General features: G+C 50.9%; 4 non-coding genes and 1 pseudogene across 4 annotated transcripts; all 5 read right to left on the reverse strand.

The window, feature by feature from the left end:
* Positions 1-35,845: 35,845 nt before the first annotated feature.
* LOC142925978 (5S ribosomal RNA) lies at positions 35,846-35,964 on the reverse strand. Its single transcript, XR_012942902.1, has one exon. It is a non-coding gene; the product is annotated as a 5S ribosomal RNA (ribosomal RNA).
* A 252-nt stretch (positions 35,965-36,216) lies between these two features.
* Positions 36,217-36,335, reverse strand: LOC142928436 (5S ribosomal RNA; annotated as a pseudogene).
* A 186-nt stretch (positions 36,336-36,521) lies between these two features.
* LOC142927130 (5S ribosomal RNA) lies at positions 36,522-36,640 on the reverse strand. Its single transcript, XR_012944055.1, has one exon. It is a non-coding gene; the product is annotated as a 5S ribosomal RNA (ribosomal RNA).
* A 253-nt stretch (positions 36,641-36,893) lies between these two features.
* On the reverse strand, positions 36,894-37,012 carry LOC142926259 (5S ribosomal RNA). Its single transcript, XR_012943184.1, has one exon. It is a non-coding gene; the product is annotated as a 5S ribosomal RNA (ribosomal RNA).
* Positions 37,013-37,444: 432 nt separating this feature from the next.
* Positions 37,445-37,563, reverse strand: LOC142926415 (5S ribosomal RNA). Its single transcript, XR_012943340.1, has one exon. It is a non-coding gene; the product is annotated as a 5S ribosomal RNA (ribosomal RNA).
* Positions 37,564-70,850: the final 33,287 nt, after the last annotated feature.

Below are 70,850 nucleotides of genomic sequence, written 5' to 3' on the forward strand. Positions count from 1 at the left end.
CCTCATCGAGTGGAATCCAAAGATATGAGTGGTTAAGCTATGCGATATGAAATGGACGAGCGACCAATAAAACAACATGTATTATGGGGTTGAATGTGTTTTGCTATTCACAAAATAAAACAAAAGCAGTCATGCAAATATCTGCTTTAACACAGCACAGCAAAATCAGTTGCACCATTCAATCCCGCTCGTCCAGACGGGGAGAATTCAATCACATTTATTCGATGCGACGTTTCTTATGGGATTTAATGAGCGACAACATTTTGACCCCAAACCGAGAGGATTCTGGGATGTTTGTGGTTTTTTTGTAATAACTCTGGAAGGAAACGTCGCAGACCCATCAAGGTGGTACTCGTACTGCTCGCCTCATCGAGAGGAATCCAAAGATATGAGTGCTTAAGCTATGGGATATGAAATGGACGAGCGACCAATAAAACAACTTTTATTATGGGGTTGAATGCTTTTTGCTATTCACAAAATAAAACAAATGCAGTCATGCAAATATCTGTTTTAACACAGCACAGCAAAAATCAGTTACATCATTCAATTCCGCTCGTCCAGACGGGGAGAATTCAATCACATTTATTCGATGCGACGTTTCTTATGGGATTGAATGAGCGACAACATTTTGACCCCAAACCGAGAGGATTCTGGGATGTTTGTGGTGTTTTTGTAATAACTCTGGAAGGAAACGTCGCAGACCCATCAAGGTGGTACTCGTACTGCTCGCCTCATCGAGCGAAATCCAAAGATATGAGTGCATAAGCTATGGGATATGAAATGGACGAGCGACCAATAAAACAACATGTTTTATGGGGTTGAATGCTTTTTGCTATTCACAAAATAAAACCAAAGCAGTAATGCAAATATCTGATTTAACACAGCACAGCAAAATCAGTTGCACCATTCAATTCTGCTCGTCCAGACGGGGAGAATTCAATCACATTTTTTCGATGCGACGTTTCTTATGGGATTGAATGAGCGACAACATTTTGACCCCAAACCGAGAGGATTCTGGGATGTTTGTGGTTTTTTGGTAACAACTCTGGAAGGAAACGTCGCAGACCCATCAAGGTGGTACTCGTACTGCTCGCCTCATCGAGTGGAATCCAAAGATATGAGTGGTTAAGCTATGCGATATGAAATGGACGAGCGACCAATAAAACAACATGTATTATGGGGTTGAATGCGTTTTGCTATTCACAAAATAAAACAAAAGCAGTCATGCAAATATCTGTTTTAACACAGCACAGCAAAATCAGTTGCACCATTCAATCCCGCTCGTCCAGACGGGGAGAATTCAATCACATTTATTCGATGCGACGTTTCTTATGGGATTTAATGAGCGACAACATTTTGACCCCAAACCGGGAGGATTCTGGGATGTTTGTGGTTTTTTTGTAATAACTCTGGAAGGAAACGTCGCAGACCCATCAAGGTGGTACTCGTACTGCTCGCCTCATCGAGTGGAATCCAAAGATATGAGTGCTTAAGCTATGGGATATGAAATGGACGAGCGACCAATAAAACAACATGTATTATGGGGTTGAATGCTTTTTGCTATTCACAAAATAAAACCAAAGCAGTAATGCAAATATCTGATTTAACACAGCACAGCAAAATCAGTTGCACCATTCAATTCTGCTCGTCCAGACGGGGAGAATTCAATCACATTTTTTCGATGCGACGTTTCTTATGGGATTGAATGAGCGACAACATTTTGACCCCAAACCGAGAGGATTCTGGGATGTTTGTGGTGTTTTTGTAATAACTCTGGAAGGAAACGTCGCAGACCCATCAAGGTGGTACTCGTACTGCTCGCCTCATCGAGAGGAATCCAAAGATATGAGTGCTTAAGCTATGGGATATGAAATGGACGAGCGACCAATAAAACAACTTTTATTATGGGGTTGAATGCTTTTTGCTATTCACAAAATAAAACAAATGCAGTCATGCAAATATCTGTTTTAACACAGCACAGCAAAAATCAGTTACACCATTCAATTCCGCTCGTCCAGACGGGGAGAATTCAATCACATTTATTCGATGCGACGTTTCTTATGGGATTGAATGAGCGACAACATTTTGACCCCAAACCGAGAGGATTCTGGGATGTTTGTGGTGTTTTTGTAATAACTCTGGAAGGAAACGTCGCAGACCCATCAAGGTGGTACTCGTACTGCTCGCCTCATCGAGCGGAATCCAAAGATATGAGTGCATAAGCTATGGGATATGAAATGGACGAGCGACCAATAAAACAACATGTTTTATGGGGTTGAATGCTTTTTGCTATTCACAAAATAAAACCAAAGCAGTAATGCAAATATCTGATTTAACACAGCACAGCAAAATCAGTTGCACCATTCAATTCTGCTCGTCCAGACGGGGAGAATTCAATCACATTTTTTCGATGCGACGTTTCTTATGGGATTGAATGAGCGACAACATTTTGACCCCAAACCGAGAGGATTCTGGGATGTTTGTGGTGTTTTTGGTAACAACTCTGGAAGGAAACGTCGCAGACCCATCAAGGTGGTACTCGTACTGCTCGCCTCATCGAGCGGAATCCAAAGATATGAGTGCATAAGCTATGGGATATGAAATGGACGAGCGACCAATAAAACAACATGTTTTATGGGGTTGAATGCTTTTTGCTATTCACAAAATAAAACCAAAGCAGTAATGCAAATATCTGATTTAACACAGCACAGCAAAATCAGTTGCACCATTCAATTCTGCTCGTCCAGACGGGGAGAATTCAATCACATTTTTTCGATGCGACGTTTCTTATGGGATTGAATGAGCGACAACATTTTGACCCCAAACCGAGAGGATTCTGGGATGTTTGTGGTTTTTTGGTAACAACTCTGGAAGGAAACGTCGCAGACCCATCAAGGTGGTACTCGTACTGCTCGCCTCATCGAGTGGAATCCAAATATATGAGTGGTTAAGCTATGCGATATGAAATGGACGAGCGACCAATAAAACAACATGTATTATGGGGTTGAATGCGTTTTGCTATTCACAAAATAAAACAAAAGCAGTCATGCAAATATCTGTTTTAACACAGCACAGCAAAATCAGTTGCACCATTCAATCCCGCTCGTCCAGACGGGGAGAATTCAATCACATTTATTCGATGCGACGTTTCTTATGGGATTTAATGAGCGACAACATTTTGACCCCAAACCGGGAGGATTCTGGGATGTTTGTGGTTTTTTTGTAATAACTCTGGAAGGAAACGTCGCAGACCCATCAAGGTGGTACTCGTACTGCTCGCCTCATCGAGTGGAATCCAAAGATATGAGTGCTTAAGCTATGGGGTATGAAATGGACGAGCGACCAATAAAACAACATGTATTATGGGGTTGAATGCTTTTTGCTATTCACAAAATAAAACCAAAGCAGTAATGCAAATATCTGATTTAACACAGCACAGCAAAATCAGTTGCACCATTCAATTCTGCTCGTCCAGACGGGGAGAATTCAATCACATTTTTTCGATGCGACGTTTCTTATGGGATTTAATGAGCGACAACATTTTGACCCCAAACCGAGAGGATTCTGGGATGTTTGTGGTTTTTTTGTAATAACTCTGGAAGGAAACGTCGCAGACCCATCAAGGTGGTACTCGTACTGCTCGCCTCATCGAGAGGAATCCAAAGATATGAGTGCTTAAGCTATGGGATATGAAATGGACGAGCGACCAATAAAACAACTTTTATTATGGGGTTGAATGCTTTTTGCTATTCACAAAATAAAACAAATGCAGTCATGCAAATATCTGTTTTAACACAGCACAGCAAAAATCAGTTACACCATTCAATTCCGCTCGTCCAGACGGGGAGAATTCAATCACATTTATTCGATGCGACGTTTCTTATGGGATTGAATGAGCGACAACATTTTGACCCCAAACCGAGAGGATTCTGGGATGTTTGTGGTGTTTTTGTAATAACTCTGGAAGGAAACGTCGCAGACCCATCAAGGTGGTACTCGTACTGCTCGCCTCATCGAGAGGAATCCAAAGATATGAGTGCTTAAGCTATGGGATATGAAATGGACGAGCGACCAATAAAACAACTTTTATTATGGGGTTGAATGCTTTTTGCTATTCACAAAATAAAACAAATGCAGTCATGCAAATATCTGTTTTAACACAGCACAGCAAAAATCAGTTACACCATTCAATTCCGCTCGTCCAGACGGGGAGAATTCAATCACATTTATTCGATGCGACGTTTCTTATGGGATTGAATGAGCGACAACATTTTGACCCCAAACCGAGAGGATTCTGGGATGTTTGTGGTGTTTTTGTAATAACTCTGGAAGGAAACGTCGCAGACCCATCAAGGTGGTACTCGTACTGCTCGCCTCATCGAGCGGAATCCAAAGATATGAGTGCATAAGCTATGGGATATGAAATGGACGAGCGACCAATAAAACAACATGTTTTATGGGGTTGAATGCTTTTTGCTATTCACAAAATAAAACCAAAGCAGTAATGCAAATATCTGATTTAACACAGCACAGCAAAATCAGTTGCACCATTCAATTCTGCTCGTCCAGACGGGGAGAATTCAATCACATTTTTTCGATGCGACGTTTCTTATGGGATTGAATGAGCGACAACATTTTGACCCCAAACCGAGAGGATTCTGGGATGTTTGTGGTGTTTTTGGTAACAACTCTGGAAGGAAACGTCGCAGACCCATCAAGGTGGTACTCGTACTGCTCGCCTCATCGAGCGGAATCCAAAGATATGAGTGCATAAGCTATGGGATATGAAATGGACGAGCGACCAATAAAACAACATGTTTTATGGGGTTGAATGCTTTTTGCTATTCACAAAATAAAACCAAAGCAGTAATGCAAATATCTGATTTAACACAGCACAGCAAAATCAGTTGCACCATTCAATTCTGCTCGTCCAGACGGGGAGAATTCAATCACATTTTTTCGATGCGACGTTTCTTATGGGATTGAATGAGCGACAACATTTTGACCCCAAACCGAGAGGATTCTGGGATGTTTGTGGTTTTTTGGTAACAACTCTGGAAGGAAACGTCGCAGACCCATCAAGGTGGTACTCGTACTGCTCGCCTCATCGAGTGGAATCCAAAGATATGAGTGGTTAAGCTATGCGATATGAAATGGACGAGCGACCAATAAAACAACATGTATTATGGGGTTGAATGCGTTTTGCTATTCACAAAATAAAACAAAAGCAGTCATGCAAATATCTGTTTTAACACAGCACAGCAAAATCAGTTGCACCATTCAATCCCGCTCGTCCAGACGGGGAGAATTCAATCACATTTATTCGATGCGACGTTTCTTATGGGATTTAATGAGCGACAACATTTTGACCCCAAACCGGGAGGATTCTGGGATGTTTGTGGTTTTTTTGTAATAACTCTGGAAGGAAACGTCGCAGACCCATCAAGGTGGTACTCGTACTGCTCGCCTCATCGAGTGGAATCCAAAGATATGAGTGCTTAAGCTATGGGATATGAAATGGACGAGCGACCAATAAAACAACATGTATTATGGGGTTGAATGCTTTTTGCTATTCACAAAATAAAACCAAAGCAGTAATGCAAATATCTGATTTAACACAGCACAGCAAAATCAGTTGCACCATTCAATTCTGCTCGTCCAGACGGGGAGAATTCAATCACATTTTTTCGATGCGACGTTTCTTATGGGATTGAATGAGCGACAACATTTTGACCCCAAACCGAGAGGATTCTGGGATGTTTGTGGTGTTTTTGTAATAACTCTGGAAGGAAACGTCGCAGACCCATCAAGGTGGTACTCGTACTGCTCGCCTCATCGAGAGGAATCCAAAGATATGAGTGCTTAAGCTATGGGATATGAAATGGACGAGCGACCAATAAAACAACTTTTATTATGGGGTTGAATGCTTTTTGCTATTCACAAAATAAAACAAATGCAGTCATGCAAATATCTGTTTTAACACAGCACAGCAAAAATCAGTTACACCATTCAATTCCGCTCGTCCAGACGGGGAGAATTCAATCACATTTATTCGATGCGACGTTTCTTATGGGATTGAATGAGCGACAACATTTTGACCCCAAACCGAGAGGATTCTGGGATGTTTGTGGTGTTTTTGTAATAACTCTGGAAGGAAACGTCGCAGACCCATCAAGGTGGTACTCGTACTGCTCGCCTCATCGAGCGGAATCCAAAGATATGAGTGCATAAGCTATGGGATATGAAATGGACGAGCGACCAATAAAACAACATGTTTTATGGGGTTGAATGCTTTTTGCTATTCACAAAATAAAACCAAAGCAGTAATGCAAATATCTGATTTAACACAGCACAGCAAAATCAGTTGCACCATTCAATTCTGCTCGTCCAGACGGGGAGAATTCAATCACATTTTTTCGATGCGACGTTTCTTATGGGATTGAATGAGCGACAACATTTTGACCCCAAACCGAGAGGATTCTGGGATGTTTGTGGTGTTTTTGGTAACAACTCTGGAAGGAAACGTCGCAGACCCATCAAGGTGGTACTCGTACTGCTCGCCTCATCGAGCGGAATCCAAAGATATGAGTGCATAAGCTATGGGATATGAAATGGACGAGCGACCAATAAAACAACATGTTTTATGGGGTTGAATGCTTTTTGCTATTCACAAAATAAAACCAAAGCAGTAATGCAAATATCTGATTTAACACAGCACAGCAAAATCAGTTGCACCATTCAATTCTGCTCGTCCAGACGGGGAGAATTCAATCACATTTTTTCGATGCGACGTTTCTTATGGGATTGAATGAGCGACAACATTTTGACCCCAAACCGAGAGGATTCTGGGATGTTTGTGGTTTTTTGGTAACAACTCTGGAAGGAAACGTCGCAGACCCATCAAGGTGGTACTCGTACTGCTCGCCTCATCGAGTGGAATCCAAAGATATGAGTGGTTAAGCTATGCGATATGAAATGGACGAGCGACCAATAAAACAACATGTATTATGGGGTTGAATGCGTTTTGCTATTCACAAAATAAAACAAAAGCAGTCATGCAAATATCTGTTTTAACACAGCACAGCAAAATCAGTTGCACCATTCAATCCCGCTCGTCCAGACGGGGAGAATTCAATCACATTTATTCGATGCGACGTTTCTTATGGGATTTAATGAGCGACAACATTTTGACCCCAAACCGGGAGGATTCTGGGATGTTTGTGGTTTTTTTGTAATAACTCTGGAAGGAAACGTCGCAGACCCATCAAGGTGGTACTCGTACTGCTCGCCTCATCGAGTGGAATCCAAAGATATCAGTGCTTAAGCTATGGGATATGAAATGGACGAGCGACCAATAAAACAACATGTATTATGGGGTTGAATGCTTTTTGCTATTCACAAAATAAAACCAAAGCAGTAATGCAAATATCTGATTTAACACAGCACAGCAAAATCAGTTGCACCATTCAATTCTGCTCGTCCAGACGGGGAGAATTCAATCACATTTTTTCGATGCGACGTTTCTTATGGGATTTAATGAGCGACAACATTTTGACCCCAAACCGAGAGGATTCTGGGATGTTTGTGGTTTTTTTGTAATAACTCTGGAAGGAAACGTCGCAGACCCATCAAGGTGGTACTCGTACTGCTCGCCTCATCGAGAGGAATCCAAAGATATGAGTGCTTAAGCTATGGGATATGAAATGGACGAGCGACCAATAAAACAACTTTTATTATGGGGTTGAATGCTTTTTGCTATTCACAAAATAAAACAAATGCAGTCATGCAAATATCTGTTTTAACACAGCACAGCAAAAATCAGTTACACCATTCAATTCCGCTCGTCCAGACGGGGAGAATTCAATCACATTTATTCGATGCGACGTTTCTTATGGGATTGAATGAGCGACAACATTTTGACCCCAAACCGAGAGGATTCTGGGATGTTTGTGGTGTTTTTGTAATAACTCTGGAAGGAAACGTCGCAGACCCATCAAGGTGGTACTCGTACTGCTCGCCTCATCGAGAGGAATCCAAAGATATGAGTGCTTAAGCTATGGGATATGAAATGGACGAGCGACCAATAAAACAACTTTTATTATGGGGTTGAATGCTTTTTGCTATTCACAAAATAAAACAAATGCAGTCATGCAAATATCTGTTTTAACACAGCACAGCAAAAATCAGTTACACCATTCAATTCCGCTCGTCCAGACGGGGAGAATTCAATCACATTTATTCGATGCGACGTTTCTTATGGGATTGAATGAGCGACAACATTTTGACCCCAAACCGAGAGGATTCTGGGATGTTTGTGGTGTTTTTGTAATAACTCTGGAAGGAAACGTCGCAGACCCATCAAGGTGGTACTCGTACTGCTCGCCTCATCGAGCGGAATCCAAAGATATGAGTGCATAAGCTATGGGATATGAAATGGACGAGCGACCAATAAAACAACATGTTTTATGGGGTTGAATGCTTTTTGCTATTCACAAAATAAAACCAAAGCAGTAATGCAAATATCTGATTTAACACAGCACAGCAAAATCAGTTGCACCATTCAATTCTGCTCGTCCAGACGGGGAGAATTCAATCACATTTTTTCGATGCGACGTTTCTTATGGGATTGAATGAGCGACAACATTTTGACCCCAAACCGAGAGGATTCTGGGATGTTTGTGGTGTTTTTGGTAACAACTCTGGAAGGAAACGTCGCAGACCCATCAAGGTGGTACTCGTACTGCTCGCCTCATCGAGCGGAATCCAAAGATATGAGTGCATAAGCTATGGGATATGAAATGGACGAGCGACCAATAAAACAACATGTTTTATGGGGTTGAATGCTTTTTGCTATTCACAAAATAAAACCAAAGCAGTAATGCAAATATCTGATTTAACACAGCACAGCAAAATCAGTTGCACCATTCAATTCTGCTCGTCCAGACGGGGAGAATTCAATCACATTTTTTCGATGCGACGTTTCTTATGGGATTGAATGAGCGACAACATTTTGACCCCAAACCGAGAGGATTCTGGGATGTTTGTGGTTTTTTGGTAACAACTCTGGAAGGAAACGTCGCAGACCCATCAAGGTGGTACTCGTACTGCTCGCCTCATCGAGTGGAATCCAAAGATATGAGTGGTTAAGCTATGCGATATGAAATGGACGAGCGACCAATAAAACAACATGTATTATGGGGTTGAATGCGTTTTGCTATTCACAAAATAAAACAAAAGCAGTCATGCAAATATCTGTTTTAACACAGCACAGCAAAATCAGTTGCACCATTCAATCCCGCTCGTCCAGACGGGGAGAATTCAATCACATTTATTCGATGCGACGTTTCTTATGGGATTTAATGAGCGACAACATTTTGACCCCAAACCGGGAGGATTCTGGGATGTTTGTGGTTTTTTTGTAATAACTCTGGAAGGAAACGTCGCAGACCCATCAAGGTGGTACTCGTACTGCTCGCCTCATCGAGTGGAATCCAAAGATATGAGTGCTTAAGCTATGGGATATGAAATGGACGAGCGACCAATAAAACAACATGTATTATGGGGTTGAATGCTTTTTGCTATTCACAAAATAAAACCAAAGCAGTAATGCAAATATCTGATTTAACACAGCACAGCAAAATCAGTTGCACCATTCAATTCTGCTCGTCCAGACGGGGAGAATTCAATCACATTTTTTCGATGCGACGTTTCTTATGGGATTTAATGAGCGACAACATTTTGACCCCAAACCGAGAGGATTCTGGGATGTTTGTGGTTTTTTTGTAATAACTCTGGAAGGAAACGTCGCAGACCCATCAAGGTGGTACTCGTACTGCTCGCCTCATCGAGAGGAATCCAAAGATATGAGTGCTTAAGCTATGGGATATGAAATGGACGAGCGACCAATAAAACAACTTTTATTATGGGGTTGAATGCTTTTTGCTATTCACAAAATAAAACAAATGCAGTCATGCAAATATCTGTTTTAACACAGCACAGCAAAAATCAGTTACACCATTCAATTCCGCTCGTCCAGACGGGGAGAATTCAATCACATTTATTCGATGCGACGTTTCTTATGGGATTGAATGAGCGACAACATTTTGACCCCAAACCGAGAGGATTCTGGGATGTTTGTGGTGTTTTTGTAATAACTCTGGAAGGAAACGTCGCAGACCCATCAAGGTGGTACTCGTACTGCTCGCCTCATCGAGCGGAATCCAAAGATATGAGTGCATAAGCTATGGGATATGAAATGGACGAGCGACCAATAAAACAACATGTTTTATGGGGTTGAATGCTTTTTGCTATTCACAAAATAAAACCAAAGCAGTAATGCAAATATCTGATTTAACACAGCACAGCAAAATCAGTTGCACCATTCAATTCTGCTCGTCCAGACGGGGAGAATTCAATCACATTTTTTCGATGCGACGTTTCTTATGGGATTGAATGAGCGACAACATTTTGACCCCAAACCGAGAGGATTCTGGGATGTTTGTGGTTTTTTGGTAACAACTCTGGAAGGAAACGTCGCAGACCCATCAAGGTGGTACTCGTACTGCTCGCCTCATCGAGTGGAATCCAAAGATATGAGTGGTTAAGCTATGCGATATGAAATGGACGAGCGACCAATAAAACAACATGTATTATGGGGTTGAATGCGTTTTGCTATTCACAAAATAAAACAAAAGCAGTCATGCAAATATCTGTTTTAACACAGCACAGCAAAATCAGTTGCACCATTCAATCCCGCTCGTCCAGACGGGGAGAATTCAATCACATTTATTCGATGCGACGTTTCTTATGGGATTTAATGAGCGACAACATTTTGACCCCAAACCGGGAGGATTCTGGGATGTTTGTGGTTTTTTTGTAATAACTCTGGAAGGAAACGTCGCAGACCCATCAAGGTGGTACTCGTACTGCTCGCCTCATCGAGTGGAATCCAAAGATATGAGTGCTTAAGCTATGGGATATGAAATGGACGAGCGACCAATAAAACAACATGTATTATGGGGTTGAATGCTTTTTGCTATTCACAAAATAAAACCAAAGCAGTAATGCAAATATCTGATTTAACACAGCACAGCAAAATCAGTTGCACCATTCAATTCTGCTCGTCCAGACGGGGAGAATTCAATCACATTTTTTCGATGCGACGTTTCTTATGGGATTGAATGAGCGACAACATTTTGACCCCAAACCGAGAGGATTCTGGGATGTTTGTGGTTTTTGGTAACAACTCTGGAAGGAAACGTCGCAGACCCATCAAGGTGGTACTCGTACTGCTCGCCTCATCGAGTGGAATCCAAAGATATGAGTGGTTAAGCTATGCGATATGAAATGGACGAGCGACCAATAAAACAACATGTATTATGGGGTTGAATGCGTTTTGCTATTCACAAAATAAAACAAAAGCAGTCATGCAAATATCTGTTTTAACACAGCACAGCAAAATCAGTTGCACCATTCAATCCCGCTCGTCCAGACGGGGAGAATTCAATCACATTTATTCGATGCGACGTTTCTTATGGGATTTAATGAGCGACAACATTTTGACCCCAAACCGGGAGGATTCTGGGGTGTTTGTGTTTTTTTTTGTAATAACTCTGGAAGGAAACGTCGCAGACCCATCAAGGTGGTACTCGTACTGCTCGCCTCATCGAGTGGAATCCAAAGATATGAGTGCTTAAGCTATGGGATATGAAATGGACGAGCGACCAATAAAACAACATGTATTATGGGGTTGAATGCTTTTTGCTATTCACAAAATAAAACCAAAGCAGTAATGCAAATATCTGATTTAACACAGCACAGCAAAATCAGTTGCACCATTCAATTTTGCTCGTCCAGACGGGGAGAATTCAATCACATTTTTTCGATGCGACGTTTCTTATGGGATTGAATGAGCGACAACATTTTGACCCCAAACCGAGAGGATTCTGGGATGTTTGTGGTTTTTTGGTAACAACTCTGGAAGGAAACGTCGCAGACCCATCAAGGTGGTACTCGTACTGCTCGCCTCATCGAGTGGAATCCAAAGATATGAGTGGTTAAGCTATGCGATATGAAATGGACGAGCGACCAATAAAACAACATGTATTATGGGGTTGAATGCGTTTTGCTATTCACAAAATAAAACAAAAGCAGTCATGCAAATATCTGTTTTAACACAGCACAGCAAAATCAGTTGCACCATTCAATCCCGCTCGTCCAGACGGGGAGAATTCAATCACATTTATTCGATGCGACGTTTCTTATGGGATTAAATGAGCGACAACATTTTGACCCCAAACCGGGAGGATTCTGGGATGTTTGTGGTTTTTTTGTAATAACTCTGGAAGGAAACGTCGCAGACCCATCAAGGTGGTACTCGTACTGCTCGCCTCATCGAGTGGAATCCAAACATATGAGTGCTTAAGCTATGGGTTATGAAATGGACGAGCGACCAATAAAACAACATGTATTATGGGGTTGAATGCTTTTTGCTATTCACAAAATAAAACCAAAGCAGTAATGCAAATATCTGATTTAACACAGCACAGCAAAATCAGTTGCACCATTCAATTTTGCTCGTCCAGACGGGGAGAATTCAATCACATTTTTTCGATGCGACGTTTCTTATGGGATTGAATGAGCGACAACATTTTGACCCCAAACCGAGAGGATTCTGGGATGTTTGTGGTTTTTTGGTAACAACTCTGGAAGGAAACGTCGCAGACCCATCAAGGTGGTACTCGTACTGCTCGCCTCATCGAGTGGAATCCAAAGATATGAGTGGTTAAGCTATGCGATATGAAATGGACGAGCGACCAATAAAACAACATGTATTATGGGGTTGAATGCGTTTTGCTATTCACAAAATAAAACAAAAGCAGTCATGCAAATATCTGTTTTAACACAGCACAGCAAAATCAGTTGCACCATTCAATCCCGCTCGTCCAGACGGGGAGAATTCAATCACATTTATTCGATGCGACGTTTCTTATGGGATTAAATGAGCGACAACATTTTGACCCCAAACCGGGAGGATTCTGGGATGTTTGTGGTTTTTTTGTAATAACTCTGGAAGGAAACGTCGCAGACCCATCAAGGTGGTACTCGTACTGCTCGCCTCATCGAGTGGAATCCAAACATATGAGTGCTTAAGCTATGGGTTATGAAATGGACGAGCGACCAATAAAACAACATGTATTATGGGGTTGAATGCTTTTTGCTATTCACAAAATAAAACCAAAGCAGTAATGCAAATATCTGATTTAACACAGCACAGCAAAATCAGTTGCACCATTCAATTTTGCTCGTCCAGACGGGGAGAATTCAATCACATTTTTTCGATGCGACGTTTCTTATGGGATTGAATGAGCGACAACATTTTGACCCCAAACCGAGAGGATTCTGGGATGTTTGTGGTTTTTTGGTAACAACTCTGGAAGGAAACGTCGCAGACCCATCAAGGTGGTACTCGTACTGCTCGCCTCATCGAGTGGAATCCAAAGATATGAGTGGTTAAGCTATGCGATATGAAATGGACGAGCGACCAATAAAACAACATGTATTATGGGGTTGAATGCGTTTTGCTATTCACAAAATAAAACAAAAGCAGTCATGCAAATATCTGTTTTAACACAGCACAGCAAAATCAGTTGCACCATTCAATCCCGCTCGTCCAGACGGGGAGAATTCAATCACATTTATTCGATGCGACGTTTCTTATGGGATTAAATGAGCGACAACATTTTGACCCCAAACCGGGAGGATTCTGGGATGTTTGTGGTTTTTTTGTAATAACTCTGGAAGGAAACGTCGCAGACCCATCAAGGTGGTACTCGTACTGCTCGCCTCATCGAGTGGAATCCAAACATATGAGTGCTTAAGCTATGGGTTATGAAATGGACGAGCGATCAATAAAACAACATGTATTATGGGGTTGAATGCTTTTTGCTATTCACAAAATAAAACCAAAGCAGTAATGCAAATATCTGATTTAACACAGCACAGCAAAATCAGTTGCACCATTCAATTCTGCTCGTCCAGACGGGGAGAATTCAATCACATTTTTTCGATGCGACGTTTCTTATGGGATTTAATGAACGACAACATTTTGACCCCAACCGAGAGGATTCTGGGATGTTTGTGTTTTTTTTGTAATAACTCTGGAAGGAAACGTCGCAGACCCATCAAGGTGGTACTCGTACTGCTCGCCTCATCGAGTGGAATCCAAAGATATGAGTGGTTAAGCTATGCGATATGAAATGGACGAGCGACCAATAAAACAACATGTATTATGGGGTTGAATCTGTTTTGCTATTCACAAAATATAACAAAAGCAGTCATGCAAATATCTGCTTTAACACAGCACAGCAAAATCAGTTGCACCATTCAATCCCGCTCGTCCAGACGGGGAGAATTCAATCACATTTATTCGATGCGACGTTTCTTATGGGATTTAATGAGCGACAACATTTTGACCCCAAACCGAGAGGATTCTGGGATGTTTGTGGTTTTTTTGTAATAACTCTGGAAGGAAACGTCGCAGACCCATCAAGGTGGTACTCGTACTGCTCGCCTCATCGAGAGGAATCCAAAGATATGAGTGCTTAAGCTATGGGATATGAAATGGACGAGCGACCAATAAAACAACTTTTATTATGGGGTTGAATGCTTTTTGCTATTCACAAAATAAAACAAATGCAGTCATGCAAATATCTGTTTTAACACAGCACAGGAAAAATCAGTTACACCATTCAATTCCGCTCGTCCAGACGGGGAGAATTCAATCACATTTATTCGATGCGACGTTTCTTATGGGATTTAATGAGCGACAACATTTTGACCCCAAACCGAGAGGATTCTGGGATGTTTGTGGTGTTTTTGTAATAACTCTGGAAGGAAACGTCGCAGACCCATCAAGGTGGTACTCGTACTGCTCGCCTCATCGAGAGGAATCCAAAGATATGAGTGCTTAAGCTATGGGATATGAAATGGACGAGCGACCAATAAAACAACATGTATTATGGTGTTGAATGCTTTTTGCTATTCACAAAATAAAACCAAAGCAGTAATGCAAATATCTGATTTAACACAGCACAGCAAAATCAGTTGCACCATTCAATTCTGCTCGTCCAGACGGGGAGAATTCAATCACGTTTTTTCGATGCGACGTTTCTTATGGGATTGAATGAGCGACAACATTTTGACCCCAAACCGAGAGGATTTTGGGATGTTTGTGGTTTTTTGGTAACAACTCTGGAAGGAAACGTCGCAGACCCATCAAGGTGGTACTCATACTGCTCGCCTCATCAAGTGGAATCTAAAGATATGAGTGGTTAAGCTATGGGATATGAAATGGACGAGCGACCAATAAAACAACATGTATTATGGGGTTGAATGCATTTTGCTATTCACAAAATAAAACAAAAGCAGTCATGCAAATATCTGTTTTAACACAGCACAGCAAAATCAGTTGCACCATTCAATCCCGCTCGTCCAGACGGGGAGAATTCAATCATATTTATTCGATGCGACGTTTCTTATGGGATTTAATGAGCGACAACATTTTGACCCCAAACCGAGAGGATTCTGGGATGTTTGTGGTTTTTTTGTAATAACTCTGGAAGGAAACGTCGCAGACCCATCAAGGTGGTACTCGTACTGCTCGCCTCATCGAGTGGAATCCAAAGATATGAGTGCTTAAGCTATGGGATATGAAATGGACGAGCGACCAATAAAACAACATGTATTATGGGGTTGAATGCTTTTTGCTATTCAGAAAATAAAACCAAAGCAGTAATGCAAATATCTGATTTAACACAGCACAGCAAAATCAGTTGCACCATTCAATTCTGCTCGTCCAGACGGGGAGAATTCAATTACATTTTTTCGATGCGACGTTTCTTATGGGATTGAATGAGCGACAACATTTTGACCCCAAACCGAGAGGATTCTGGGATGTTTGTGGTTTTTTGGTAACAACTCTGGAAGGAAACGTCGCAGACCCATCAAGGTGGTACTCGTACTGCTCGCCTCATCGAGTGGAATCCAAAGATATGAGTGGTTAAGCTATGCGATATGAAATGGACGAGCGACCAATAAAACAACATGTATTATGGGGTTGAATGCGTTTTGCTATTCACAAAATAAAACAAAAGCAGTCATGCAAATATCTGTTTTAACACAGCACAGCAAAATCAGTTGCACCATTCAATCCCGCTCGTCCAGACGGGGAGAATTCAATCACATTTATTCGATGCGACGTTTCTTATGGGATTTAATGAGCGACAACATTTTGACCCCAAACCGGGAGGATTCTGGGGTGTTTGTGTTTTTTTTGTAATAACTCTGGAAGGAAACGTCGCAGACCCATCAAGGTGGTACTCGTACTGCTCGCCTCATCGAGTGGAATCCAAAGATATGAGTGCTTAAGCTATGGGATATGAAATGGACGAGCGACCAATAAAACAACATGTATTATGGGGTTGAACGCTTTTTGCTATTCACAAAATAAAACCAAAGCAGTAATGCAAATATCTGATTTAACACAGCACAGCAAAATCAGTTGCACCATTCAATTTTGCTCGTCCAGACGGGGAGAATTCAATCACATTTTTTCGATGCGACGTTTCTTATGGGATTGAATGAGCGACAACATTTTGACCCCAAACCGAGAGGATTCTGGGATGTTTGTGGTTTTTTGGTAACAACTCTGGAAGGAAACGTCGCAGACCCATCAAGGTGGTACTCGTACTGCTCGCCTCATCGAGTGGAATCCAAAGATATGAGTGGTTAAGCTATGCGATATGAAATGGACGAGCGACCAATAAAACAACATGTATTATGGGGTTGAATGCGTTTTGCTATTCACAAAATAAAACAAAAGCAGTCATGCAAATATCTGTTTTAACACAGCACAGCAAAATCAGTTGCACCATTCAATCCCGCTCGTCCAGACGGGGAGAATTCAATCACATTTATTCGATGCGACGTTTCTTATGGGATTAAATGAGCGACAACATTTTGACCCCAAACCGGGAGGATTCTGGGATGTTTGTGGTTTTTTTGTAATAACTCTGGAAGGAAACGTCGCAGACCCATCAAGGTGGTACTCGTACTGCTCGCCTCATCGAGTGGAATCCAAACATATGAGTGCTTAAGCTATGGGTTATGAAATGGACGAGCGACCAATAAAACAACATGTATTATGGGGTTGAATGCTTTTTGCTATTCACAAAATAAAACCAAAGCAGTAATGCAAATATCTGATTTAACACAGCACAGCAAAATCAGTTGCACCATTCAATTTTGCTCGTCCAGACGGGGAGAATTCAATCACATTTTTTCGATGCGACGTTTCTTATGGGATTGAATGAGCGACAACATTTTGACCCCAAACCGAGAGGATTCTGGGATGTTTGTGGTTTTTTGGTAACAACTCTGGAAGGAAACGTCGCAGACCCATCAAGGTGGTACTCGTACTGCTCGCCTCATCGAGTGGAATCCAAAGATATGAGTGGTTAAGCTATGCGATATGAAATGGACGAGCGACCAATAAAACAACATGTATTATGGGGTTGAATGCGTTTTGCTATTCACAAAATAAAACAAAAGCAGTCATGCAAATATCTGTTTTAACACAGCACAGCAAAATCAGTTGCACCATTCAATCCCGCTCGTCCAGACGGGGAGAATTCAATCACATTTATTCGATGCGACGTTTCTTATGGGATTAAATGAGCGACAACATTTTGACCCCAAACCGGGAGGATTCTGGGATGTTTGTGGTTTTTTTGTAATAACTCTGGAAGGAAACGTCGCAGACCCATCAAGGTGGTACTCTTACTGCTCGCCTCATCGAGTGGAATCCAAACATATGAGTGCTTAAGCTATGGGTTATGAAATGGACGAGCGACCAATAAAACAACATGTATTATGGGGTTGAATGCTTTTTGCTATTCACAAAATAAAACCAAAGCAGTAATGCAAATATCTGATTTAACACAGCACAGCAAAATCAGTTGCACCATTCAATTCTGCTCGTCCAGACGGGGAGAATTCAATCACATTTTTTCGATGCGACGTTTCTTATGGGATTTAATGAACGACAACATTTTGACCCCAACCGAGAGGATTCTGGGATGTTTGTGTTTTTTTTGTAATAACTCTGGAAGGAAACGTCGCAGACCCATCAAGGTGGTACTCGTACTGCTCGCCTCATCGAGTGGAATCCAAAGATATGAGTGGTTAAGCTATGCGATATGAAATGGACGAGCGACCAATAAAACAACATGTATTATGGGGTTGAATGTGTTTTGCTATTCACAAAATATAACAAAAGCAGTCATGCAAATATCTGCTTTAACACAGCACAGCAAAATCAGTTGCACCATTCAATCCCGCTCGTCCAGACGGGGAGAATTCAATCACATTTATTCGATGCGACGTTTCTTATGGGATTTAATGAGCGACAACATTTTGACCCCAAACCGAGAGGATTCTGGGATGTTTGTGGTTTTTTTGTAATAACTCTGGAAGGAAACGTCGCAGACCCATCAAGGTGGTACTCGTACTGCTCGCCTCATCGAGAGGAATCCAAAGATATGAGTGCTTAAGCTATGGGATATGAAATGGACGAGCGACCAATAAAACAACTTTTATTATGGGGTTGAATGCTTTTTGCTATTCACAAAATAAAACAAATGCAGTCATGCAAATATCTGTTTTAACACAGCACAGGAAAAATCAGTTACACCATTCAATTCCGCTCGTCCAGACGGGGAGAATTCAATCACATTTATTCGATGCGACGTTTCTTATGGGATTTAATGAGCGACAACATTTTGACCCCAAACCGAGAGGATTCTGGGATGTTTGTGGTGTTTTTGTAATAACTCTGGAAGGAAACGTCGCAGACCCATCAAGGTGGTACTCGTACTGCTCGCCTCATCGAGAGGAATCCAAAGATATGAGTGCTTAAGCTATGGGATATGAAATGGACGAGCGACCAATAAAACAACATGTATTATGGTGTTGAATGCTTTTTGCTATTCACAAAATAAAACCAAAGCAGTAATGCAAATATCTGATTTAACACAGCACAGCAAAATCAGTTGCACCATTCAATTCTGCTCGTCCAGACGGGGAGAATTCAATCACGTTTTTTCGATGCGACGTTTCTTATGGGATTGAATGAGCGACAACATTTTGCCCCCAAACCGAGAGGATTTTGGGATGTTTGTGGTTTTTTGGTAACAACTCTGGAAGGAAACGTCGCAGACCCATCAAGGTGGTACTCATACTGCTCGCCTCATCGAGTGGAATCTAAAGATATGAGTGGTTAAGCTATGGGATATGAAATGGACGAGCGACCAATAAAACAACATGTATTATGGGGTTGAATGCATTTTGCTATTCACAAAATAAAACAAAAGCAGTCATGCAAATATCTGTTTTAACACAGCACAGCAAAATCAGTTGCACCATTCAATCCCGCTCGTCCAGACGGGGAGAATTCAATCATATTTATTCGATGCGACGTTTCTTATGGGATTTAATGAGCGACAACATTTTGACCCCAAACCGAGAGGATTCTGGGATGTTTGTGGTTTTTTTGTAATAACTCTGGAAGGAAACGTCGCAGACCCATCAAGGTGGTACTCGTACTGCTCGCCTCATCGAGAGGAATCCAAAGATATGAGTGCTTAAGCTATGGGATATGAAATGGACGAGCGACCAATAAAACAACATGTATTATGGGGTTGAATGCTTTTTGCTATTCACAAAATAAAACCAAAGCAGTAATGCAAATATCTGATTTAACACAGCACAGCAAAATCAGTTGCACCATTCAATTCTGCTCGTCCAGACGGGGAGAATTCAATCACATTTTTTCGATGCGACGTTTCTTATGGGATTGAATGAGCGACAACATTTTGACCCCAAACCGAGAGGATTCTGGGATGTTTGTGGTTTTTTGGTAACAACTCTGGAAGGAAACGTCGCAGACCCATCAAGGTGGTACTCGTACTGCTCGCCTCATCGAGTGGAATCCAAAGATATGAGTGGTTAAGCTATGCGATATGAAATGGACGAGCGACCAATAAAACAACATGTAATATGGGGTTGAATGCTTTTTGCTATTCACAAAATAAAACAAAAGCAGTCATGCAAATATCTGTTTTAACACAGCACAGCAAAATCAGTTGCACCATTCAATCCCGCTCGTCCAGACGGGGAGAATTCAATCACATTTATTCTATGCGACGTTTCTTATGGGATTTAATGAGCGACAACATTTTGACCCCAAACCGGGAGGATTCTGGGAAGTTTGTGGTTTTTTGGTAATAACTCTGGAAGGAAACGTCGCAGACCCATCAAGGTGGTACTCGTACTGCTCGCCTCATCGAGAGGAATCCAAAGATATGAGTGGTTAAGCTATGGGATATAAAATGGACGAGCAACCAATCAAACAACATGTTGTTGTATATGTGGGTGTGTGAAAATTGATGAAAAATAATTAAAATTAAATGAAATTCGAAATTTGCATTATTAATCCAAAATTATGTTAATTCGTGTAATTATGCGTATAACTATGCTAATTAGAGAGGTAATAGTATTAATTTATACGAGTGGGTGTAGTTGTGTTCATGATAGCCTTTATGATAATCAGGCCCCGCCTCGTTGACGAGGTGGGGTTATCAATCAGGATAACGCAATCAATCGTGTGCAGTTACGCTAGTGTCAATTCGGCCTCGTTGTCTAACTTCGTATTATTGATCAGCATAATACAATGATTCTCGCTTTAACACTCTCCGAGTGTTCATATTTTAGGTCCCAAGTTCATATCATTCGCTTTAAAGTTTAATGAGTGTGGATTGGTGTCTTTATAGTTTAGGTTCCCATGTTCATATCGTTCGCTTTAGTTTAATGAGTGTGTATTGGTGTGTTTATAGTTTAGGTTCCCGAGTTCCTATCTCGTCGCAGGATACAGATCTTATGCAAAAATTTCAGGAAAGAATCACACGACCACTTCTGTATTAATCAATTTATTTTCTAATTAAACCTTAACTATAATATGTATGTGAACTCTCAATCTCGGAACTTCAACACAGTATCCACACGGTATCAAGACAGTATCATCAACGACTGTACGATTTCACTTTGATAACACATGGACCCCGCATAAAGCGATTGCTGTTAGTGAGAGAGAGAGTCAGGACATACAAATACTATGCTACACAAAAGCTTATACATTATAATATGAACGATCATTATGCTTGAAATGGTCAGCACATTATCACAGGCGATTGATTAACATGCAACGGTATTCATATAAAAAGACAATCAAACAGTTATTATTTCCAAAGGCATAAATGTAACAACAGATCCACCGGACAGACTATAAGATTACCGAAATGGCTTAGTGTGAGGGTATGCGGCGGAACATGTTATCTCACGGGAGATTAATTAATTACTTAATTCGTGAATAAGATTGTATGATCAGAAAATCGGTTTAGCACGATTCCTCCCCGGGAGCGTAGCTCCGTGGCGAAGGTGCCAAGGGTTAATTAGTATTGATGGATCGGTTGGTAACTTATGCGATTAGAAGCACAGTCCAAAACAAAATATTAAAGAGGGAAATTATGAATATACTTATAAACGACGGACTGTTGTCACACGGTTGATGCTTCCACAGTCAGATGGTTCACGGACTTGAGTGTTCGCTTCTGGTTAAGGACCCGTGTAGGTTTGAGTGATATGAATTGTTTTGAATAGTCAGTGTTTGGAATTAATTATTTGTGTTGCCATACGCTGAAGTTGGCATCGCTTGTAGGAGAAGTAGCCTCGCTCCCTTTAGAGCGGTGAGGTGTGTGGGAGTGCATCATACGTATCGCCGCCCTCCTCCACGCAGCAGCCAGCCTCTGTCCACGGGGGAGAGTTGCTTGATCGCTCTCAGTTCTACTCAGTGGACACCTCTCTCCACTGCTGGATGAGCTGCGCGATCACGCTCGTGCTGGTTCGCTGACAGCAGTTTCTCTCCGCTGTTGGATGATCTGCATCGACACGCTCCCTCTCTCTCTCTGTGTGGAGAACTCGAACGTACTCGCTGCTGGTTTGCTGAAAGCAGGTTTCTCTCCGCTGCTGGATGACTCAGGTCGCACGCGCTCGTACTGGTTCTCTAACAGCAGGTTTTTCTCCACTGCTGGATGACTCCAGTCGCACGTACTCTTGCTCTGGTTTGCAGAAGCTCTTGCTTGGTGCATCGGTCGATCTGCAGCTGGACTCAATGTAAATTAAACTTTCAGCAATGCTCTGTCTTTCAGCTCTTGGAAATCGCACTAGGTGACGCCTCACTACCCTGCGAGTCTTGCCAACGTCAGTGGGTAGCGACGGGGCCACTTTGGCTTCTGCTCGCCGCCCCCTGCTCTGCAGCTCGCCGGCTGGCGACCTGTTGCTCTCGTTCCCGATTGGAACTGCTCCTGAACCGACTCGCTGGTCGAACTCCCCGCGTTCCGACCTCCTCCGAGTCGAAGTCCCCGAGTTCCGACCCCCCTGGTCGAACTCTTCCGAGTTGCTCCTCCGAGTCGAACTGTCTCCCGAGAGTCGACCCCCCGGTCGAACTCTGGTGAGCCGACCCCCCCCCCCCCCCGGTCTAACTCTGGTAAGTTGCTCCTCCGAGTTCCTCTTTTTATGCCCAAAAATCCCTTCACTCGGATCCTGCCCACAAGGCGGGGTTTCTTTCGATTTTTGCTGTGTCAGGATTTGTCCGTATGTATCTGCGTCCGTGTGTGTGTCCGTACGTGTGTCAGTGTGTGTCCTTGTGCATCACCCACGGTATATTCCGTTGTCATACTCCTACCATAAAACCCACAAGTAAAACAATCAAATGTTATCAATTGTCTTGAAGGCGCTTCTCTGTCTGGGTGCACAACCTGGAGGGAGGGCTGATATTCCCTCCGACTTTCACCGACGCACAGAGAAATGGTTAAAAAGTTTTAAGTTAACATTTCACTTCATCAGAGTTCCACAGTTATGATTCTGTATTAGTCCAAGGTCTGGGTCAGCTTCCCGTTGTGGTGTTTGACTCGTGTTTCCCCGAGCGTATACACACTCCTACCCCGCGCTGCGGGGATACAAAGACGGCCGGGATCTTCCTTTCTCTCCGACCCTGGGTTTAACATCGCCCTTTGCTTACGTTGCAGTTTTGCTGTGCGCTTGCATTTCTTTTCCTCTCTACTCTTACTTTAACCCGGCTTATTATTTGCGTATGGGTGGATTAGAGCATTCATGTTGACTTAGGAAAACCTGAGTGTTAGGCTTCGGGTCAAGTCGTATAGAAATTATTAAAATATGTATATACATTTCATATTAAATTAATAGACGGGTGATGGTTACATTGACGTAGCTTGTGGCAGGGTTCAATTGAAGTGGGTATGAAGATCAATAACTTTAGCCTACCCTGTCGCTAAATTCCGACTTTAAGTTACTTTAATAGTAATGCAGAACCAATTAGCTTTTTTGACTTAACTAGATCTAGGCTAACGCAACCTCCCAGTGACCCTGGCTTTGTGTTTACGTCAGCCCCTTGCAATCCGCTGCGCTCGGCTCTCTATCTGCTCCCTCTGACCCTGGGAGGGCTCTGAACGTCAAAATCGTGTTAGTGGGTCAAGGTAAATATGACCTCCACATGCCATGCTGAGGCCTGGTTTGGTGTTTTTATTCATTATTAAAATTAAAAGAAACAATAGAAATATGTATCTATATGTATTGAAAAATTACTTGTTAATATTAAGATGGAAAGGGGGGCATATACAACAGGTGTGGCGGGGGGTGGAGGGTGGTGTGGTGGGGTGGAGGGTGGTGAGGCGGGGTGGGGTGGAGGGTGGTGTGGCAGGGTCGGGTGGAGGGTGGTGTGGCGAAGTGGGGTGGAGGGTGGTGTGGCGGGGTGGAGGGTGGTGTGGTGGAGGGTGGTGGGGTGGAGGGTGGAGGGGTGGAGGGTGGTGGGGTGGAGGGGTGGAGGGTGGTGGGGTGGAGGGTGGTGGGGAGTGGGGCACATCGTAATGGTGTGGGGTGAGGAGGATCGTGTTGGTTGAGGATGAGGAGTATAGTGATGGTGGAGAGTTATGCGGATAGTGATGGTGTTTCAAGTTTCAAGTTTCATTTATTTAGGTATAGCCCTGTGAGCCATGCGGCTCTTAAGTCGGGTGCAACCGCAACCAACAAAATATGAATACAGAACATCCCAAAGCGACGACGCGCAACAGAAACATCCTGGAATAAACCAGGACATATTCCACACACAAAAAAACGTATTAAAACGCTGTGTGCAAAAATCACAATGTGGTGCAAGCCAACAACAACAACTATAAGACAAATTTTGATTTTGATTGTTTATATATATTTTATTATTTTGTTGTTTCCCTTCAACGTGACTTTACCGAAAGAGCTAAGAATATGAACTATAAGACAATTTAGATTAACCATGTGTTTTTAAATCACCAAAAAAAGCTATAAAAAACAATGTAACAACAGTAATCTTAGGAACTGTAATTTTAAATTTAACAATAAACGATATACATAACACTGACGACAAAAACCTGCAGCCATAACTGGCAGCACGACACTCCCAGTGTATTATGTGTGAGTGAGTCAGCAGCAGCGTGAGTGAGTGTATGATGTGCGAGTCACTGTATGATGGTTGAGTCCGTATTAGGTTGAGTGAGTGTATGATGTGTGAGTCAGCGTACGATGTGTTAGTCAGCACATGATGAGTGAGTCAGTGTATGATGTGCGAGTCAGTGTATGATGTGTGAGTGAGTCAGCAGCAGCGTGAGTGTATGATGTGTGAGTCAGCGCACAATGTGTTAGTCAGCGCATGATGAGTGAGTCAGTGTATGATGTGTGAGTGAGTCAGTGGCAGTGTGAGTGAGTGAATAATGTGCTAGTGAGCCAGCACACGATGAGTGAACCTGTGTATGATGAGTGAATGGGTCAGTGGTTGTGCGAGTGTATGATGTGTGAGTGAGTAAGCGCATGATGAGCGAGTCAGTGCATGATGTGTGAGGGAGTCAGTGTATGATGTATGAGAAAGTCAGTGTCGGCTCCCTCTGCTCGCGCGTTGCCCCCCCCCTCCGGCTCCGTCGCCCCCCTCCCCCAGCTCCATCGGCCCTCCCTTGGCTCCGTCGCCCCCCCCTGGCTCCGTCGCCCCCCCCCGGCTCCGTCGCCCCCCCCGGCTCCGTCGCCCCCCCCCCCGGCTCCTTCGCCCCCCCCCCGGCTCCGTCGCCCCCCCCCGGCTCCGTCGCCCCCCCCGGCTCCGTCGCCCCCCCCCCGGCTCCGTCGCCCCCCCCCCGGCTCCGTCGCACCCCCCCCCGGCTCCGTCGCCCCCCCCCGGCTCCGTCGCCCCCCCCCCGCCCCCGTCGCCCCCCCCCCCCCGGCCCCCTCGGCTCCATCGGATCCTTCTGTCGGCTCCCTCGGCCCCTCACAAACGGCCCCACCAGCCCCTGCTCGGAGTGCGGCCCGGGAACGCCCCGGGAGCGCACGCGCGCCTCAGGCGGCCATCTTGGATTCGTCTTCTTGGTCTTTGTCGAGGATGGGTTGGATAGTGATGGTAAGGGGTGGGGCGAAAAGCGATTGTTGTGGGTGGGGAAGATAGTGATGGTGGGGGGGATGGGCATATAGTAATATTTGGGCGTGTGGCGGATCGTGATGGTGCAGGTTCAGGTGGATAGTGATGGTGAGGGGTGGGTGGATTGTGATGGGGGAGATTGAGGAGGGTAGTGATGGTGAAGGGTGAGGCGGATAGGAATGGTAAGGGGTGGGGTTAATAGTGATTGTGGTGGGTGGGGCAGATCGTGATGGCGGTGGGATGGGCGTATAGTAATGACGGTGGGTGGGGCAGATTGTGATGTTGGGGGGTTGGGTGGATCGTGATGTTGCGGCGTTTGTTGGATAGTGATTGTGGGGTTTGGGGCGGATAGTGATGGTAGGGGGTCGGGCGGATTGTGATGGTAGTGGCTGGGTTGGATAGTGATGGTGAGGGGTGGTGAATAGTGATGTTGGGGGGGGGGGGCGGATAGTGATGGTGAGGAGTGAGGCGGATCGTGATGGGGAAGGGTGAGGCGGATTGTATTGGTAAGGGGTGGGGCTAATAGTGATTGTAGTTGGTCGGGCAGATCGTGATGGTGGGGGGATGGGTGTATAGTAATGGTGGTGGGGGGGGATAGTGGGGATGAGGCGTTCGTTGATGGTGGTGGATGGGGCAGATTGTGATGGTGGGGGATGGGTGGATAGTGATGTTGCGGGGCTGGTTGGATGGTGATTGTGGGGTTTGGGGCGGATAGTGATGGTGGAGGGCACACCGAATAGTGATGATGGGGGTTGGGGCTTACTGTGAAGGTGGGGGGTGAGTGGATGGTGATGGTGGAGGGTGGTTTGGAGAGTGATGGTGGGGGGTGAGATGGTCGGGCAGGATGGAGGGGAGGCGGGGAGAAGATTTTCAGACGAAAATCTTCTCCCCGTGGCAGCGCCTCTTCTTGCTGAGTGAAGGCCTCCCGCAAAAGTCATTATAATATGAGAGGTTGACTCTCAGGTGGCCTCCCACTTCGTAGCCCTGCTCCTCGGCCATGAAGGAGGGGCAAGTCCTCTGGGCCCGCGTCATCACCCCCACCGGAGCTCGGGGACGCTTTGTGGGACGAGCCAAGCAGCTGCTGCTGTTGGGTCCAGCTGCTTTTTTCTGCCGGCGTCGTTGAGGTGACTTCTTGGCTGCTTCCATCTCGAGCCAGATGTCCTTAACAGCCGCCGCCTCCCAGAACCCGACTGTAGGAACTGGCGCAGGGTCGACCTGAGATAACTGAGGCCCGCACAGGCCCAGGCAGCAACAGCAGCTGCACAGCTGTTCATATCCCAGCAGGGGATTCTCGGCTGTCAGGAGGCAGGCGTCGTGGAGGAGGTGGTGGTACTCTGTTGACTCCGCTCCTTCACAGGATTCTGGGGGATGAGTGAGACCTAGGGCACAGTAGGGGGATGTCATCAGCACTGGGCAGTACCTGGACCGTACCCTTAATTATCATCATGCAAGTACTCACATTCGTCATTCAGTCATCCACGTCAACATTCTATGATCATTGTACTTAAACGTCGGCTGCACCCTTAGAATTGCATGGAAAGCTTGTGGGAGGAGCACACGGACCTTGGAATATGTACGTCCCAAATACATCATTGCGAGGGTGACCTTGGCTAGGCAACGCATCTAGACGGCCATGTCATCAATGTTTTATTGTAATTATATACTAATTATATTTTATATCAAAGTAATTGTAGTGTAAATTTTGATTTAAAGCTTTCGTGACTGCAGTAATTCATATTCTTAGCACTTTCGGTAAAGTCACATTGAAGGGAACATAACACAAACGGTCGAAACGTCGTGAGAATTTTTATTGTTTTATATATATTTTATTATTTTATTGTTTCCCTTCAACGTGACTTTACCGAAAGAGCTAAGATTATAATTGTAGTGTTCTACGATGGGGGCGGAGCCTGCAGAAGACGGGGGCGGGGCCACATAGGCCGTGGCAGTGACGTCACCAGAGGGCGGGGCTCGAGGCCTGGACCGTTGGCGACAGTTGGAGCGGGGAGGCCGTTGCCATGGCTACCCGGGTTTGTTGTTGCCCACCGACATCGCTATAATAAAGACTTTACTTGTTTACTTAGCGCTCGTTTATCATTGATTTACTTATTTATCGTTACCGAGACTATCCTTATGACTTAATTACTTGTTAAATAGATAGCAACTCGTCACGTTCTTTAGAAGGAAAACCAAAGAGGCAAATTTACACATAAGTGCTTCTGGCAGATGTGGCCACAGGCCAAAGAGACACGCACATTGATGTACTCATCGTCGGTATTAAATTATTGTTTACTATCGATCAAGGACGGGCACGTCAAAGCTATTTGAGGAAAGTGAGTGGTGGTGCTGATTGGTACTTGCTATGAGCACCTGCCCCTAGTCAGAATCAGAATCTCAATCTATATTCATACTGGAGGAATACGATGAACTATACAGCTCGTTTTCAAAGATGTTCAGTACCTTGGTTCGCCTCGTAGTCTGCGACCACTTCGGCCCAAGCGGCTGTGGAGGGGGACTTCGCAGGCTTCTCAGAATCCGGAGTCGAAAGGGAGGGAACGGGGGGGAGGCGGAGGAAGAAAATCGTGAAGCGTGCCGCTAAGCATGCTCCTCATATACAGCTACAGAGACGAAGATCCCCCTGGCAGCCTTGGACCAGTGCTGTGCTGAAGAGCAGCACGGCACACCACGCCTGGCCACCTTTGTCTCCCCTATGCTGATGTTTTCAACGGGGGCTCTTTACATAGGTGATGTTTTAACACGTTGAATCAGATACTGTAATCGTTTTGAGTCTGAGTAGACAAAGAGGAGGCCCATGACTTTTTCACTAAATACCAACCACCGTGGAATATAAATTCGCGCTACTCCTCTAGCGACACAACAGCCCTGCCTACTCCCCACACAGGAATCTACACACACACACAGCAACACTCGCTCCACTCACCATGTCAATATCTTTTCGTGCAATATTCTCGTATGAGGTCATCATTTGGAAATCTTGAGCATCGCAAGAACGCAGCTCTCTGCTCAACGCCTCTGCTCAAAATGGCAGTTAGGACCACGTGACATCGGTTAGGGCCTCGTGACGGCGCGTCGGACAACTCGTTGCGAGGCAACTGGCGATTTGGGTGACGTCACGGCGAGTCACGTGCTCCTTGGTACACGAATCAGAGAGGAACCCAGCACACGAACCACTCACACGCGCCTCGCGCACCCTTCTGAACAGACTCTTGGTAGAAGGTGCACACACACACCCCAACAAATACACTTCGTATAACACGCGTGAATACGAATGTAAATAGATGTTCCATTGTCCGAATATTTATTTCAGATACCGACGTACAAATTAATTAGAATATGTATTTATACTGGAGAAATCCAATCAATAACTCACAAACCACCCACCCACCCTCTCAAGTTCTCAAGCATACAATAACCCATTCGCCAAGCCGTGCTGGCCTTCACAGATGCTTGCTCACAGCACCTGCCCTAATAATCTGTTAGGGCTGTTGGGGGGTAGGTGCTGCGGGATCTGTGTCTTTGTGTGGGCTGGTGAATGTGGGGAGCGGTAGTGTCGTGATTAACGCACTTCGCCACGAAGCCGGCCAATCAGTTCGATTCCCGCTCACGGCAAAGACAAGTGACGATTGTCTGAATCGGTTATTGGCCTCGCTAATTCAGCCTGAAATCAACACGTTGTGTAAACATCACGACTAGGGAAACAAATGCGGCCGGGGATGGTGTTGGTCACTTATGCCCTCGTGTACCGTGCCGTTCTTCATAGGTAGTCGCTAACAGTACCTGCCCCAACATTCTGTTAAGGCTACACGGGGGATCTTTGTCTTTGTTTGTGAAAGTGTGGGGAGCGGTGGTGCAACGGTTAGCGCGCTGCGAACCTGGAGATCAGAGATCTCTGGCGCAGAGCGCGCTCTCATTGGTCAGTGGAGTCGTGACGTGATGCTAAGAGAGCGTGTTGATTGGGGTCGTCAGCTTGCAAAGGGCTCGATGCTGGAGCCGTGTTCATAACAAACTCGACGCTCGTGGTTTGTATCATTGCAGAATGCCGCATCAAAGTCAAGTGGCTATGAGCTGCTTTGGTGTCCTTAAGTGCTGCTCCTTTCTCAAGAAAATACCCTTCCAAAAAAAGATACTCGATTAAAACCACGAGAGACCGTGCAGTGGTTGTTTTGGCACCATTCAGTATACATCATCTAAATAAGATGTTAATCTTTGAAACTGCACATTTTTAAAAATGTAATAACGAGGTCATAACAAGTGTCAGATGTAAAACCTCTTTCCATTGTTTGGATTTCACTTCCCCATAATTCGGGTGCAAATTATCGCAACATTCAAATATCGTGTACAGAATATGCTCTTTGTTGAGACCACGAATGAAATAGATTTTACTGCATGGTTGTTCGAAACCATGACTCTGAAATCGTTTTGGTACACAACTATGCACTGCGAAAACCTACCGACAGAAAACATGTTTTTGTAACCAAACGCTCAATGCTGAGAGCGTTTGGTTATGAAAATATTTGTGCGAGTGTGCTGCACGGGACTTTGCCTTGGCTCGAGATTAACCACCGGTCTTGCCACGTCCAGACATGGTGAGGACGACGAGGACACATTGAAAAGGAGACTCGGGCTGGTGTACTTCAACTTATTTATTTCGTTGTCACCGCTCGTACATTACAGCAACACTCATCATCAAACCAACCCAGTTCCACGTTTTTCAGCCACTTTTAAACCTCTTCTCCACCAATTACCTTTCTCCCACTTCTCGCTCTTTCCCGATCCGCTCTCCGCACCAATCCGATCCGAGTGTCAACCACTCACTCATCAGATTGCGTTTCGTGCACGTCGTGCTCACACCCCGATCTCTCTTCCCCGCCCGAGCGTGCCGCGTGCGTGACGTGGTGATCCCTGACCTCCGACCCTTGATGCGTTAGGCATGCGTGATGTCGAGTGCGGAAGGTATGCGTGCTGTTTGTGTTGTGCGAGTGTGTGAGGATGGGTGACACATCCTCTATATCACCGCTTTCTCGGTTGAGACCAGAGCCCTCCTCGGCTACTGCAGCTGCTGCAGTAGCAGCAGACGGCGCCTCACGCAACCGCGCGTCGCTCGCGACTCCCGAGCAGAGCGCGCGGCTGCGATTCTACGAGAAGAAGAGCCCGGTCCACTCTCACGAGGAACTGGCGCGCAACATCAAAACACGTTTCGGGCAATTACCCTTCCCAAAGCACTCTATAATCAGATCGGCACAGCCGCAGAGAACGCAGGAGGGACGCGATATTGTGAGGGACGTGGGCCCCTGGCTCCCCCTCCGGGGGAGGGTTGATCTCGGGAGAGCTGCAGGTTCCGGACTCCTCGCTCATGTGAGAGTCGCCGCTATCCAACTGCTCACTCGTGGGGAGAGGGCTGCCGCTCCCCAGCTCCTCTCCTCGCGCTGGAGCCCCTCGGGTCCGCAGGTTCTGTTTGGGGGGCATAGCTCGGGGCTGGCGCATGGCTGCCTGGAATCAATATGTCGCTTCTCAGCCACTCAAACGCGACGTATCCGTTCACACAACCCCACGCACCACTCGCACGCGCTGAAGAGGGGGTCAGAGGGCAATGACGTCCTTCGCACACGCGTTGCCACCGAGGGCGGGCAATGGAGATTGTTTAAAGGGCTGTAGGGATAATCCCACGTGTACCCAGGCGAGTCCACCGTCGCTCACCGCGGGCACACGCTAAACAAAGGCAGTATGGATAATTGTGCGTGTACGCCGCCTGTCTACCTAACGCACACATTAAACACAAGGGCGGATGAGTAACCTCCCGTGCCCCTGTACGAGTCCGCCGCCGCTCGCCACACACACACGCTAATCACGAGCTATGCGCAGGGGCGAGCGCAAACACGTGGGTAAATACACACTCGCGCACAAACACAGGGTACGACGCAGGAACCCCGGTCGGGCCCGCACACAATGGCCGCCTCAACAGAGTTACCCACGTGCAAATCCCCGTACCACGACGAGCGGACTCACACCACCATGTGCCCGTTCCACACTCGCAGAAACCACATAACAAGGTTTGTTGATCACTGACGATTTATTCCTGGCGTGTCTGTGGGCTACTATTACCCGAGTCAGTCCGAGTCAGCAGGGCAGGTTTAACCTATCTCCCGATGGTCTAAAGCTGATCTACCTCGTCCCCTTGGAGTGAAACTCCCCACTCTCGCTTTCGTACTCACGTTCCGCCTGCGATGCGTGGGCCGTCGCGGAGAGACGAGGCTGCACGAGGTTCTTGCGGGGAGCGGGGCCTGGCTTCGCTGAGACTCGTCCCACGGACGACCCAGTGGCCGGCAAGCTGACTGCTCCGATCGCTCATTTGAGGAGAACGCGAACCCCCATCGTCGCTCTCCTCTCCCATTTTATCCCTCTCTACATCAAAGGTCTGCCCGGCTAACCCGCGATACCCCACCGCCATTGGTGCGCCCACCTCGGTGCCTTCACAGACGTCTGCTTCCCTCTCTACCCATCAACAGGGGCCGCCGTTGGGCCATTGCCATTGGCCACGGCGTGCAAGCGTACTTTTCCGGCCAATCGGATGCTTCCCCTGGTGCTCGTGTGGACCTAACCGCGGTGACTGAGTAGCCTTATCGTGAGCATGCAATTGCACGTCAATTCACGGCTCTGTGGTGTAATTCAACCTGGGGGAAGTCGGCCAATTCCCTGGCCCCAGGAAACCGTGAGGGATGTCCCTACGAAGAAGGCCCCTGGGTGAAAACCTGGAGGCCAGGTGACTTCCCCACGAGGTCCTACGTGGGGGGTGTGTGTGTTGTGTGTGCTCATTTTGGGGATGGTGAGGGAGAAGCAGCTTCGGCCTGCACGCTCTCCCGTGGTGGCGTTGCAGGCATGGCCCCGACGGAGCGGCTTCGCTGCTATGGCACCACATAGCCCGCCGAGGTGCCAGTCTCCGTCCTGGGTTGACTGGAGCATCTCGCCTGGGTTGCCCCCACGAGGTAGCGCCGCGGGGTCGGCGGGACTCGCCCGGCCCTCGTGGCTGGCCTCGGGGGTGGTGGCTCCGTCTTTTGGGCTTTTAGCGGCGGTCTCTTCCTCCATTCCAATGGCTCCTCTCGTCCCTCGGCACCTGTGGGCTGGGGAACAAACTCAGAGGCAGCAGGGTTTAGGTGCCATCGTCCCCGCCCCCCCTGGCCTGGGCCGTGACCCCTCGGGGCCGAGCATGGAGGGTATTGGGACCCCGGGATTTCGGGGTACCCAAACTGCGGGGTTCTCCCTCGCTGGGGCTGCCTTCCATGGTTTTAATTGGCGGACGTTGACCACCATCTCTCGGCCCCTGTCTCCGCCGTGAATCAGCACCGTCCAGGGGGAGATCTGCCGCCCCACGGTCCAGGGTCCGCGCCAGTAGGTGGTCAGTTTCCCCAGCTGTCCAGCCCCGACACGAGGGGTGTATAGCCACACCTTAGAGCCCGCCGAGTAGAAGGGGGGCTCCATAAGGGGTCGGGCACCCTGCTCTTGGTGCCGATGCGCGGCCTCTCCTTGTGGGTAGGCCCCGCCCCGGGCCCCTCGCAGAGTCTCCATCAGGTGCTCCACGGGGCGGCTCCCCTCATCCCGTTGCAGTGGGGGAACGCCGAACAGCAGATCTGCAGGTAGACGAGACTCACGGCCACACATCATTAGGAACAGGGTCTGTCCCGTAGACGTGTGTACTGTGGTGGCGTAGGAGAACAGGGCATAGGGGAGGTGTTCGTCCCAGTCCTGCTGAGTTGCGGCCACCATGCATTTGAGCTTCCCAGCTAAGGTCTGGTTCATACGCTCCACCATACCGTTCACCTGGGGGTGCTACGCCGTGGTTCGGTCCTTCTGGATTCCGAACTCGCGGCACAGCGCCTGAAACAGCTCTGCCTCGAACTCACTACCTTGCTCGGTAATGACCCATTCGGAGATCCCGTGCTTAAGTACGTAGTGCTCCACGAATGCCCAGACCACCACAAGAGCCGTCTTATCGGGGATGGCCACCGCCACGGGATAGCGTGCGAAATACTCCACCGGTGGGATCGCGGAAATTGCCCCTGTAGGTCGATCCCAACCAGCTGGTTTGTCCGACTGACGCGGAACGGCCTCAGGGGTACCTGATATTGTGCCGGTTTCGACCCGCATTGCTGACACGCGCGGTAGTCCTGTACCCAGGCGGCCACGTCTTGCACCAATTTGGGCCAGAGATATTGGCGACGCAGGGTCTCCCGAGTGCGCCGTTCCCCATCATGGCCCCCGAGCAGGTGGTCGTGCACCAGCCATAGCAGCTGGGGTCGCACCTGGGAGGGAACACAGATGCACCCTCTTACCACCCCGTTCTGCACACACAACCGGGCATACAAACCACTCCAGGGTCCTGGTAGGGTGCTCTTCTTCTCCCGCAGGGCCACTTCCACTGCCGCCAGATCCGGGTCCCGTTGCTGGGTCTGTCTCAACTGCTCGTCGTCCAGGCCCGGGAAGGCGCAGCCGACGTCCTCTTGGATCCGCCCGGTCAGGGTGGGGCAGTCCGTCGGCTCCTTCTGTAGGGGTCTCCGCGGCGCATACTGCACTCTCTCTCGCGAGAGGGGGGTTAGTCTCAGTGCGCTCCCGGGGGGGCGTTGCCTGTTGGCAGCGTCCCCCATGAAGCATGGGCAGGCCTCCTCTGCCCTCGTCTCGGCGCACACCATGGGCTGCCTCGACAAGGTGTCCACATTTTCGTGCATCCGCCCAGCCCGGTACTCGATCTGCAGGTTGTATTCCTGCAGCTGCGCCAGCCATCGGGCCATCTGCCCCTGCGATTTCTTGAATGTGAGATGGAGCTGCAGAGCATAATGGTCACTCCGCACCCGACATTTTCTGCCATACAAATACGGCCAGAACTGTTTACATGTGAAGATCACGGCGTACAGTTCCTGACGGGTCACGCAATAGTTCAGCTCGGCCCTGCTCAGGGTCCAGCTGGCGTATGCGATGGCCCGTTCCATCCCATCCTGCACCTGTGACAACACCGTGCCCAGCTCATAGCTGCAGGCGTCGGTGTCCAAAATCAAATCAGTGGAAAAATCCGGGAAAGCCAGGGTGGGGGTATGGGTGAGGTGGTCTTTGAGGGTGGTGAAGGCCGTCAGGCGGCCTCCGTCCACTGATAAGGGTTCTTAGGGGAAGTGAGTTGGGTGAGGGGGCGTGCAATCTCGCTGAATCCCTTTACAAATCGACGATAATAGGTGGCGTGCCCCAAGAATGACCTGATCTCCGTCAGGTTCCTTGGCCATGGCCATTCCACTATGGCGCGTACCTTCTCCGGATCGGTGCGCAACCCTGCCTCGCTGATTCGGTGTCCAAGGTACCCCACCTCGTGCTGCGCAACATAACACTTACGTGGCTTGAGTTTGAGATGGGCTGCTCGCAGTCACTGGAACACCTCTCATAACCTGGACCAGTCCTCAGACAGAGATATACTGAACACTATCACGTCAACCAGGTAAATTAGGCACTGTTCCCACTGCAAGCCCCGCATCACCAGCTCCATCAACCACTGGAACGTCGCAGGCACATTAGTGAGTCCGAACGGGAGTATCCGAAACTCAAACAGTCCCATCGGTTTGGTAAATGCAGTCTTTGGCCGATCCTCCTCCGCCATATCCACCTGCCAGTACCCGGATGCTAGATCGAGGGTGGAAAAATACCACGCCACCGCGAGGCTGTCAAAGGTGTCATCGATGCGGGGGATGGGGAAGGCATCGCCGAGGGTGACTGCGTTCAACTTTCGGTAATCAACACAAAATCGGGTCGACCCATCCTTTTTCATCACCAGTACCACCGGGGCAGACCAGGGGCTCGCTGAGGGTAGGATTATGTTATCTCGGAGCATTTCCACGATGGCCTCTTTAATCTGGGCCCGTTCAGGCGCGCCCACTCGGTATGCGGGGAGTTTAATTGGTCGGGCGGCACCGGTGTCAATTTGGTGCTTAACAAGGTCAGTCCGGCCCACATCCGAATCGTGCTCACTGAACACGTCGGCGTCATCGCTCATGAAAACGTTTATTCTGAGCTCCTGGTTTAGCCCCGAATGAGTGGCATCAAACAGTATTTTACAATAAAATATTGATCCCAATGCAGTACACCATATCGACGTGAAATTGGCAGGTGCACTCACTGGATGAGACGAAGTGTAAAAAGCGACCCATCCAGATACAACAATGCAAAAGCCTACAATACCTGGTATTCCCAGGCAGTCTCCCATCCAAGTACTAACCAGGCTCGACTCTGCTTAGCTTCCGAGATCAGACGAGATCGGGCGCATTCAGGGTGATATGGTCGTAGGCCATGCTTGGAAAGACCTGTCGCACATTCAGATGTATAAAACAATCAACATTCAACTATACTTCTGGAGGTCATCGCTCATAAAACCTTTATTCTGAGCTCCTGGTTGAGCCCCGAAAGAGTGGCATCAAACATTATTTTACGATAAAATATTGATCCCAATGCAGTACACCATATCGACGTGAAATTGGCACGTGCACTCACTGGATGAGTCGAAGTGTAAAAAGCGACCCATCCAGATCCAAAAATACAAAATCCTACAACACCTGGTGTTCCTAGGCAGTCTGCCATCCAAGTACTCACCATGCTCAACCCTGCTTAGCTTCCGAGATCAGACGAGATTGGGCGCATTCAGGGTGATATGGTCGTAGGCCATGCTTGCACACACCTGTCACACATTCAGATGTATAAAACAATTAAAGTTCAACTATATTTCTGGAAATCATCGCTCATGAATACGTATATTCTGAGCTCCTGGTTGAGCCCCGAATAAGTGGCATCAAACAGTCTGGATGAGTCGAAGTGTAAAAAGCGACCCATCCAGATATAACAATGCAAAAGCCTACAACACCAGGTATTCCCAGGCAGTCTCGCATCCAAGTACTAACCAGGCTCGACCCTGCTTAGCTTCCGAGATCAGATGAGTTCGGGCGCATTCAGGGTGATATGGACGTAGGCCGTGCTTGCAGAGACCTGTCCAACACTCATATGTATAAAACAATCAACATTCAACTATACTACTGGAGGTCATCGCTCATGAAAACGTTTATTCTGAGCTCCTGGTTTAGCCCCGAAAGAGTGGCATCAAACAGTATTTTACGAGAAAATATTGATCCCAATGCAGTACACCATATCGACGTGAAATTGGCAGATGCACTCACTGGATGAGTGGAAGTGTAAAAAGCGACCCATCCAGATCCAAATATACAAAAGCCTACAACACCTGGTATTCCCAGGCAGTCTCCCATCCAAGTACTAACCAGACTCGACCGTGCTTAGCTTCCGAGATCAGACGAGATCGGGCGCATTCAGGGTGATATGGTTGTAGGCCATGCTTGGAAAGACCTGTCGCACATTCAGATGTATAAAACAATCAACATTCAACATAACTTCTGGAGGTCATCGCTCAAAAAATCTTTATACTGGTAGGAACGAAGTTGTAAACTGAGTGTACCAGCCTGCAATAGATTAATGTGTCCGTACGTCCGTCCGTCCCCTTTCAATACTTTAACGAAGTGAAATCTCGTGCTGTTGGGTGTATAAAATCAGTAATAGACAGCGCAGAGACTTGTCCTACCAGCCCACCCTGCAGGGACCTGTTTCTGAGCTCCTGGTTGAGCCCCGAAAGAGTGGCATCAAACATTATTTTACAAGAAAATATTGATCCCAATGCAGTACACCATATCGACGTGAAATTGGCAGGGGCACTCACTGGATGAGTCGAAGTGTAAAAAGCGAGCCATCCAGATCCAAGTAAACAAGAGCCTACAACACCTGGTATTCCCAGGCAGTCTCCCATCCAAGTACTAACCAGACTCGACCCTGCTTAGTTTCCGAGATCAGACGAGATCGGGCGCATTCAGGGTGATATGGTCGTAGGCCATGCTTGCAAAGACCTGTCGCACATTCAGATGTATAAAACAATCAACATTCAACTATACTTTTGGAGGTCATCGCTCATAAAACCTTTATTCTGTGCTCCTGGTTGATCCCCAAAAGAGTGGCATCAAACAGTCTGGATGACTTGATTCGAAGCTTTCGTGACTGCAAGAATTACTCTTTGTTTTTTTCGGTAAAGTCACGTATAAATAAAAAATAATAAAATAACAATAGCATACGACGTTTCGGTTGCAACACAAGCAGCCATCATCAGGTACAGAAGAGCTAAATTTACGAGAGAGAGGAAACACATAACCCCAGATGTATATACAGACACCCAAGTAGGGGGGAACTAATACAGATACAACAGGGTACAACAGAGAGAGAAGCATACCAAACAATCAGGGTTTAGCATAATTTGGAAACCATATAAAGCAACACAGACGGTCGGTCAAAACACAATTAACGCATAGTCTGGTTGATTACGCTATTTCAAAGATTGTTAAATTGCAAGATAAGTATGAAATTTAAAATACAGACTGCGCACACACACACATAGACATCCAAGTAGAGTGAACCAGCACAGACACGCACACAGTGAAGTCGCCTTAAATAGGCAGAGAAGGTGAGGCTGAGAGACAATGGGACAAATTAGCATGAGGTATGCATGGAACAAAGGGGGCACGGCAGCACACACTCGGAAACACCAAGGCCCACACACAGGCAGAGACAGCACAGAGACACAAATCCAAGCCAAGACACAAAGGCAGATGCACAAGCAGAGACAACACAAAGACACAGACCTAATACCTCCCTTAGAGGTGGTTCAGACTTGATTCGAAGCTTTCGTGACTGCAAGAATTACTCTTTGTTTTTTTCGGTAAAGTCACGTATAAATAAAAAATAATAAAATAACAATAGCGTACGACGTTTCAGTTGCAACACAAGCAGCCATCATCAGGTACAGAAGAGCTAAATTTACGAGAGAGAGGAAACACATAACCCCAGATGTATATACAGACACCCAAGTAGGGGGCGTGGATGGAGTGGGGGGTGAGAGTGGATGGTGTCGCGGTGAGAGTGGATGGTGTCGGGGTGAGTATGGATGTTGGAGAGGTGATCGTGGCTGGTGTACGAGTGAGCGTGGATGGTGTAGGGGTGAGCGTGGCTGGTGTAGGGGTGAGCGTGGATGTTGTAGGGGTGAGAGTGGATGTTGCAGGAGTGAGCGTAGATGGTGTAGGGGGTGAGCGTGGAGGTTGTAAAGGTGAGCGTGGAGGTTGTAAAGGTGAGCGTGGATGGTGTAGGAGTGAGCGTGGATGTTGTAGGGGTGAGAGTGGATGGTGTCGCGGTGAGAGTGGATGGTGTCGGGGTGAGTATGGATGTTGGAGAGGTGAGCGTGGATGGTGTAGGAGTGAGCGTGAATGTTGCAGGAGTGAGCGTGGATGTTGTAGGGGTGAGCGTGGATGGTGTAGGGGTGAGAGTGGATGTTATATGAGTGAGCATGGACATTGTAGATGTGAGTGTGGATGGTATAGGGGAAAGCGTGGATGGCGTAGTGGTGAGCGTGGATGGTGTAGGGGTGAGCGTGGATGTTGTAGAGGTGAGCGTGGATGGTGTAAGGGTGAGCGTGGCTATTGTAGGGGTGAGCGTGGATGTTGTAGGGGTGAGTGTGGATGGTGTAGGGGTGAGCGTGGATGTTGCCGGAGTGAGCGTGGGTGTTGTAGGCGTAAACGTGGATGGTGTAGTGGTGAGCGTGGATGGCGTAGTGGTGAGCGTGGATGGTGTAGGGGTGAGCGTGGATGTTGTAGAGGTGAGCGTGGATGGTGTAAGGGTGAGCGTGGCTATTGTAGGGGTGAGCGTGGATGGTGTATTGGTGAGCGTGGATGGTGTAGGGGTGAGCGTGGATGGTGTAGTGGTGAGCGTGGATGGCGTAGTGGTGAGCGTGGATGGTGTAGGGGTGAGCGTGGATGTTGTAGAGGTGAGCGTGGATGGTGTAAGGGTGAGCGTGGCTATTGTAGGGGTGAGCGTGGATGGTGTAGGGGGTGAGCGTGGGGGTTGTAAAGGTGAGCATGGATGGTGTAGGAGTGAGCGTGGATGTTGTAGGGGTGAGAGTGAATGGGGTTGGGGTGGGCGTGGATGGTGTTGGGGTGAGTGTGGATGTTGGAGAGGTGAGCGTGGCTGGTGTAGGAGTGAGCGTGGATGGTGTAGGGGTGAGCGTGGATGGTATAGGGGTGAGCGTGGATGTTGTAGGGGTGAGAGTGGATGTTGCAAGAGTGAGCGTAGATGGTGTAGGGGGTGAGCGTGGAGGTTGTAAAGGTGAGCGTGGATGGTGTAGGAGTGAGCGTGGGTGTTGTAGGGGTGAGAGTGGATGGGGTTGGGTGTGGCGTGGATAGTGTTGGGGTGAGAGTGGATGGTGTCGGGGTGAGAGTGGATGGTGTGGGGGTGAGTATGGATGTTGGAGAGGTGAGCGTGGATGGTGTAGGGGTGAGCGTGGATGTTGCAGGAGTGAGCGTGGATGTTGTAGGGGTGAGCTTCGATGGTGTAGGGGTGAGAGTGGATGTTGTAAAGGTGAGCGTGGATGGTGTAGGGGTGAGAGTGGATGTTGTATGAGTGAGCATGGACGGTGTAGATGTGAGTGTGGATGGTATAGGGGAAAGCGTGGATGGTGTAGTGGTGAGCGTGGATGGTGTAGGGGTGAGCGTGGATGTTGTAGAGGTGAGCGTGGATGGTGTAGGGGTGAGCGTGGCTATTGTAGGGGTGAGCGTGGATGTTGCAGGAGTGAGCGTGGATATTGCATGAGAGAGCGTGGATGTTGAAGGGGTGAGTGTGGATGGTGTAGGGGTGAGAGTGGATGTTGTATGAGTGAGCATGGACAGTGTAGATGTGAGTGTGGATGGTATAGGGGAAAGCGTGGATGGTGTAGTGGTGAGCGTGGATGGTGTAGGGGTGAGCGTGGATGTTGTAGAGGTGAGCGTGGATGGTGTAGGGGTGAGCGTGGCTATTGTAGGGGTGAGCGTGGATGTTGCAGGAGTGAGGTGGATTTTGTATGAGAGAGCGTGGATGTTGAAGGGGTGAGTGTGGATGGTGTAGGGGTGAGCGTGGATGTTGGAGGAGTGAGCGTGGATGATGTAGGAGTGAGCGTAGATGGTGTAGGGGGTGAGCGTGGAGGTTGTAAAGGTGAGCATGGATGGTGTAGGAGTGAGCGTAGATGGTGTAGGGGGTGAGCGTGGAGGTTGTAAAGGTGAGCATGGATGGTGTAGGAGTGAGCGTGGATGTTGTAGGGGTGAGAGTGAATGGGGTTGGGGTGGGCGTGGATGGTGTTGGGGTGAGTGTAGATGTTGGCGAGGTGAGCGTGGATGTTGCAGGGGTGCGCGTGGATGTTGCAGGAGTGAGCGTGGATGTTGTAGGGGTGAGCGTGGATGATGTAGGGGTGAGCATGGACGTTGTAAAGGTGAGCATGGATGATGTAGGAGTGAGCGTAGATGGTGTAGGGGGTGAGCGTGGAGGTTGTAATGGTGAGCATGGATGGTGTAGGAGTGAGCGTGGATGTTGTAGGGGTGAGAGTGAATGGGGTTGGGGTGGGCGTGGATGGTGTTGGGGTGGGCGTGGATGGTGTTGGGGTGAGTGTGGATGTTGGCGAGGTGAGCGTTGATGTTGCAGGGGTGAGCGTGGATGTTGCAGGAGTGAGCGTGGATGTTGTAGGGGTGAGCGTGGATGGTGTAGGGGTGAGAGTGGATGTTGTAATGGTGAGCGTGGATGGTGTTGGGGTGAGAGTGGATGTTGTATGAGTGAGCATGGACGGTGTAGAGGTGAGTGTGGATAGTATAGGGGAAAGCATGGATGGTGTAGTGGTGAGCGTGGATGGTGTAGGGGTGAGCGTGGATGGTATAGGGGTGAGCGTGGATGGTGTAGGTGTGAGCGTGGATGGTGTAGTAGTGAGCCTTGACATTGTAAAGGTGAGCGTGGACAGTGTAGCGGTGAGCGTGGACGTTGTAGAGGTGAACGTGGATGTTGTAGGGGTGAGCGTGGATGTTGTAGGGGTGAGGGTGGATGGTGTAGGGGTGAGCGTGGATGTTGTAGAAGTGAGCGTAGATGGTGTAGGAGTGAGGGTGGATGTTGTAGCGGTGAGCGTGGATGGTGTTGGGGTGAGGGTGGATGTTGTAGGGGTGAGCGTGGATGTTGTCGGGGTGAGGGTGGATCGTGTAGGGGTGAGTGTGGATGTTGTAGAGGTGAGCGTGCATTGTGTAGGAGTGAGCGTGGATGGTGTAGGGGTGAGCGTCGATGGTATAGGGGTGAGCGTGGATGTTGTAGGGGTGAGAGTGGATGTTGCAGGAGTGAGCGTAGATGGTGTAGGGGGTGAGCGTGGAGGTTGTAAAGGTGAGCGTGGAGGTTGTAAAGGTGAGCGTGGATGGTGTAGGAGTGAGCGTGGATGTTGTAGGGGTGAGAGTGGATGGGGTTGGGTGGGGCGTGGATGGTGTTGGGGTGAGAGTGGATTGTGTTGGGGTGAGAGTGGATGGTGTTGGGGTGAGAGTGGATGGTGTCGGGGTGAGAGTGGATGTTGGAGAGGTGAGCGTGGATGGTGTAGGGGTGAGCGTGGATGTTGCAGGAGTGAGCGTGGATGTTGTAGGGGTGAGCGTGGATGGTGTAGGGGTGAGAGTGGATGTTGTAAAGGTGAGCGTGGATGGTGTGGGGGTGAGAGTGGATGTTGTATGAGTGAGCATGGACGGTGTAGATGTGTGGATGGTATAGGGGAAAGCGTGGATGGTGTAGTGGTGAGCGTGGATGGTGTAGGGGTGAGCGTGGATGTTGTAGAGGTGAGCGTGAATGGTGTAGGGGTGAGCGTGACTATTGTAGGGGTGAGCATGGATGGTGTAGGGGTGAGCGTGGATGTTGCAGGAGTGAGCGTGGATTTTGTATGAGAGAGCGTGGATGTTGAAGGGGTGAGTGTGGATGGTGTAGGGGTGAGCGTGGATGTTGCAGGAGTGAGCGTGAGTGTTGTAGGAGAAAACGTGGATGGTGTAGGGGTGAGCATGGATGATGTAGGGGTGAGCATGGACGTTGTAAAGGTGAGCATGGATGATGTAGGAGTAAGCGTAGATGGTGTAGGGGGTGAGCGTGGAGGTTGTAAAGGTGAGCATGGATGGTGTAGGAGTGAGCGTGGATTGTGTAGGGGTGAGAGTGAATGGGGTTGGGGTGGGCGTGGATGGTGTTGGGGTGGGCGTGGATGGTGTTGGGGTGAGTGTGGATGTTGGCGAGGTGAGCGTTGATGTTGCAGGGGTGAGCGTGGATGTTGCAGGAGTGAGCGTGGATGTTGTAGGGGTGAGCGTGGATGGTGTAGGGGTGAGAGTGGATGTTGTAAAGGTGAGCGTGGATGGTGTAGCGGTGAGAGTGGATGTTGTATGAGTGAGCATGCACGGTGTAGAGGTGAGTGTGGATGGTATAGGGGAAAGCATGGATGGTGTAGTGGTGAGCGTGGATGGTGTAGGGGTGAGAGTGGATGTGGTGGGGGTGAGCGTGGATGTGGTAGGGGTGAGCGTGGATGTTGCAGGAGTGAGCGTGGATTTTGTATGAGAGAGCGTGGATGTTGAAGGGGTGAGTGTGAATAGTGTAAGGGTGAGCGTGGATGTTGGAGGAGTGAGCGTGGATGATGTGGGAGTGAGCGTAGATGGTGTAGGGGGTGAGCATGAGGGTTGTAAAGGTGAGCATGGATGGTGTAGGAGTGAGCGTAGATGGTGTAGGGGGTGAGCGTGGAGGTTGTAAAGGTGAGCATGGATGGTGTAGGAGTGAGCGTGGATGTTGTAGGGGTGAGAGTGAATGGGGTTGGGGTGGGCGTGGATGGTGTTGGTGTGAGTGTAGATGTTGGCGAGGTGAGCGTTGATGTTGCAGGGGTGCGCGTGGATGTTGCAGGAGTGAGCGTGAATGTTGTAGGGGTGAGCGTGGATGGTGTAGGGGTGAGAGTGGATATTGTAAAGGTGAGCGTGGATGGTGTTGGGGTGAGAGTGGATGTTGTATGAGTGAGCATGGACGGTGTAGAGGTGAGTGTGGATGGTATAGGGGAAAGCATGGATGGTGTAGTGGTGATCGTGGATGGTGTAGGGGTGAGAGTGGATGTGGTGGGGGTGAGCGTGGATGTGGTAGGGGTGAGCGTGGACAGTGTAGGGGTGAGCGTGGATGGTGTAGGAGTGAGCGTGGTTGGTGTAGGGGTGAGCGTGGATGGTGTAGGTGTGAGCGTGGATGGTGTAGGAGTGAGCGTGGACATTGTAAAGGTGAGCGTGGACAGTGTAGCGGTGAGCGTGGACGTTGTAGGGGTGAACGTGGATGTTGTAGGGGTGAGCGTGGATGTTGTAGGCGTGAGGGTGGATGGTGTAGGGGTGAGCGTGGATGTTGTAGAAGTGAGCGTAGATGGTGTAGGAGTGAGGGTGGATGTTGTAGCGGTGAGCGTGGATGGTGTTGGGGTGAGGGTGGATGTTGTAGGGGTGAGCGTGGATGTTGTCGGGGTGAGGGTGGATGGTGTAAGGGTGAGTGTGGATGTTGTAGAGGTGAGCGTGCATGGTGTAGGGGTGAGCTTGGATGGTGAAGGTGTGAGCGTGGCTGGTGTAGGAGTGAGCGTGGATGGTGTAGGGGTGAGCGTGGATGGTGTAGGGGTGAGCGTGCATGGTGTAGGGGTGAGCTTGGATGGTGAAGGTGTGAGTGTGGCTGGTGTAGGAGTGAGCGTGGATGTTGTAGGGGTGAGAGTGGATGTTGCAGGAGTGAGCATAGATGGTGTAGGGGGTGAGCGTGGAGGTTGTAAAGGTGAGCGTGGAGGTTGTAAAGGTGAGCGTGGATGGTGTAGGAGTGAGCGTGGATGTTGTAGGGGTGAGAGTGGATGGGGTTGGGGTGGGCGTGGATGGTGTGGGGGGTGAGAGTGGATGGTGTCGCGGTGAGCGTGGATGGTGTAGGGGTGAGCTTGGATGGTGAAGGTGTGAGCGTGGCTGGTGTAGGAGTGAGCGTGGATGGTGTAGGGGTGAGCGTGGATGGTGTAGAGGTGAGAGTGGATGGGGTTGGGTGTGGCGTGGATGGTGTTGGGGTGAGAGTGGATGGTGTTGGGGTGAGAGTGGATGGTGTTGGGGTGAGAGTGGATGGTGTCGGGGTGAGACTGGATGTTGCAGAGGTGAGCGTGGATGGTGTAGGGGTGAGCGTGGATGTTGCAGGAGTGAGCGTGGATGTTGTAGGGGTGAGCGTGGATGGTGTAGGGGTGAGAGTGGATGTTGTAAAGGTGAGCCTGGATGGTGTGGGGGTGAGAGTGGATGTTGTATGAGTGAGCATGGACGGTGTAGATGTGTGGATGGTATAGGGGAAAGCGTGGATGGTGTAGTGGTGAGCGTGGATGGTGTAGGGGTGAGCGTGGATGTTGTAGAGGTGAGCGTGAATGGTGTAGGGGTGAGCGTGACTATTATGGGGGTGAGCGTGGATGGTGTAGGGGTGAGCGTGGATGTTGCAGGAGTGAGCGTGGATTTTGTATGAGAGAGCGTGGATGTTGAAGGGGTGAATGTGGATGGTGTAGGGGTGAGCGTGGATGTTGCAGGAGTGAGCGTGAGTGGTGTAGGAGAAAACGTGGATGGTGTAGGGGTGAGCGTGGATGATGTAGGGGTGAGCATGAACGTTGTAAAGGTGAGCATGGATGATGTAGGAGTGAGCGTAGATGGTGTAGGGGGTGAGCGTGGAGGTTGTAAAGGTGAGCATGGATGGTGTAGGAGTGAGCGTGGATGTTGTAGGGGTGAGAGTGAATGGGGTTGGGGTGGGCGTGGATGGTGTTGGGGTGGGCGTGGATGGTGTTGGGGTGAGTGTGGATGTTGGCGAGGTGAGCGTTGATGTTGCAGGGGTGAGCGTGGATGTTGCAGGAGTGAGCGTGGATGTTGTAGGGGTGAGCGTGGATGTTGTAGGGGTGAGAGTGGATGGGGTTGGGGTGGGCGTGGATGGTGTGGGGGGTGAGAGTGGATGGTGTCGCGGTGAGCGTGGATGGTGTAGGGGTGAGCTTGGATGGTGAAGGTGTGAGCGTGGATGGTGTAGGAGTGAGCGTGGATGGTGTAGGGGTGAGCGTGGATGGTGTAGAGGTGAGCGTGGATGTTGTAGGGGTGAGAGTGGATGTTGCAGGAGTGAGCGTAGATGGTGTAGGGGGTGAGCGTGGAGGTTGTAAAGGTGAGCGTGGAGGTTGTAAAGGTGAGCGTGGATGGTGTAGGAGTGAGCGTGGATGTTGTAGGGGTGAGAGTGGATGGGGTTGGGTGTGGCGTGGATGGTGTTGGGGTGAGAGTGGATGGTGTTGGGGTGAGAGTGGATGGTGTTGGGGTGAGAGTGGATGGTGTCGGGGTGAGACTGGATGTTGCAGAGGTGAGCGTGGATGGTGTAGGGGTGAGCGTGGATGTTGCAGGAGTGAGCGTGGATGTTGTAGGGGTGAGCGTGGATGGTGTAGGGGTGAGAGTGGATGTTGTAAAGGTGAGCCTGGATGGTGTGGGGGTGAGAGTGGATGTTGTATGAGTGAGCATGGACGGTGTAGATGTGTGGATGGTATAGGGGAAAGCGTGGATGGTGTAGTGGTGAGCGTGGATGGTGTAGGGTTGAGCGTGGATGTTGTAGAGGTGAGCGTGAATGGTGTAGGGGTGAGCGTGACTATTGTGGCGGTGAGCGTGGATGGTGTAGGGGTGAGCGTGGATGTTGCAGGAGTGAGCGTGGATTTTGTATGAGAGAGCGTGGATGTTGAAGGGGTGAATGTGGATGGTGTAGGGGTGAGCGTGGATGTTGCAGGAGTGAGCGTGAGTGGTGTAGGAGAAAACGTGGATGGTGTAGGGGTGAGCGTGGATGATGTAGGGGTGAGCATGAACGTTGTAAAGGTGAGCATGGATGATGTAGGAGTGAGCGTAGATGGTGTAGGGGGTGAGCGTGGAGGTTGTAAAGGTGAGCATGGATGGTGTAGGAGTGAGCGTGGATGTTGTAGGGGTGAGAGTGAATGGTGTAGGGGTGAGCGTGGATGGTGTAGAGGTGAGCGTGGATGTTGTAGGAGTGAGTGTGGATGTTGGCGAGGTGAGCGTAGATGTTGCAGGGGTGAGCGTGGAGGTTGTAAAGGTGAGCGTGGAGGTTGTAAAGGTGAGCGTGGATGGTGTAGGAGTGAGCGTGGATGTTGTAGGGGTGAGAGTGGATGGGGTTGGGTGTGGCGTGGATGGTGTTGGAGTGAGAGTGGATGGTGTTGGGGTGAGAGTGGATGGTGTTGGGGTGAGAGTGGATGGTGTCGGGGTGAGACTGGATGTTGCAGAGGTGAGCGTGGATGGTGTAGGGGTGAGCGTGGATGTTGCAGGAGTGAGCGTGGATGTTGTAGGGGTGAGCGTGGATGATGTAGGGGTGAGAGTGGATGTTGTAAAGGTGAGCCTGGATGGTGTGGGGGTGAGAGTGGATGTTGTATGAGTGAGCATGGACGGTGTAGATGTGTGGATGGTATAGGGGAAAGCGTGGATGGTGTAGTGGTGAGCGTGGATGGTGTAGGGGTGAGCGTGGATGTTGTAGAGGTGAGCGTGAATGGTGTAGGGGTGAGCGTGACTATTATGGGGGTGAGCGTGGATGGTGTAGGGGTGAGCGTGGATGTTGCAGGAGTGAGCGTGGATTTTGTATGAGAGAGCGTGGATGTTGCAGGAGTGAGCGTGAGTGGTGTAGGAGAAAACGTGGATGGTGTAGGGGTGAGCGTGGATGATGTAGGGGTGAGCATGAACGTTGTAAAGGTGAGCATGGATGATGTAGGAGTGAGCGTAGATGGTGTAGGGGGTGAGCGTGGAGGTTGTAAAGGTGAGCATGGATGGTGTAGGAGTGAGCGTGGATGTTGTAGGGGTGAGAGTGAATGGGGTTGGGGTGGGCGTGGATGGTGTTGGGGTGGGCGTGGATGGTGTTGGGGTGAGTGTGGATGTTCGCGAGGTGAGCGTTGATGTTGCAGGGGTGAGCGTGGATGTTGCAGGAGTGAGCGTGGATGTTGTAGGGGTGAGCGTGGATGGTGTAGGGGTGAGAGTGGATGTTGTAAAGGTGAGAGTGGATGGTGTAGCGGTGAGAGTGGATGTTGTATGAGTGAGCATGCACGGTGTAGAGGTGAGTGTGGATGGTATAGGGGAAAGCATGGATGGTGTAGTGGTGAGCGTGGATGGTGTAGGGGTGAGAGTGGATGTGGTGGGGGTGAGCGTGGATGTGGTAGGGGTGAGCGTGGATGTTGCAGGAGTGAGCGTGGATTTTGTATGAGAGAGCGTGGATGTTGAAGGGGTGAGTGTGGATGGTGTAAGGGTGAGCGTGGATGTTGGAGGAGTGACCGTGGATGATGTAGGAGTGAGCGTAGATGGTGTAGGGGGTGAGCGTGGAGGTTGTAAAGGTGAGCATGGATGGTGTAGGAGTGAGCGTGGATGTTGTAGGGGTGAGAGTGAATGGGGTTGGGGTGGGCGTAGATGGTATTGGGGTGAGTGTAGATGGTGGCGAGGTGAGCGTTGATGTTGCAGGGGTGCGCGTGGATGTTGCAGGAGTGAGCGTGAATGTTGTAGGGGTGAGCGTGGATGGTGTAGGGGTGAGAGTGGATGTTGTAAAGGTGAGCATGGATGGTGTTGGGGTGAGAATGGATGTTGTATGAGTGAGCATGGACGGTGTAGAGGTGAGTGTGGATGGTATAGGGGAAAGCATGGATGGTGTAGTGGTGAGCGTGGATGGTATAGGGGTGAGAGTGGATGTGGTGGGGGTGAGCGTGGATGTGGTAGGGGTGAGCGTGGACAGTGTAGGGGTGAGCGTGGATGGTGTAGGAGTGAGCATGGATGGTGTAGGGGTGAGCGTGGATGGTGTAGGTGTGAGCGTGGATGGTGTAGGAGTGAGCGTGGACATTGTAAAGGTGAGCGTGGACAGTGTAGAGGTGAGCGTGGACGTTGTAGGGGTGAACGTGGATGTTGTAGGGGTGAGCATGGATGTTGTAGGCGTGAGGGTGGATGGTGTAGGGGTGAGCGTGGATGTTGTAGAAGTGAGCGTAGATGGTGTAGGAGTGAGGGTGGATGTTGTAGCGGTGAGCGTGGATGGTGTTGGGGTGAGGGTGGATGTTGTAGGGGTGAGCGTGGATGTTGTCGGGGTGAGGGTGGATGGTGTAGGGGTGAGTGTGGATGTTGTAGAGGTGAGCGTGCATGGTGTAGGGGTGAGCTTGGATGGTGAAGGTGTGAGCGTGGCTGGTGAAGGTGTGAGTGTGGCTGGTGTAGGAGTGAGCGTGGATGTTGTAGGGGTGAGAGTGGATGTTGCAGGAGTGAGCGTAGATGGTGTAGGGGGTGAGCGTGGAGGTTGTAAAGGTGAGCGTGGAGGTTGTAAAGGTGAGCGTGGATGGTGTAGGAGTGAGCGTGGATGTTGTAGGGGTGAGAGTGGATGGGGTTGGGGTGGGCGTGGATGGTGTGGGGGGTGAGAGTGGATGGTGTAGCGGTGAGAGTGGATGGTGTCGGGGTGAGTATGGATGTTGGAGAGGTGAGCGTGGATGGTGTAGGGGTGAGCGTTGATGTTGTCGGGGTGAGGGTGGATGGTGTAGGGGTGAGTGTGGATGTTGTAGAGGTGAGCGTGGATGGTGTAGAGGTGAGCGTGGATGGTGTAGGGGTGAGTGTGGCTATTGTAGGGGTGAGCGTGGATGGTGCAGGGGTGAGCTTGGATGGTGAAGGTGTGAGCGTGGATGGTGTAGGAGTGAGCGTGGATGGTGCAGGGGTGAGCGTGGATGGTGTAGGGGTGAGCGTGGATGTTGTAGGGGTGAGAGTGGATGTTGCAGGAGTGAGCGTAGATGGTGTAGGGGGTGAGCGTGGAGGTTGTAAAGGTGAGCGTGGAGGTTGTAAAGGTGAGCGTGGATGGTGTAGGAGTGAGCGTGGATGTTGTAGGGGTGAGAGTGGATGGGGCTGGGTGTGGCCTGGAAGGTGTTGGGGTGAGAGTGGATGGTGTTGGGGTGAGAGTGGATGGTGTCGGGGTGAGAGTGGATGGTGTCGGGGTGAGTATGGATGTTGGAGAGGTGAGCGTGGATAGTGTAGGGGTGAGCGTGGATGTTGCAGGAGTGAGCGTGGATGTTGTAGGGGTGAGCGTGGATGGTGTAGAGGTGAGCGTGACTATTGTAGGGGTGAGCGTGACTATTGTAGGGGTGAGCGTGGATGGTGTAGGGGTGAGCGTGGATGTTGCAGGAGTGAGCGTGAGTGTTGTAGGAGAAAACGTGGATGGTGTAGGGGTGAGCGTGGATGGTGTAGGGGTGAGCATGGACGTTGTAAAGGTGAGCATGGATGATGTAGGCGTGAGCGTAGATGGTGTAGGGGGTGAGCGTGGAGGTTGTAAAGGTGAGCATGGATGGTGTAGGAGTGAGCGTGGATGTTGTAGGGGTGAGAGTGAATGGGGTTGGGGTGGGCGTGGATGGTGTTGGGGTGAGTGTGGATGTTGGCGGGGTGAGCGTTGATGTTGCAGGGGTGAGCGTGGATGTTGCAGGAGTGAGCGTGAATGTTGTAGGGGTGAGCGTGGATGGTGTAGGGGTGAGCGTGGATGGTGTAGGGGTGAGAGTGGATGTTGTAAAGGCGAGCGTGGATGGTGTAGCGGTGAGAGTGGATGTTGTATGAGTGAGCATGCACGGTGTAGAGGTGAGTGTGGATGGTATAGGGGAAAGCATGGATGGTGTAGTGGTGAGCGTGGATGGTGTAGGGGTGAAAGTGGATGTGGTGGGGGTGAGCGTGGATGTGGTAGGGGTGAGCGTGGATGATGTAGGGGTGAGCGTGGATGGTGTAAAGGTGAGCATGGATGATGTAGGAGTGAGCGTAGATGGTGTAGGGGGTGAGCGTGGAGGTTGTAAAGGTGAGCATGGATTGTGTAGGAGTGAGCGTGGATGTTGTAGGGGTGAGAGTGAATGGGGTTGGGGTGGGCGTGGATGGTGTTGGGGTGGGCGTGGATGGTGTTCGGGTGAGTGTGGATGTTGGCGAGGTGAGCGTTGATGTTGCAGGGGTGAGCGTGGATGTTGCAGGAGTGAGCGTGGATGATGTAGGGGTGAGCGTGGATGGTGTAGGGGTGAGAGTGGATGTTGTAAAGGTGAGCGTGGATGGTGTAGCGGTGAGAGTGGATGTGGTGGGGGTGAGCGTGGATGTGGTAGGGGTGAGTGTGGATGTTGCAGGAGTGACCGTGGATTTTGTATGAGAGCGTGGATGTTGAAGGGGTGAGTGTGGATGGTGTAAGGGTGAGCGTGGATGTTGGAGGAGTGAGCGTGGATGATGTAGGAGTGAGCGTAGATGGTGTAGGGGGTGAGCGTGGAGGTTGTAAAGGTGAGAATGGATGGTGTAGGAGTGAGCGTAGATGGTGTAGGGGGTGAGCGTGGAGGTTCTAAAGGTGAGCATGGATGGTGTAGGAGTGAGCGTGGATGTTGTAGGAGTGAGAGTGAATGGGGTTGGGGTGGGCGTGGATGGTGTTGGGGTGAGTGTAGATGTTGGCGAGTATTGAGTGTTGATGTTGCAGGGGTGCGCGTGGATGTTGCAGGAGTGAGCGTGAATGTTGTAGGGGTAAGCGTGGATGGTGTAGGGGTGAGAGTGGATGTTGTAAAGGTGAGCGTGGATGGTGTTGGGGTGAGAGTGGATGTTGTATGAGTGAGCATGGACGGTGTAGAGGTGAGTGTGGATGGTATAGGTGAAAGCATGGATGGTGTAGTGGTGAGCGTGGATGGTGTAGGGGTGAGAGTGGATGTGGTGGGGGTGAGCGTGGATGTGGTAGGGGTGAGCGTGGACAGTGTAGGGGTGAGCGTGGATGGTGTAGGAGTGAGCGTGGATGGTGTAGGGGTGAGCGTGGATGATGTAGGTGTGAGCGAGGATGGTGTAGGAGTGAGCGTGGACATTGTAAAGGTGAGCGTGGACAGTGTAGCCGTGAGCGTAGACGTTGTAGGGGTGAACGTGGATGTTGTAGGGGTGAGCGTGGATGTTGTCAGGGTGAGGGTGTATCGTGTAGGGGTGAGTGTGGATGTTGTAGAGGTGAGCGTGGATGGTGTAGGGGTGAGTGTGGCTATTGTAGGGGTGAGCGTGGATGGTGTAGGGGTGAGCGTGGAGGTTGTAAAGGTGAGCATGGATGGTGTAGGAGTGAGCGTGGATGTTGTAGGGGTGAGAGTGAATGGGGTAGGGGTGGGCGTGGATGGTGTTGGGGTGAGTGTGGATGTTGGCGGGGTGAGCGTTGATGTTGCAGGGGTGAGCGTGGATGTTGCAGGAGTGAGCGTGAATGTTGTAGGGGTGAGCGTGGATGGTGTAGGGGTGAGAGTGGATGTGGTGAGGGTGAGCGTGGATGTGGTAGGGGTGAGCGTGGATGTTGCAGGAGTGAGCGTGGATTTTGTATGAGAGCGTGGATGTTGAAGGGGTGAGTGTGGATGGTGTAAGGGTGAGCGTGGATGTTGGAGGAGTGAGCGTGGATGATGTAGGAGTGAGCGTAGATGGTGTAGGGGGTGAGCGTGGAGGTTGTAAAGGTGAGCATGGATGGTGTAGGAGTGAGCGTAGATGGTGTAGGAGTGAGCGTGGACATTGTAAAGGTGAGCGTGGACAGTGTAGCCGTGAGCGTAGACGTTGTAGGGGTGAACGTGGATGTTGTAGGGGTGAGCGTGGATGTTGTAGGCGTGAGGGTGGATGGTGTAGGGGTGAGCGTGGATGTTGTAGAAGTGAGCGTAGATGGTGTAGGAGTGAGGGTGGATGTTGTAGCGGTGAGCGTGGATGGTGTTGGGGTGAGGGTGGATGTTGTAGGGGTGAGCGTGGATGTTGTCGGGGTGAGGGTGGATGGTGTAGGGGTGAGTGTGGATGTTGTAGAGGTGAGCGTGCATGGTGTAGGGGTGAGCGTGGCTATTGTAGGGGTGAGCGTGGATGGTGTAGGGGTGAGCGTGGATGGTGTAGGGGTGAGCGTGGATGGTGTAGGGGTGAGCGTGGATGTTGTAGGGGTGAGCGTGGATGTTGCAGGAGTGAGCGTGCATGGTGTAGGGGTGAGCGTGGCTATTGTAGGGGTGAGCGTGGATGGTGTAGGGGTGAGCGTGGATGGTGTAGGGGTGAGCGTGGATGGTGTAGGGGTGAGCGTGGATGTTGGAGGAGTGAGCGTGGATGATGTAGGAGTGAGCGTAGATGGTGTAGGGGGTGAGCGTGGAGGTTGTAAAGGTGAGCATGGATGGTGTAGGAGTGAGCGTAGATGGTGTAGGAGTGAGCGTGGACATTGTAAAGGTGAGCGTGGACAGTGTAGCCGTGAGCGTAGACGTTGTAGGGGTGAACGTGGATGTTGTAGGGGTGAGCGTGGATGTTGTAGGCGTGAGGGTGGATGGTGTAGGGGTGAGCGTGGATGTTGTAGAAGTGAGCGTAGATGGTGTAGGAGTGAGGGTGGATGTTGTAGCGGTGAGCGTGGATGGTGTTGGGGTGAGGGTGGATGTTGTAGGGGTGAGCGTGGATGTTGTCGGGGTGAGGGTGGATGGTGTAGGGGTGAGTGTGGATGTTGTAGAGGTGAGCGTGCATGGTGTAGGGGTGAGCGTGGCTATTGTAGGGGTGAGCGTGGATGGTGTAGGGGTGAGCGTGGATGGTGTAGGGGTGAGCGTGGATGGTGTAGGGGTGAGAGTGGATGGTGTAGCGGTGAGAGTGGATGTTGTATGAGTGAGCATGCACGGTGTAGAGGTGAGTGTGGATGGTATAGGGGAAAGCATGGATGGTGTAGTGGTGAGCGTGGATGGTGTAGGGGTGAGAGTGGATGTGGTGGGGGTGAGCGTGGATGTGGTAGGGGTGAGCGTGGATGTTGCAGGAGTGAGCGTGGATTTTGTATGAGAGAGCGTGGATGTTGAAGGGGTGAGTGTGGATGGTGTAAGGGTGAGCGTGGATGTTGGAGGAGTGACCGTGGATGATGTAGGAGTGAGCGTAGATGGTGTAGGGGGTGAGCGTGGAGGTTGTAAAGGTGAGCATGGATGGTGTAGGAGTGAGCGTGGATGTTGTAGGGGTGAGAGTGAATGGGGTTGGGGTGGGCGTAGATGGTATTGGGGTGAGTGTAGATGGTGGCGAGGTGAGCGTTGATGTTGCAGGGGTGCGCGTGGATGTTGCAGGAGTGAGCGTGAATGTTGTAGGGGTGAGCGTGGATGGTGTAGGGGTGAGAGTGGATGTTGTAAAGGTGAGCATGGATGGTGTTGGGGTGAGAATGGATGTTGTATGAGTGAGCATGGACGGTGTAGAGGTGAGTGTGGATGGTATAGGGGAAAGCATGGATGGTGTAGTGGTGAGCGTGGATGGTATAGGGGTGAGAGTGGATGTGGTGGGGGTGAGCGTGGATGTGGTAGGGGTGAGCGTGGACAGTGTAGGGGTGAGCGTGGATGGTGTAGGAGTGAGCATGGATGGTGTAGGGGTGAGCGTGGATGGTGTAGGTGTGAGCGTGGATGGTGTAGGAGTGAGCGTGGACATTGTAAAGGTGAGCGTGGACAGTGTAGAGGTGAGCGTGGACGTTGTAGGGGTGAACGTGGATGTTGTAGGGGTGAGCATGGATGTTGTAGGCGTGAGGGTGGATGGTGTAGGGGTGAGCGTGGATGTTGTAGAAGTGAGCGTAGATGGTGTAGGAGTGAGGGTGGATGTTGTAGCGGTGAGCGTGGATGGTGTTGGGGTGAGGGTGGATGTTGTAGGGGTTGAGCGTGGATGTTGTCGGGGTGAGGGTGGATGGTGTAGGGGTGAGTGTGGATGTTGTAGAGGTGAGCGTGCATGGTGTAGGGGTGAGCTTGGATGGTGAAGGTGTGAGCGTGGCTGGTGAAGGTGTGAGTGTGGCTGGTGTAGGAGTGAGCGTGGATGTTGTAGGGGTGAGAGTGGATGTTGCAGGAGTGAGCGTAGATGGTGTAGGGGGTGAGCGTGGAGGTTGTAAAGGTGAGCGTGGAGGTTGTAAAGGTGAGCGTGGATGGTGTAGGAGTGAGCGTGGATGTTGTAGGGGTGAGAGTGGATGGGGTTGGGGTGGGCGTGGATGGTGTGGGGGGTGAGAGTGGATGGTGTAGCGGTGAGAGTGGATGGTGTCGGGGTGAGTATGGATGTTGGAGAGGTGAGCGTGGATGGTGTAGGGGTGAGCGTTGATGTTGTCGGGGTGAGGGTGGATGGTGTAGGGGTGAGTGTGGATGTTGTAGAGGTGAGCGTGGATGGTGTAGAGGTGAGCGTGGATGGTGTAGGGGTGAGTGTGGCTATTGTAGGGGTGAGCGTGGATGGTGCAGGGGTGAGCTTGGATGGTGAAGGTGTGAGCGTGGATGGTGTAGGAGTGAGCGTGGATGGTGCAGGGGTGAGCGTGGATGGTGTAGGGGTGAGCGTGGATGTTGTAGGGGTGAGAGTGGATGTTGCAGGAGTGAGCGTAGATGGTGTAGGGGGTGAGCGTGGAGGTTGTAAAGGTGAGCGTGGAGGTTGTAAAGGTGAGCGTGGATGGTGTAGGAGTGAGCGTGGATGTTGTAGGGGTGAGAGTGGATGGGGTTGGGTGTGGCCTGGAAGGTGTTGGGGTGAGAGTGGATGGTGTTGGGGTGAGAGTGGATGGTGTCGGGGTGAGAGTGGATGGTGTCGGGGTGAGTATGGATGTTGGAGAGGTGAGCGTGGATAGTGTAGGGGTGAGCGTGGATGTTGCAGGAGTGAGCGTGGATGTTGTAGGGGTGAGCGTGGATGGTGTAGAGGTGAGCGTGACTATTGTAGGGGTGAGCGTGACTATTGTAGGGGTGAGCGTGGATGGTGTAGGGGTGAGCGTGGATGTTGCAGGAGTGAGCGTGAGTGTTGTAGGAGAAAACGTGGATGGTGTAGGGGTGAGCGTGGATGGTGTAGGGGTGAGCATGGACGTTGTAAAGGTGAGCATGGATGATGTAGGCGTGAGCGTAGATGGTGTAGGGGGTGAGCGTGGAGGTTGTAAAGGTGAGCATGGATGGTGTAGGAGTGAGCGTGGATGTTGTAGGGGTGAGAGTGAATGGGGTTGGGGTGGGCGTGGATGGTGTTGGGGTGAGTGTGGATGTTGGCGGGGTGAGCGTTGATGTTGCAGGGGTGAGCGTGGATGTTGCAGGAGTGAGCGTGAATGTTGTAGGGGTGAGCGTGGATGGTGTAGGGGTGAGCGTGGATGGTGTAGGGGTGAGAGTGGATGTTGTAAAGGCGAGCGTGGATGGTGTAGCGGTGAGAGTGGATGTTGTATGAGTGAGCATGCACGGTGTAGAGGTGAGTGTGGATGGTATAGGGGAAAGCATGGATGGTGTAGTGGTGAGCGTGGATGGTGTAGGGGTGAAAGTGGATGTGGTGGGGGTGAGCGTGGATGTGGTAGGGGTGAGCGTGGATGATGTAGGGGTGAGCGTGGATGGTGTAAAGGTGAGCATGGATGATGTAGGAGTGAGCGTAGATGGTGTAGGGGGTGAGCGTGGAGGTTGTAAAGGTGAGCATGGATTGTGTAGGAGTGAGCGTGGATGTTGTAGGGGTGAGAGTGAATGGGGTTGGGGTGGGCGTGGATGGTGTTGGGGTGGGCGTGGATGGTGTTCGGGTGAGTGTGGATGTTGGCGAGGTGAGCGTTGATGTTGCAGGGGTGAGCGTGGATGTTGCAGGAGTGAGCGTGGATGATGTAGGGGTGAGCGTGGATGGTGTAGGGGTGAGAGTGGATGTTGTAAAGGTGAGCGTGGATGGTGTAGCGGTGAGAGTGGATGTGGTGGGGGTGAGCGTGGATGTGGTAGGGGTGAGCGTGGATGTTGCAGGAGTGACCGTGGATTTTGTATGAGAGCGTGGATGTTGAAGGGGTGAGTGTGGATGGTGTAAGGGTGAGCGTGGATGTTGGAGGAGTGAGCGTGGATGATGTAGGAGTGAGCGTAGATGGTGTAGGGGGTGAGCGTGGAGGTTGTAAAGGTGAGAATGGATGGTGTAGGAGTGAGCGTAGATGGTGTAGGGGGTGAGCGTGGAGGTTCTAAAGGTGAGCATGGATGGTGTAGGAGTGAGCGTGGATGTTGTAGGAGTGAGAGTGAATGGGGTTGGGGTGGGCGTGGATGGTGTTGGGGTGAGTGTAGATGTTGGCGAGTATTGAGTGTTGATGTTGCAGGGGTGCGCGTGGATGTTGCAGGAGTGAGCGTGAATGTTGTAGGGGTAAGCGTGGATGGTGTAGGGGTGAGAGTGGATGTTGTAAAGGTGAGCGTGGATGGTGTTGGGGTGAGAGTGGATGTTGTATGAGTGAGCATGGACGGTGTAGAGGTGAGTGTGGATGGTATAGGTGAAAGCATGGATGGTGTAGTGGTGAGCGTGGATGGTGTCGGGGTGAGAGTGGATGTGGTGGGGGTGAGCGTGGATGTGGTAGGGGTGAGCGTGGACAGTGTAGGGGTGAGCGTGGATGGTGTAGGAGTGAGCGTGGATGGTGTAGGGGTGAGCGTGGATGATGTAGGTGTGAGCGTGGATGGTGTAGGAGTGAGCGTGGACATTGTAAAGGTGAGCGTGGACAGTGTAGCCGTGAGCGTAGACGTTGTAGGGGTGAACGTGGATGTTGTAGGGGTGAGCGTGGATGTTGTCAGGGTGAGGGTGTATCGTGTAGGGGTGAGTGTGGATGTTGTAGAGGTGAGCGTGGATGGTGTAGGGGTGAGTGTGGCTATTGTAGGGGTGAGCGTGGATGGTGTAGGGGTGAGCGTGGAGGTTGTAAAGGTGAGCATGGATGGTGTAGGAGTGAGCGTGGATGTTGTAGGGGTGAGAGTGAATGGGGTAGGGGTGGGCGTGGATGGTGTTGGGGTGAGTGTGGATGTTGGCGGGGTGAGCGTTGATGTTGCAGGGGTGAGCGTGGATGTTGCAGGAGTGAGCGTGAATGTTGTAGGGGTGAGCGTGGATGGTGTAGGGGTGAGAGTGGATGTGGTGAGGGTGAGCGTGGATGTGGTAGGGGTGAGCGTGGATGTTGCAGGAGTGAGCGTGGATTTTGTATGAGAGCGTGGATGTTGAAGGGGTGAGTGTGGATGGTGTAAGGGTGAGCGTGGATGTTGGAGGAGTGAGCGTGGATGATGTAGGAGTGAGCGTAGATGGTGTAGGGGGTGAGCGTGGAGGTTGTAAAGGTGAGCATGGATGGTGTAGGAGTGAGCGTAGATGGTGTAGGAGTGAGCGTGGACATTGTAAAGGTGAGCGTGGACAGTGTAGCCGTGAGCGTAGACGTTGTAGGGGTGAACGTGGATGTTGTAGGGGTGAGCGTGGATGTTGTAGGCGTGAGGGTGGATGGTGTAGGGGTGAGCGTGGATGTTGTAGAAGTGAGCGTAGATGGTGTAGGAGTGAGGGTGGATGTTGTAGCGGTGAGCGTGGATGGTGTTGGGGTGAGGGTGGATGTTGTAGGGGTGAGCGTGGATGTTGTCGGGGTGAGGGTGGATGGTGTAGGGGTGAGTGTGGATGTTGTAGAGGTGAGCGTGCATGGTGTAGGGGTGAGCGTGGCTATTGTAGGGGTGAGCGTGGATGGTGTAGGGGTGAGCGTGGATGGTGTAGGGGTGAGCGTGGATGGTGTAGGGGTGAGCGTGGATGTTGTAGGGGTGAGCGTGGATGTTGCAGGAGTGAGCGTGCATGGTGTAGGGGTGAGCGTGGCTATTGTAGGGGTGAGCGTGGATGGTGTAGGGGTGAGCGTGGATGGTGTAGGGGTGAGCGTGGATGGTGTAGGGGTGAGCGTGGATGTTGGAGGAGTGAGCGTGGATGATGTAGGAGTGAGCGTAGATGGTGTAGGAGTGAGCGTGGACATTGTAAAGGTGAGCGTGGACAGTGTAGCCGTGAGCGTAGACGTTGTAGGGGTGAACGTGGATGTTGTAGGGGTGAGCGTGGATGTTGTAGAAGTGAGCGTAGATGGTGTAGGAGTGAGGGTGGATGTTGTAGCGGTGAGCGTGGATGGTGTTGGGGTGAGGGTGGATGTTGTAGGGGTGAGCGTGGATGTTGTCGGGGTGAGGGTGGATGGTGTAGGGGTGAGTGTGGATGTTGTAGAGGTGAGCGTGCATGGTGTAGGGGTGAGCGTGGCTATTGTAGGGGTGAGCGTGGATGGTGTAGGGGTGAGCGTGGATGGTGTAGGGGTGAGCGTGGATGGTGTAGGGGTGAGCGTGGATGTTGTAGGGGTGAGCGTGGATGTTGCAGGAGTGAGCGTAGATGGTGTAGGGGGTGAGCGTGGAGGTTGTAAAGGTGAGGGTGGAGGTTGTAAAGGTGAGCGTGGATGGTGTAGGAGTGAGCGTGGATGTTGCAGGGGTGAGAGTGGATGGGGTTGGGTGTGGCGTGGATGGTGTTGGGGTGAGAGTGGATGGTGTCAGGGTGAGAGTGGATAGTGTCGGGGTGAGAGTGGATGGTGTCGGGGTGAGTATGGATGTTGGAGAGGTGAGCGTGGATGGTGTAGGGGTGAGCGTGGATGGTGTAGGGGTGAGCGTGGATATTGCAGGAGTGAGCGTGCATGGTGTAGGGGTGAGCGTGGCTATTGTAGGGGTGAGCGTGGATGGTGTAGGGGTGAGCGTGGATGGTGTAGGGGTGAGCGTGGATGGTGTAGGGGTGAGCGTGGATGTTGGAGGAGTGAGCGTGGATGATGTAGGAGTGAGCGTAGATGGTGTAGGAGTGAGCGTGGACATTGTAAAGGTGAGCGTGGACAGTGTAGCCGTGAGCGTAGACGTTGTAGGGGTGAACGTGGATGTTGTAGGGGTGAGCGTGGATGTTGTAGGCGTGAGGGTGGATGGTGTAGGGGTGAGCGTGGATGTTGTAGAAGTGAGCGTAGATGGTGTAGGAGTGAGGGTGGATGTTGTAGCGGTGAGCGTGGATGGTGTTGGGGTGAGGGTGGATGTTGTAGGGGTGAGCGTGGATGTTGTCGGGGTGAGGGTGGATGGTGTAGGGGTGAGTGTGGATGTTGTAGAGGTGAGCGTGCATGGTGTAGGGGTGAGCGTGGCTATTGTAGGGGTGAGCGTGGATGGTGTAGGGGTGAGCGTGGATGGTGTAGGGGTGAGCGTGGATGGTGTAGGGGTGAGCGTGGATGTTGTAGGGGTGAGCGTGGATGTTGCAGGAGTGAGCGTAGATGGTGTAGGGGGTGAGCGTGGAGGTTGTAAAGGTGAGGGTGGAGGTTGTAAAGGTGAGCGTGGATGGTGTAGGAGTGAGCGTGGATGTTGCAGGGGTGAGAGTGGATGGGGTTGGGTGTGGCGTGGATGGTGTTGGGGTGAGAGTGGATGGTGTCAGGGTGAGAGTGGATAGTGTCGGGGTGAGAGTGGATGGTGTCGGGGTGAGTATGGATGTTGGAGAGGTGAGCGTGGATGGTGTAGGGGTGAGCGTGGATGGTGTAGGGGTGAGCGTGGATATTGCAGGAGTGAGCGTGGATGGTGTAGGGGTGAGTGTGGATGTTGTAAAGGTGAGCGTGGATGGTGTAGGGGTGAGAGTGGATGTTGTATGACTGAGCATGGATGGTGTAGATGTGTGGATGGTATAGGGGAAAGCGTGGATGGTGTAGTGGTGAGCGTGGATGGTGTAGGGGTGAGCGTGGATGTTGTAGGGGTGAGCGTGGATGGTGTAGGAGTGAGCGTGGACATTATAAAGGTGAGCGTGGACGGTGTAGCGGTGAGCGTGGACGTTGTAGGGGTGAACGTGGATGTTGTAGGGGTGAGCGTGGATGTTTTAGAGGTGAGCGTGGATGGTGTAGGGGTGAGCGTGGCTATTGTAGGGGTGAGCGTGGATGGTGTAGGGGTGAGCGTGGAGGTTGTAAAGGTGAGCATGGATGGTGTAGGAGTGAGCGTGGATGTTGTAGGGGTGAGAGTGAATGGGGTTGGGGTGGGCGTGGATGGTGTTGGGGTGAGTGTGGATGTTGGCGGGGTGAGCGTTGATGTTGCAGGGGTGAGCGTGGATGTTGCAGGAGTGAGCGTGAATGTTGTAGGGGTGAGCGTGGATGGTGTAGGGGTGAGAGTGGATGTGGTGAGGGTGAGCGTGGATGTGGTAGGGGTGAGCGTGGATGTTGCAGGAGTGAGCGTGGATTTTGTATGAGAGCGTGGATGTTGAAGGGGTGAGTGTGGATGGTGTAAGGGTGAGCGTGGATGTTGGAGGAGTGAGCGTGGATGATGTAGGAGTGAGCGTAGATGGTGTAGGGGGTGAGCGTGGAGGTTGTAAAGGTGAGCATGGATGGTGTAGGAGTGAGCGTAGATGGTGTAGGAGTGAGCGTGGACATTGTAAAGGTTAGCGTGGACAGTGTAGCCGTGAGCGTAGACGTTGTAGGGGTGAACGTGGATGTTGTAGGGGTGAGCGTGGATGTTGTAGGCGTGAGGGTGGATGGTGTAGGGGTGAGCGTGGATGTTGTAGAAGTGAGCGTAGATGGTGTAGGAGTGAGGGTGGATGTTGTAGCGGTGAGCGTGGATGGTGTTGTGGTGAGGGTGGATGTTGTAGGGGTGAGCGTGGATGTTGTCGGGGTGAGGGTGGATGGTGTAGGGGTGAGTGTGGATGTTGTAGAGGTGAGCGTGCATGGTGTAGGGGTGAGCGTGGCTATTGTAGGGGTGAGCGTGGATGGTGTAGGGGTGAGCGTGGATGGTGTAGGGGTGAGCGTGGATGGTGTAGGGGTGAGCGTGGATGTTGGAGGAGTGAGCGTGGATGATGTAGGAGTGAGCGTAGATGGTGTAGGGGGTGAGCGTGGAGGTTGTAAAGGTGAGCATGGATGGTGTAGGAGTGAGCGTAGATGGTGTAGGAGTGAGCGTGGACATTGTAAAGGTGAGCGTGGACAGTGTAGCCGTGAGCGTAGACGTTGTAGGGGTGAACGTGGATGTTGTAGGGGTGAGCGTGGATGTTGTAGGCGTGAGGGTGGATGGTGTAGGGGTGAGCGTGGATGTTGTAGAAGTGAGCGTAGATGGTGTAGGAATGAGGGTGGATGTTGTAGCGGTGAGCGTGGATGGTGTTGGGGTGAGGGTGGATGTTGTAGGGGTGAGCGTGGATGTTGTCGGGGTGAGGGTGGATGGTGTAGGGGTGAGTGTGGATGTTGTAGAGGTGAGCGTGCATGGTGTAGGGGTGAGCGTGGCTATTGTAGGGGTGAGCGTGGATGGTGTAGGGGTGAGCGTGGATGGTGTAGGGGTGAGCGTGGATGGTGTAGGGGTGAGCGTGGATGTTGTAGGGGTGAGCGTGGATGTTGCAGGAGTGAGCGTAGATGGTGTAGGGGGTGAGCGTGGAGGTTGTAAAGGTGAGGGTGGAGGTTGTAAAGGTGAGCGTGGATGGTGTAGGAGTGAGCGTGGATGTTGCAGGGGTGAGAGTGGATGGGGTTGGGTGTGGCGTGGATGGTGTTGGGGTGAGAGTGGATGGTGTCAGGGTGAGAGTGGATAGTGTCGGGGTGAGAGTGGATGGTGTCGGGGTGAGTATGGATGTTGGAGAGGTGAGCGTGGATGGTGTAGGGGTGAGCGTGGATATTGCAGGAGTGAGCGTGGATGGTGTAGGGGTGAGAGTGGATGTTGTAAAGGTGAGCGTGGATGGTGTAGGGGTGAGAGTGGATGTTGTATGACTGAGCATGGATGGTGTAGATGTGTGGATGGTATAGGGGAAAGCGTGGATGGTGTAGTGGTGAGCGTGGATGGTGTAGGGGTGAGCGTGGATGTTGTAGGGGTGAGCGTGGATGGTGTAGGAGTGAGCGTGGACATTATAAAGGTGAGCGTGGACGGTGTAGCGGTGAGCGTGGACGTTGTAGGGGTGAACGTGGATGTTGTAGGGGTGAGCGTGGATGTTGTCGGGGTGAGGGTGGATGGTGTAGGGGTGAGCGTGGATGTTGTAGAAGTGAGCGTAGATGGTGTAGGAGTGAGGGTGCATGTTGTAGCGGTGAGCGTGGATGGTGTTGGGGTGATGCTGGATGTTGTAGGGGTGAGCGTGGATGTTGTCAGGGTGAGGGTGTATGGTGTAGGGGTGAGTGTGGATGTTTTAGAGGTGAGCGTGGATGGTGTAGGGGTGAGCGTGGCTATTGTAGGGGTGAGCGTGGATGGTGTAGGGGTGAGCGTGGAGGTTGTAAAGGTGAGCATGGATGGTGTAGGAGTGAGCGTGGATGTTGTAGGGGTGAGAGTGAATGGGGTTGGGGTGGGCGTGGATGGTGTTGGGGTGAGTGTGGATGTTGGCGGGGTGAGCGTTGATGTTGCAGGGGTGAGCGTGGATGTTGCAGGAGTGAGCGTGAATGTTGTAGGGGTGAGCGTGGATGGTGTAGGGGTGAGAGTGGATGTGGTGAGGGTGAGCGTGGATGTGGTAGGGGTGAGCGTGGATGTTGCAGGAGTGAGCGTGGATTTTGTATGAGAGCGTGGATGTTGAAGGGGTGAGTGTGGATGGTGTAAGGGTGAGCGTGGATGTTGGAGGAGTGAGCGTGGATGATGTAGGAGTGAGCGTAGATGGTGTAGGGGGTGAGCGTGGAGGTTGTAAAGGTGAGCATGGATGGTGTAGGAGTGAGCGTAGATGGTGTAGGAGTGAGCGTGGACATTGTAAAGGTGAGCGTGGACAGTGTAGCCGTGAGCGTAGACGTTGTAGGGGTGAACGTGGATGTTGTAGGGGTGAGCGTGGATGTTGTAGGCGTGAGGGTGGATGGTGTAGGGGTGAGCGTGGATGTTGTAGAAGTGAGCGTAGATGGTGTAGGAGTGAGGGTGGATGTTGTAGCGGTGAGCGTGGATGGTGTTGTGGTGAGGGTGGATGTTGTAGGGGTGAGCGTGGATGTTGTCGGGGTGAGGGTGGATGGTGTAGGGGTGAGTGTGGATGTTGTAGAGGTGAGCGTGCATGGTGTAGGGGTGAGCGTGGCTATTGTAGGGGTGAGCGTGGATGGTGTAGGGGTGAGCGTGGATGGTGTAGGGGTGAGCGTGGATGGTGTAGGGGTGAGCGTGGATGTTGTAGGGGTGAGCGTGGATGTTGCAGGAGTGAGCGTAGATGGTGTAGGGGGTGAGCGTGGAGGTTGTAAAGGTGAGGGTGGAGGTTGTAAAGGTGAGCGTGGATGGTGTAGGAGTGAGCGTGGATGTTGCAGGGGTGAGAGTGGATGGGGTTGGGTGTGGCGTGGATGGTGTTGGGGTGAGAGTGGATGGTGTCAGGGTGAGAGTGGATAGTGTCGGGGTGAGAGTGGATGGTGTCGGGGTGAGTATGGATGTTGGAGAGGTGAGCGTGGATGGTGTAGGGGTGAGCGTGGATATTGCAGGAGTGAGCGTGGATGGTGTAGTGGTGAGAGTGGATGTTGTAAAGGTGAGCGTGGATGGTGTAGGGGTGAGAGTCGATGTTGTATGAGTGAGCATGGATGGTGTAGATGTGTGGATGGTATAGGGGAAAGCGTGGATGGTGTAGTGGTGAGCGCGGATGGTGTAGGGGTGAGCGTGGATGGTGTAGGAGTGAGCGTGGACATTATAAAGGTGAGCGTGGACGGTGTAGCGGTGAGCGTGGACGTTGTAGGGGTGAACGTGGATGTTGTAGGGGTGAGCGTGGATGTTGTCGGGGTGAGGGTGGATGGTGTAGGGGTGAGCGTGGATGTTGTAGAAGTGAGCGTAGATGGTGTAGGAGTGAGGGTGCATGTTGTAGCGGTGAGCGTGGATGGTGTTGGGGTGATGCTGGATGTTGTAGGGGTGAGCGTGGATGTTGTCAGGGTGAGGGTGTATGGTGTAGGGGTGAGTGTGGATGTTGTAGAGGTGAGCGTGGATGGTGTAGGGGTGAGCGTGGCTATTGTAGGGGTGAGCGTGGATGGTGTAGGGGTGAGCGTGGAGGTTGTAAAGGTGAGCATGGATGGTGTAGGAGTGAGCGTGGATGTTGTAGGGGTGAGAGTGAATGGGGTTGGGGTGGGCGTGGATGGTGTTGGGGTGAGTGTGGATGTTGGCGGGGTGAACGTTGATGTTGCAGGGGTGAGCGTGGATGTTGCAGGAGTGAGCGTGAATGTTGTAGGGGTGAGCGTGGATGGTGTAGGGGTGAGAGTGGATGTGGTGAGGGTGAGCGTGGATGTGGTAGGGGTGAGCGTGGATGTTGCAGGAGTGAGCGTGGATTTTGTATGAGAGCGTGGATGTTGAAGGGGTGAGTGTGGATGGTGTAAGGGTGAGCGTGGATGTTGGAGGAGTGAGCGTGGATGATGTAGGAGTGAGCGTAGATGGTGTAGGGGGTGAGCGTGGAGGTTGTAAAGGTGAGCATGGATGGTGTAGGAGTGAGCGTAGATGGTGTAGGGAGTGAGCGTGGAGGTTCTAAAGGTGAGCATGGATGGTGTAGGAGTGAGCGTGGATGTTGTAGGAGTGAGAGTGAATGGGGTTGGGGTGGGCGTGGATGGTGTTGGGGTGAGTGTAGATGTTGGCGAGGTGAGCGTTGATGTTGCAGGGGTGCGCATGGATGTTGCAGGAGTGAGCGTGAATGTTGTAGGGGTGAGCGTGGATGGTGTAGGGGTGAGAGTGGATGTTGTAAAGGTGAGCGTGGATGGTGTTGGGGTGAGAGAGGATGTTGTATGAGTGAGCATGGACGGTGTAGAGGTGAGTGCGGATGGTATAGGTGAAAGCATGGATGGTGTAGTGGTGAGCGTGGATGGTGTAGGGGTGAGAGTGGATGTGGTGGGGGTGAGCGTGGATGTGGTAGGGGTGAGCGTGGACAGTGTAGGGGTGAGCGTGGATGGTGTAGGAGTGAGCGTGGATGGTGTAGGGGTGAGCGTGGATGGTGTAGGTGTGAGCGTGGATGGTGTAGGAGTGGGCGTGGACATTGTAAAGGTGAGCGTGGACAGTGTAGCGGTGAGCGTGGACGTTGTAGGGAAGAACGTGGATGTTGTAGGGGTGAGCGTGGATGTTGTAGGCGTGAGGGTGGATGGTGTAGGGGTGAGCGTGGATGTTGTAGAAGTGAGCGTAGATGGTGTAGGAGTGAGGGTGGATGTTGTAGCGGTGAGCGTGGATGGTGTTGGGGTGAGGGTGGATGTTGTAGGGGTGAGCGTGGATGTTGTCGGGGTGAGGGTGGATGGTGTAGGGGTGAGTGTGGATGTTGTAGAGGTGAGCGTGCATGGTGTAGGGGTGAGCGTGGATGGTGTAGGGGTGAGCATCGATGGTGTAGGGGTGAGCGTGGATGGTGTAGGGGTGAGCGTGGATGGTGTAGGGGTGAGCGTGGATGTTGTAGGGGTGAGCGTGGATGTTGCAGGAGTGAGCGTAGATGGTGTAGGGGGTGAGCTTGGAAGTTGTATAGGTGAGCGTGGAGGTTGTAAAGGTGAGCGTGGATGGTGTAGGAGTGAGCGTGGATGTTGCAGGGGTGAGAGTGGATGGGGTTGGGTGTGGCGTGGATGGTGTTGGGGTGAGAGTGGATGGTGTCGGGGTGAGAGTGGATAGTGTCGGGGTGAGAGTGGATGGTGTCGGGGTGAGTATGGATGTTGGAGAGGTGAGCGTGGATGGTGTAGGGGTGAGCGTGGATATTGCAGGAGTGAGCGTGGATGGTGTAGGGGTGAGAGTGGATGTTGTAAAGGTGAGCGTGGATGGTGTAGGGGTGAGAGTGGATGTTGTATGAGTGAGCATGGATGGTGTAGATGTGTGGATGGTATAGGGGAAAGCGTGGATGGTGTAGTGGTGAGCGCGGATGGTGTAGGGGTGAGCGTGGATGGTGTAGGGGTGAGCGTGGATGGTGTAGGAGTGAGCGTGGACATTATAAAGGTGAGCGTGGACGGTGTAGCGGTGAGCGTGGACGTTGTAGGGGTGAACGTGGATGTTGTAGGGGTGAGCGTGGATGTTGTCGGGGTGAGGGTGGATGGTGTAGGGGTGAGCGTGGATGTTGTAGAAGTGAGCGTAGATGGTGTAGGAGTGAGGGTGCATGTTGTAGCGGTGAGCGTGGATGGTGTTGGGGTGATGCTGGATGTTGTAGGGGTGAGCGTGGATGTTGTCAGGGTGAGGGTGTATGGTGTAGGGGTGAGTGTGGATGTTGTAGAGGTGAGCGTGGATGGTGTAGGGGTGAGCGTGGCTATTGTAGGGGTGAGCGTGGATGGTGTAGGGGTGAGCGTGGAGGTTGCAAAGGTGAGCATGGATGGTGTAGGAGTGAGCGTGGATGTTGTAGGGGTGAGAGTGAATGGGGTTGGGGTGGGCGTGGATGGTGTTGGGGTGAGTGTGGATGTTGGCGGGGTGAGCGTTGATGTTGCAGGGGTGAGCGTGGATGTTGAAGGAGTGAGCGTGAATGTTGTAGGGGTGAGCGTGGATGGTGTAGGGGTGAGAGTGGATGTGGTGAGGGTGAGCGTGGATGTGGTAGGGGTGAGCGTGGATGTTGCAGGAGTGAGCGTGGATTTTGTATGAGAGCGTGGATGTTGAAGGGGTGAGTGTGGATGGTGTAAGGGTGAGCGTGGATGTTGGAGGAGTGAGCGTGGATGATGTAGGAGTGAGCGTAGATGGTGTAGGGGGTGAGCGTGGAGGTTGTAAAGGTGAGCATGGATGGTGTAGGAGTGAGCGTAGATGGTGTAGGGGGTGAGCGTGGAGGTTCTAAAGGTGAGCATGGATGGTGTAGGAGTGAGCGTGGATGTTGTAGGAGTGAGAGTGAATGGGGTTGGGGTGGGCGTGGATGGTGTTGGGGTGAGTGTAGATGTTGGCGAGGTGAGCGTTGATGTTGCAGGGGTGCGCGTGGATGTTGCAGGAGTGAGCGTGAATGTTGTAGGGGTGAGCGTGGATGGTGTAGGGGTGAGAGTGGATGTTGTAAAGGTGAGCGTGGATGGTGTTGGGGTGAGAGTGGATGTTGTATGAGTGAGCATGGACGGTGTAGAGGTGAGTGTGGATGGTATAGGTGAAAGCATGGATGGTGTAGTGGTGAGCGTGGATGGTGTAGGGGTGAGAGTGGATGTGGTGGGGGTGAGCGTGGATGTGGTAGGGGTGAGCGTGGACAGTGTAGGGGTGAGCGTGGATGGTGTAGGAGTGAGCGTGGATGGTGTAGGGGTGAGCGTGGATGGTGTAGGTGTGAGCGTGGATGGTGTAGGAGTGAGCGTGGACATTGTAAAGGTGAGCGTGGACAGTGTAGCGGTGAGCGTGGACGTTGTAGGGGTGAACGTGGATGTTGTAGGGGTGAGCGTGGATGTTGTAGGCGTGAGGGTGGATGGTGTAGGGGTGAGCGTGGATGTTGTAGAAGTGAGCGTAGATGGTGTAGGAGTGAGGGTGGATGTTGTAGCGGTGAGCGTGGATGGTGTTGGGGTGAGGGTGGATGTTGTAGGGGTGAGCGGGGATGTTGTCGGGGTGAGGGTGGATGGTGTAGGGGTGAGTGTGGATGTTGTAGAGGTGAGCGTGCATGGTGTAGGGGTGAGCGTGGCTATTGTAGGGGTGAGCGTGGATGGTGTAGGGGTGAGCGTCGATGGTGTAGGGGTGAGCGTGGATGGTGTAGGGGTGAGCGTGGATGGTGTAGGGGTGAGCGTGGATGTTGTAGGGGTGAGCGTGGATGTTGCAGGAGTGAGCGTAGATGGTGTAGGGGGTGAGCGTGGAGGTTGTAAAGGTGAGCGTGGAGGTTGTAAAGGTGAGCGTGGATGGTGTAGGAGTGAGCGTGGATGTTGCAGGGGTGAGAGTGGATGGGGTTGGGTGTGGCGTGGATGGTGTTGGGGTGAGAGTGGATGGTGTCGGGGTGAGAGTGGATAGTGTCGGGGTGAGAGTGGATGATGTCGGGGTGAGTATGGATGTTGGAGAGGTGAGCGTGGATGGTGTAGGGGTGAGCGTGGATATTGCAGGAGTGAGCGTGGATGGTGTAGGGGTGAGAGTGGATGTTGTATGAGTGAGCATGGATGGTGTAGATGTGTGGATGGTATAGGGGAAAGCGTGGATGGTGTAGTGGTGAGCGCAGATGGTGTAGGGGTGAGCGTGGATGGTGTAGGGGTGAGCGTGGATGGTGTAGGAGTGAGCGTGGACATTATAAAGGTGAGCGTGGACGGTGTAGCGGTGAGCGTGGACGTTGTAGGGGTGAACGTGGATGTTGTAGGGGTGAGCGTGGATGTTGTCGGGGTGAGGGTGGATGGTGTAGGGGTGAGCGTGGATGTTATAGAAGTGAGCGTAGATGGTGTAGGAGTGAGGTGCATGTTGTAGCGGTGAGCGTGGATGGTGTTGGGGTGATGGTGGATGCTGTAGGGGTGAGCGTGGATGTTGTCAGGGTGAGGGTGTATGGTGTAGGGGTGAGTGTGGATGTTGTAGAGGTGAGCGTGGATGGTGTAGGGGTGAGCGTGGCTATTGTAGGGGTGAGCGTGGATGGTGTAGGGGTGAGCGTGGAGGTTGTAAAGGTGAGCATGGATGGTGTAGGAGTGAGCGTGGATGTTGTAGGGGTGAGAGTGAATGGGGTTGGGGTGGGCGTGGATGGTGTTGGGGTGAGTGTGGATGTTGGCGGGGTGAGCGTTGATGTTGCAGGGGTGAGCGTGGATGTTGCAGGAGTGAGCGTGAATGTCGTAGGGGTGAGCGTGGATGGTGTAGGGGTGAGAGTGGATGTTGTATGAGTGAGCATGGACGGTGTAGAGGTGAGTGTGGATGGTATAGGTGAAAGCATGGATGGTGTAGTGGTGAGCGTGGATGGTGTAGGGGTGAGAGTGGATGTGGTGGGGGTGAGCGTGGATGTGGTAGGGGTGAGCGTGGACAGTGTAGGGGTGAGCGTGGATGGTGTAGGAGTGAGCGTGGATGGTGTAGGGGTGAGCGTGGATGGTGTAGGTGTGAGCGTGGATGGTGTAGGAGTGAGCGTGGACATTGTAAAGGTGAGCGTGGACAGTGTAGCCGTGAGCGTAGACGTTGTAGGGGTGAACGTGGATGTTGTAGGGGTGAGCGTGGATGTTGTAGGCGTGAGGGTGGATGGTGTAGGGGTGAGCGTGGATGTTGTAAAAGTGAGCGTAGATGGTGTAGGAGTGAGGGTGGATGTTGTATCGGTGAGCGTGGATGGTGTTGGGGTGAGGGTGGATGTTGTAGGGGTGAGCGTGGATGTTGTCGGGGTGAGGGTGGATGGTGTAGGGGTGAGTGTGGATGTTGTAGAGGTGAGCGTGCATGGTGTAGGGGTGAGCGTGGCTATTGTAGGGGTGAGCGTGGATGGTGTAGGGGTGAGCGTGGATGGTGTAGGTGAGCGTGGATGGTGTAGGGGTGAGCGTGGATGGTGTAGGGGTGAGCGTGGATGTTGTAGGGGTGAGCGTGGATGTTGCAGGAGTGAGCGTAGATGGTGTAGGGGGTGAGCGTGGAGGTTGTAAAGGTGAGGGTGGAGGTTGTAAAGGTGAGCGTGGATGGTGTAGGAGTGAGCGTGGATGTTGCAGGGGTGAGAGTGGATGGGGTTGGGTGTGGCGTGGATGGTGTTGGGGTGAGAGTGGATGGTGTCGGGGTGAGAGTGGATAGTGTCGGGGTGAGAGTGGATGGTGTCGGGGTGAGTATGGATGTTGGAGAGGTGAGCGTGGATGGTGTAGGGGTGAGCGTGGATATTGCAGGAGTGAGCGTGGATGGTGTAGGGGTGAGAGTGGATGTTGTAAAGGTGAGCGTGGATGGTGTAGGGGTGAGAGTGGATGTTGTATGAGTGAGCATGGATGGTGTAGATGTGTGGATGGTATAGGGGAAAGCGTGGATGGTGTAGTGGTGAGCGTGGATGGTGTAGGGGTGAGCGTGGATGGTGTAGGGGTGAGCGTGGATGGTGTAGGAGTGAGCGTGGACATTATAAAGGTGAGCGTGGATGGTGTAGCGGTGAGCGTGGACGTTGTAGGGGTGAACGTGGATGTTGTAGGGGTGAGCGTGGATGTTGTCGGGGTGAGGGTGGATGGTGTAGGGGTGAGCGTGGATGTTGTAGGGGTGAGCGTGGATGGTGTAGGTGTGAGCGTGGATGGTGTAGGAGTGAGCATGGACATTGTAAAGGTGAGCGTGGACAGTGTAGCCGTGAGCGTAGACGTTGTAGGGGTGAACGTGGATGTTGTAGGGGTGAGCGTGGATGTTGTAGGCGTGAGGGTGGATGGTGTAGGGGTGAGCGTGGATGTTGTAGAGGTGAGCGTGCATGGTGTAGGGGTGAGCGTGGCTATTGTAGGGGTGAGCGTGGATGGTGTAGGGGTGAGCGTCGATGGTGTAGGGGTGAGCGTGGATGGTGTAGGGGTGAGCGTGGATGGTGTAGGGGTGAGCGTGGATGTTGTAGGGGTGAGCGTGGATGTTGCAGGAGTGAGCGTAGATGGTGTAGGGGGTGAGCGTGGAGGTTGTAAAGGTGAGCGTGGAGGTTGTAAAGGTGAGCGTGGATGGTGTAGGAGTGAGCGTGGATGTTGCAGGGGTGAGCGTGGATGGGGTTGGGTGTGGCGTGGATGGTGTTGGGGTGAGAGTGGATGGTGTCGGGGTGAGAGTGGATAGTGTCGGGGTGAGAGTGGATGGTGTCGGGGTGAGTATGGATGTTGGAGAGGTGAGCGTGGATGGTGTAGGGGTGAGCGTGGATATTGCAGGAGTGAG

Source organism: Petromyzon marinus, chromosome 23 (genome assembly GCF_048934315.1).
Source record: "Petromyzon marinus isolate PM22_M1 ecotype Great Lakes invasive population chromosome 23, UKy_Petmar_22M1.pri1.0, whole genome shotgun sequence".
Lineage (NCBI taxonomy): Eukaryota > Metazoa > Chordata > Hyperoartia > Petromyzontiformes > Petromyzontidae > Petromyzon > Petromyzon marinus.